This window comes from Cupressus sempervirens, chromosome 10, assembly GCF_028749045.1.
Source record: "Cupressus sempervirens isolate cs-2001-9-10 chromosome 10, ASM2874904v1, whole genome shotgun sequence".
NCBI lineage: Eukaryota > Viridiplantae > Streptophyta > Pinopsida > Cupressales > Cupressaceae > Cupressus > Cupressus sempervirens.
Window position 1 is genome coordinate 111,382,263 of NC_143127.1, and position 72,089 is coordinate 111,454,351.

The 72,089-nt window shown below is 33.9% G+C and overlaps 1 protein-coding gene across 1 annotated transcript; it reads left to right on the forward strand.

Moving 5' to 3' along the window:
- Window positions 1-14,187: 14,187 nt before the first annotated feature.
- Window positions 14,188-46,779, forward strand: LOC149532841 (uncharacterized). Its single transcript, XM_089805773.1, has 5 exons — window positions 14,188-14,308; window positions 14,432-14,510; window positions 14,802-15,091; window positions 46,424-46,540; window positions 46,730-46,779. The coding sequence occupies exons 1-5, from the start codon at window positions 14,188-14,190 to the stop codon at window positions 46,777-46,779; spliced, it is 657 nt and encodes a 218-aa protein (XP_089661899.1).
- Window positions 46,780-72,089: the final 25,310 nt, after the last annotated feature.

Below are 72,089 nucleotides of genomic sequence, written 5' to 3' on the forward strand. Positions count from 1 at the left end.
GGATGTAATTGGTACAACACATGGCTTTTGCCCCAAACACTTGATCTACAGACTTATGTTGAAGCATACAAGTGGTCATTTCCTTAAGGGTTCTATTCTTCCTTTTAGCAACATCATTCTGTTGTGGTGTGTATGCAACTGAATATTGAAGATTAATACCCTCATGCATGCAAAAGTCTGTAAGCCTAGAGTTGACATATTCCTAGCCATTATCTATTCATAGAATATGGCTTTCCTTAATTTTTTCTAAACACGAGTTTTGAAGGTGATGAAGTTATCAAATACTTCACTCTTATGAGCAAGAAAAAAGATCCAATTATATCATGAAAATTCATCAATAATGGTTAGAACATAGTGGGCCTTACGAAAAGATCGTACTAGAAATGGGCCAGCTACATCACTATGAACCAATTCAAGAATAGCAATTTCCTTCCAAGACTTTCCCTTGTCATATTTCTCTTCAAGATGCTTTCCTACTTCACAACCTGGACATACACCCTCTGAATACTAGACTTGAGGTAGATTGATGACCATATCCTTGTTGTCGAGTTGTTGAAGGTAGCAATAATTGAGATGTCTAGATCTCTCATGCCATAGTTTACTTTGTGTATCTGAATGAGTCAACAAGGCAAGGGAAGTGTACTTAGGCACAAAATGTGAGAAAGAATAAAGTCTTGCCTAATGATTAGCCTTTCCAACCACCACCATAGAATCATCTTGGAGATTTTTCACCATAACTGTATTAGGGAGGAGCTCTACTTTGTTTCCACATCCATAATGAGTTATTTGATAGATGGAGAGAAGGTTGATTCTAAGGTTAGGACCATGAAGAACATCGTTGAAGATTCCATTTTCCAACACAACGTTGCCTTTCCCTTCAACTTCCACTTGAGTATCATCACCCACATAGATCTAAGGTACAATTGATGGTTTCAAAGAGGAAAACTACTTCCTTGAAGCACACATATGATGTGCTGCTCCTAAATCAAGAACCCATTCCTCAACATTGTTTTTACTTGCTACCAAAGCTTGTCCCTTACCCTTTAAAGTGGTTGAAGATCCCTTATCCTTATATGCATTTGGTACATCAAGTTTTTGTTTCCTCATAATGTTGACCAATTCATCAATCTACTTATCCTTGCACTCATGTTCATCATGATCATTCCTCTTACAATAGGAACAAGTTTTCTTCTCCTTTTTGTTGGAATTGTTCCCCTTTTGGTTATTTTTGGAAGAATACTTTCCTTTTTGTGAAGAAGATTGTTGAGTGGAAGAAGATTGATGTGAAGAAGATTTTTGTTTTGAGGAGGATTGTTGTGTGTCATTTTGTGGCTTAGCCTTCCACTACTTCTTCTTCTTGTTGGAGTTTTTACCACTTGAATTACCTTCATTAGCTACCAAGGCTTTGATCTTGGAAGACTTGAGAATTCCCATACTCACTAGATTGTCATGTTCTAAGATCAACATTTTTAAAAATTTCTTCAATGAATGCTTAACGTAGGCACTACCCATTGTTAATTTGTGTGTATTATAACTAGAAACAAAAGGAGCATATTCAGGTGGAAGATGAGTCATGATGTGTTTGATCATCTTTCCATCCTTGATGGGTTCACCACAATCCTTAAGTTATTCCCTACACATGTCTACTTGGGTAAGATAGTCTTTGATGGTGTCAAAATTCCTAGGATCCAACTTGAGAAGTTTGTCCTCTATGGTGTAAGCCATGTCTTCATCTACTATCCCATATAATGCTTCAAGTTTATCCCATACCTCTATTGGATCAGTAAGCTTCCTAATGTGAAATTTGATGAGATCAGAGATATTTTTCAACAAGGTTCCTAGGGCCATCACTTGTTTGGATTTTTAGTCTTCTTTCCAAGTTTCATCAACATTAGTAGGAGGTTTCTTTGCTACACTAGTTACATAATGCAATAAACCTTTTTCTACCAATGGTTCCTTAATGTTTTCTTTCCAAGTAGCATAATTATGTGGAGTTAACTATGAAAAAGAACCCATAATGCAAGAGCACAAGATCAAAGAGACATGATACACAATACAACCCCCCCCTTTTCATTCAATGAAAAAATCCTTCCCCCAAATGAAAGATTTTGGCACTTTATATATAATGCATTTACAATAGGCCACTTGTCAAAATGGGCAAAGTGGGCTTCTAATTTTTCTAATTACAACCTTTGTATAGGGTACAAATCTGGACCTTTATAATGTAGTTAAAAAATACAACAATTATGAAGCAATACAATGCATAACATGACCTATTTATAAAAGTGGCCTTTTTGTCCACACAAGCCTATAATCTAATTGCAAATCTAAAAAGTAGACCAAAAAAATGCACTTTAAAAAAAAAACATAAAAAGGAGTCTAGATGAGACTGTACAAAGCATTTGAAGTTGCAGAATGCAGGATTTGATAGGTACAGTCACCAAAACTAGAAAAGAGCTACGCCACTAAAAACTTCAGGAAATTCTATTCAAAATTTAAAAAAATATACCTGATTTGGAGTTCGGATGACCGAGTTATGGCCCCTCAAAGTCAGACTACCAAATCAAAACTACTTCTAAAGAGAGGCCTATAGAGGAAAACATGATGTTAAATTTGATAGTTAAATGGCCATCACAACAATTCCAAATTACCTCTGGATGATGGTCAAATGATCATCAACTTTAATCTAGTGGATTGCTGACATTAGCTAAAATGCAGGCCCCTATTGATGTGGCAATGACATCACCTATATGACTGATGACATCAACATGTATGGTCATACAAAAATATATGATGTGGTAGGGTGCCATTTTTGTATGGCTTGGATGATTGTGCATTGAGTCAACACTTGCATGGCATTCTAAGATAGCACAAGGTGTCATGTGGGCGCTTATGTGGAGTTTCAACAACTGCCCACGTGACTGGATCATGGCCTACTATGTGTCTACACTAGGTTGTCGTTGATTGATGACAATGTTGGATGGAAATGTTTTATGATGTTAGGAATTTAAATAGCTGACAAGACCTTTGTCACAGTGGTGCTGAGGTTCATATTTTTGTGGTTAGAATTTTTGTGCCTTGTTGGGTTTCGTATGTTGAAAATAGTTAGAGCGACGCTAGAAAATTGTACGAGTGGGAGTGGAAGCCAATGGTATTTTTCAGTGCTAGAATTGTTTGTAGGGGGCTAGATTTAAAAGGTTCTCACCAAAAAATAATGGGATTAGTCCCACATTTGTTGTGGGACTGATCGCACAAGTATAGAAAAAACAATGTGTGTCTAAGCACAATGGAAAAGGAGGCCACCAGAGGAATTATTGGTGGCCAGTAGGTGAATGTCCGCTAGATTTGTTGACAATGCCACCACTTAAAAAGTATATTCTGGTAGAATATTCTACATAGGGTTGGGGTGTGATTTCCTAGTGCCTGTGTAAAAAAAATTCTTTGCATGCCCAATTGGGCTAAAAATTTCAAAAAAAATATTTTGAAAATGTAGAAATAATAATAGATGTAAAAATGAATTAAACAGATCGTATAGTGACCATACCAAATTTGCAAATTGGGCCTTTGAATTCTAGTTTGCAAAAAACATTTTCCTCACAATCAACTTTATCCTAGCATAGGTGAATTTATAGTCGATCTTCACCAAATCATCACTATCGATGCAATCACAAGGTTCGCTTTGGCTCTAGATGCTCCCAATTGCTGTAGATGCTTTGGATTTGAATCGGGACCCTTTGAGAGATGAAGCAACAAGGTCTCCAATGGCTTTGTGACAAGAATCTCCCTTAGCTCTGATACCATGTATGTATTTTCCTAAGGGAAAAATTCACCCAAGACTAAGGAACTCAAATACAAACACAAAATAGACCAAAGTATGTTTAGAATAATTTTATAGTATTCAATTCAATGTATAAGTACACAAGGAGTGCCTATATATAAAAGCCTCTAAGATGCATCTAAAATGCCTAGGAGTTAGAAACATGATAAGTCATACAACCAGGAACATGTCCACTAGGTGTGGGTTATCCTCCATTTAGCATAGAAGTAAATATGATGATGAGAGGATAAGCCTACAATGGTGTAGCATGAAAATTTATGTTGTAGACACCATGTGCTAAATTAGGAGTGTGAATGATTGTGTTATCTACATGACAACTCAACAAATGATGCAAACTCTAGTGTTGTAGACACCATGTGCTGAATTAGAGTTGCGTACTTTTGTGTTGTCAAAATGACAATTCATAAAGGTACACAAACTCCTAATTGTTAACCTAATAAATAATAAAATAATGCAATATAATAAAATAATTTATTAATCTAAGTAAACTTAAGTAAAGTGTAAATAATAAATATCTATTTACACCAACAGGTTTGCACTAAGAGACTTGATAAACACTATGAAACTCAGTTTACATTGATAATCACAAACTTGGTAGATTCTTCTTGGTGCAAACTGAATATTGTTCTTGGAATTTAGTAGAAATTTTAGAACTTGGTATAGCATGAATTACTTTGGTTAACTATGAGATAAACTCGATAGCTACTAACCATCTAAGTAAGTGTGTGTGTCACTAATAAAAATAACTTGACTGTAATGTCAATAATAGTATCTTCTGCCAACACTCCACTAAGACCCTCTAAGTTAGTCAGTAAAGGGATGCCTACTGCACTGTACAAGTCTTTTGAAGATGAAGCTCTAGAAAATAATTTGAAACATTGATGAGATATCAAATATTGGCCAACCTTGTCACTTGGAATAGACTTGATACCTGCAACAATCTCTCCAACTTAGTAAATCACCCCTCACAATTGTGTGCTACACATGGTCTCATTAGCTGATGGACCTAATATAGGGGAAATAGAAGGTACCATCTCTTTGACAATCAACCTATGTGTTAGTGGTGGATGACCCTACTACCTATCAACTAGTCTGCCATGCCCATGTCCTAAATGTGATGGTAAATTAGTGTAGTTCACCACCCTACCTAAGTGAACCTCAACATAAAGATGTCATATAGAATAGAGTGGAAGTTTGTTGTTATTTAGATAAAAAACCATGAGAAACAAGAAAGAATGGGTATATAAGTGCAGCCATATGTGGATCTATACACTTAAGGGGAGAATACTCCTTCACATACTTTAGTGGAAGATAATGAGGGAAACATTCCCTCTTTAATGTCTCTTTGGACATTAAGCCCTATACTTGCTATAGTGAAAGACCTAAAGAAACCTTTCATCTCTTACTATCAAGGATAATCTATATAATATGTGTAGAATATGGAGCAACACCATGAATCTCATCTCTAATATATGTGAGGCTCCGTAAGATGCTCTAACATGTACTACTATACACACTAGAGCATGTGTCACTAGCCAAGGATTCATGAAGTCTATGAATATCTTGGTTATTGCGATCATAAAGCATGTTGGGTGGGATAGGCTGACGATCTGTAGGAATAGCACGCTATTGAGGGGGGCAGACTACTACTCGGGGGGATAGGAGTCTATTTCTCAGGGGAATAGGAGGTTGTTGCTTGGGGGGTATAGGAGTAGGAGGTAGTTTCTCGAGGAAGATATGAGGCTACTGATCTACCATTTGAAGATTGATGCATGTAGTATGTGTGCATGTATATATTGTGTAAACCTAAAATTTAAATTTAAATATGACATTTTTAATAAACTTGAAAATTATCAAGTACAATGACATTTAAGAAACTAGAATTTTGTAAACATGAAACAAACATAACATATACAATACACTACATGTGTGTTTTGTACATCCTAAATTAAAATATGACATTTAATAAACTTGAAATTTATTGTACTTGGTGACATATAAGAAACTAGAATTTCATAAACACGTGAAATTAAATAATGCATGTTAAACATGAAATGAACATACGTTATGTACATGTACATAGAATTTTGTAAACATGGTGTACATTGCACACTATGTGACAAATTCATAAAATTGTTTCAATTAAGTCTAGATAGAGTCTAGATCACATGGGTGGACTACCTAACACATAACTAGGTTAAATATAGAACTAGATTTACTATATAATTTAATTAAGCTGAGAGGCTTTCTAGAGTGAGAGATTTCATCAATGGAAACATTCGACACTTTTTTTAAAAATTGACAGTTGTTTCAATGTTAGCTTATTGGCCCTTCTTTCCATATTGAATCAAAATCTGATCATTAAAAAAAATTAATGGGAACAATCCGATACTAACGTTTTTATTAAACTAAAATATTGGAGTAATAATATAGTATGAAATGGAACCAGAAAGCGTTACCTTTGCTAACCTTTGAAAATTATTAATAAAGCTATTAAAAACTACATCTTTGATCTATGAAGCTGTTAAAAAATCCAATTTTAGCTTCAAATTCTATTAAAGACTAGATTTTTGTTGAACCCTACTTTTAACAATGAAGCTAATTTAATTTGTAGAAATGAAGAAAAACTGCCACATTCAATATTAATGAAAAGACTGCATTTGCATTTCGACTGAAGGGACAAGGATGCATATGCCAAGCTGGGCCAGCTGTACTTGCAGACAAATGGATCCATGAAACAATGGAAGAGGGCACTAGACCATTTGTTATGCTTTACCAAGATTTAAATTTGCATGTTGCATTACAAAGCTAGTTGCCAATTCAACTAAGACAAATTACTACATCTTCTATATAAAAGATTTTGCTCATCAATTTCGAAACAAGGATATCTCTTCTTTGTATTAGAGTTTTTCACCTTTTTCTACAGGTATCCATTTTATCATTTGCTATTGCATTGTACTTTAGAACTTGCAGATTTCTCTTATCAATGACATTTTTATTTAAATATTTGTGCAAGTTTGGAGTCAATCAACTTGTTATCTACAAGAAAGTCACATATTTTGTTTCAGTATATTAAAAGCCATCAACTACATTTTGATCAGGTGCGCTGTTTGGTAGCTTTACAGAAGCTTCATTAAAGAAATAGAAATTTCCATGTTATGTTGTATGTGATAAGCTAAAACCCAAAAGCTTCCAATTAAAAAATAGTAATGATTTTTTTGGTTTTTTCTCTTTCAATAGGCATTTTTTACTTAATTATTAAAATGAAATTTTTCTCGAAAATTACAAGCCCTTAATTTTTCCAATCAACATAGATTTAGTATTCAAATCTTTGTCTATGTTCCCACACTTTGAAAGAAGAGATTTAGTGTATGGAGTGCTTGTGAATGAATTGAGTCTTGTCTTGTTGAGATAGCTAAGTCGAGCATTTCCGCAGGAAGTTAAAAGCATCTGCCAAAATGTGGTTGCCGGCTAATAGAGCAGCATATTAGAACAATAAAAAGGCATTTTATGAGGAAGTTAACGCGTCCACTAAATATCAAACGTTGCCAGCTAATAGATCGTTGAATGAATGAATAATAGTGGAGGAGAATGGATGTTGTAGATTAATTTATGTAGTAGAATGGAGCGTTCAATTTATTTTTCTGGTTCTTGGTTAAACAGAATGGGTATTTCTTGGTCAAACTTGATGGTGACCCTATTTTTTGGAAACAATCAAGTCTCCATTTATTAAATAAGGATGGAAAATTAATAGAAATGAGTCTCTTTCCTTCTTCAAATGAGGATTGTGCTGACAAGGAAGAGATTTGGGGTGAGAGATCAGTGGGAGTGAATTTTGTTAATAGTTTGTGTGAGAAGTATTTGATGCTTTAAGATCGATTATGTAAATGAAGAGTAAAAATGAGACTTGAATTCTTAATGTATTTTAGAAAAGATCAATCTTTTACATTCCTTTCTTTAGTTGATGTCATGCTATCATTACAAAATTATTGTTTCTAAATATAATATTAGATTTACAATTTTTTTAGAAATATTACAAATATTAGATTTAGTTATTGTTTAGAAACATTAGATTTAAAAATATTAGATTTTGTTATTTTTTTAGAAATATTAGATTTAGTTCACATTTTAATAGTTTGTGAATTGACATAAGGTGATAAAGTGTTGTTTATATATATATATTTAAATGTTATTCACATCTCCTCCAAATCTTACTTTTATTTTAGAAAAGATCAATCTTTTATATTCTTTTCTTTAGTTGATGTCATGCTATCATTTCAAAATCGTTGTTTCTAAATATAATATTACATTTACAATTTTTTTAGAAATATTACAAATATTAGATTTAGTTATTGTTTAGAAACATTAGATTTAAAAATATTAGATTTTGTTATTTTTTAGAAAAATTAGATTCGATTCACATTTTAATAGTTTGTCTTATAAGTTAGATTTAATTTATTACATTTTTAAAATTCTATTTATAATTGCCTAATTTACTATATTTTTCAATTACAAGACTCCAACTTCGCAAAAAAACTAATATAAACTTAATAATTTTTCTATTACTTTTTGTTACATTCTATGTTTTGAAAATATATTTTCATAATATGAATATTATAAACTCTCTTTACTATTAAAAATGATATTTATGTTATGATTTTAAAAAGTAAAGTTTTCTATTGTTTTAACTATTCAAAAAGGTATAAGACATGGATGTGCATATAGGGATGAAGGTTGAAGTGTCATCTAATGAGAATGGTTTTGAGGGTGCTTGGTTTGAAGCAATTGTCATAGGACGTGTTCGTAATACTACACAAACCAAGTATTATGTTAGATATAAAAATTTCATAACTAATGAAGTGGTTCCAGAGCCCCTTGTGGAAGAGGTCTTTCCTCAATATATGCATCCAATTCCACCTCAAGTACCATTGCCTTCAATTATAGAAGCTGACCTTCGTGTTGAAGTACTACAAAATGACTGTTGGCGAAGGGGAGTGATTATTGATAAATTTGAGTCACCTCTTAGCATGAAAGAGTTATATGAAGTATATTTCCTTGATACTCATACTCTACTTCCATTTGTATACTCCCAATTACAACTAGCACAAGAATGGGTTGGAGGACGATGGATTCCAACACAATAATATTGAACAACTCACAGTATTTTTTGTATTGAGATTAACTACTTGATAGATAATTTTGAGTTTTCTTTTGTCTTTGAACTAAAAACTACTATTTGAAGTATTCCTGAATCACTCACTATTTCCTTTTCTATTGAAATCAAGTACGTTTGAAATACATTCAACTACTTCTTAAATAATGTACTTAACTTCAACTTTGTTTTCTATATTTACTTAATAAATAATTTTTTTTTGTTCGATATTTAATTTGATTATTCTATTGTTTAGTAAAATTGCATTTGTATGTTATTTTATTTCTATTTATCTTCATTCCCATATGTATAAATTAAATAAATAAAAAGTAATTAAATTTCTATGTAAGTTGAATATTATTTTTTTAAGCTAAAATTTTTAATGTGTTTCATAATTTTATATAGATCAGAAATAATAAAATGGATGTTGACCAAAGTGAATCTGAAATAACTATTGGTAGCCCACTACTTCAAGATGCTTCTATTGAATCAGATGGAAATGATGAAACCTATTTGGATAGATTGGGAAGAGTCATTGCGGAGTGTTGCAAAATAATGGTCAATGAAATGCATGGCATAAGCCTAAATGTTTGAGATGTGCAAGATCTTCAAATCCTACAAATGGAAGACTATACAAAGCTGATTCTTGAGCCATGGAGGAAAGGAGTCCAATTTTGTGAATATATGAAAGACATGCGTTATGATGAGGACTATAAGGAGAAAATTCTAATTTCCTCACTGAAGAATACCAAGTGTCTCTACACCACTATAATGAAATCTTTCTCTGATGAAATAATAAACCACTATACTATTTTTGCATTAACAATTTTAAGGAATTTTTTTCTATACAATCCATGTTTAATGGGTATGGATTCTTACGAAAATTGAAGATATGTATCTAGATAAAAGGGTTTTTAGTATTTCATATATCTATGTATGTAGTTATTTTATGGAGAAAATTTTCATTTCATCATTTAAGAACTCCAAGTGTTTCTACACCACTGCAATAAATTCTTTCTCTTTGGAAATAGTAAACCAGTCTAATATTTTGGAGTTACAATGTTTAAGGAAATTTTGTTTCTATATACTTCGTCTTTAAAGGGTAACGATTCTTAGATAAATTAAATATATGTTTCTATATAAATGGGAGTTTAGTATTTTATATATTTATGTATGCATTTCTCCTATGGAGAAAATATCTTTCTTATATTACTTTTACAATTCTTTGATATTTGGTAATAAATTAAATATCACCATATTTCTTATCCGTGATGTTTTTTGTCAACATAAATTTCAAGATATTTCTCATTAATGAAGATTTTATTCACTTTATAGCTATGAGTCTATCAGCACCAAATTTTCAATCTGATGAGGAAAGGAGACAATATCAAATAGAGCCACAGAGGGCATATCAGAGAGAATATCAAAGGGAATATCGAAGACGTCAGAGAGAACAAATGATAGAAGATCAAAGATGAGATGAAAGAAGGAGTAATGAACTCTAAAGACAAAATTATGCTAGACAAAGGGTACAACTATCAGTACAAGAATTAGAATCTAAAAATAGAGATCAACAAAATAGTAACAAAAGTTGTCGTCAAAGAACATCTGATGGAGTATCACATTGTGAGATAGAAAGAAGACATTAAGTGGATTTACAGTTCAGTAAGAGGCATAATCAACCCTTGACTACAAATATGGACTTGGATCTTCAAAATGAATTTTCAAGGACTATTGAATGTGTTCCTGAAACATCCCATCATACAACTCAACATGGTATAAATTTAGCTAGACAACACAATGTACAAAATACACAAAACCCAAATGGAAATCTTCATGATAATTTCTATAGATTTCAAATGCAGTTTTGCCAAAAATTGGATATCTTAAGAATGCCAAACATGTGTTATATTTGTCAAGAATGTTATCTAGGAATGAAAGTGTCACACACCTCAAAAGGTCCAGTCTGTAATAGATGCCGATAAGAGAGAGGAAATAATAGATTCTCAGCTTCAAATAATATGGATCCAAGACCTCAACCAAAGGAGCTTGCAAACTTGACACAAGTTGAGGAAATGTTAATTGCACAAGTGAGTCCCATATTGCAAGTGACACATGCAACTAGTGGCCAATTTAAGTACAGAGGATACACAATAAGTTTCCCACAAAATATAGATCATGTTTCAAACATAGTGCCACATACAATAGATAAGTTGCCAATTATTATTGTTCGAAGGAGAGATCAATGTGGGACACAATATGACTTTACTGTGAATAGAGATCATGTATACAAAGCACTCAAATATAAAATAGAGCATGATAAATGTTACTCTGATGTTCAAATTAATGAAGATGATCTCAATGATTTGCCTAGAAATAGAGATGAAAATGTTTTTCAGAGATTGAAGATAGTAAATATGGAGTTTGATACATATGCAAATGATATTGTTTTCCTTGGTCCAATTATAGAGACAGATGAAGGGAATGTAATTAAACTCACAACATCAATGGCTTCAAGACCTCCTAATGCACAAAAGGAAATGGAACTTATCCGTGCATGAGTTAATAATCTTGATGCAAACCTAGCATCATTAATAAATTGGCCGAGTATTGGTGTGTCAACTATTAATGAGTATGTCACATCAGGATTATTGGATATGGCATTCCCAACACTATTTCCTAATGGTACCTATGATTGGTTAGAACCACGGTTGTGACATGTATATCTTCATGAATTTGTAAGGCATCTTATGCGATATAGGGATCATCATTTTCTCAAACATCCTAGATTTAGATATTTCACGAATAACATGATCATGAGACATTGTGCATAGAGTTCAACCTATGTGTTTGTAAAGAGAAACTTTAAAGACATGCCAATCACCATCAATGAGTTGTGACAACATATGGAAACTACACCTCACTCCAGATTGGTAGATAAATTCATGCAGTTTGGTACAACACTAAGGGGAACAAGGTCATATTGGGGAAAATCTCATGTAGAATTGACATATTTGCTTCATCAAATTGGTTGTCCTACAATATTTTTCACATTGAGTGTAGCAGATATGTATTGGCCTGATTTACATGCGCTAATGCTAGGAACAATGTCAACTAATCCACACGAAGCTCAAAATTGGCGTAGGCAAAATATAATTGATTATCCTCACATTGTGGCACACTATATGCACTTGAGACACTCTATGTTTAGAAAAGTAATTGTAGAAAATGGAATGAATGTCAAAGATTTTTGGTGTAGATATGAATGGAAACATAAGGGGTCCCCACATGTGAATGGATTCATATGGATCGAAGGGACACCTAATATGGATAACATTGATTGGTCAAGTGAGGATGAACGCAAAAGTGTTGAAAGATATTTTCATTCTATTGTTCATGCATGGAACCCTAGAGAAGATCCTCACCAGTGAAATATACAGGTATGTTTATAAATATGTATTCTATGGTATAACTTGATATGACCTAATTTACTCATTCAAGTTATTTTGCATTCTAGCCTTTCATGAATTTTCAACAACACCCATGTCTCAAAAACACGAGACAACTTGCAGAGATCAATCTAGACCATGACTATGAGAAGATCCTAAATTGTGTAGAAAGACACACAATTTGTAAAGAGGGTGCATGTTTGTGAAAAAAAAGGGGGCATATGGTTTGTAGGTAATCATTTCATTATAGTGTGATATTTAAACCAAAATTACAAATTGGTCACTACCTTCACATGACTAACTACATAACTCTCTTATATTTATTATAGGTATAATGCACCTTGGCCATTAAAACTAGAGGGATCAAAATTATATGAAGATAGAGAAACAAGTGAAAAAAATTTGAACCAGCCAGAAATGATGAATGAGTCAATTCACATAATCTCTACATACTAAAACTATGGAGAGAAAATATAGATTGGCAACATCTTCTTTTCAAACATGTTGTAGTGAAATACATTGCCAAATATGTAGCAAAAGCAGAGAAAAGCTTAGAAACATACAACCAAATGTTGATGCACCTCTCCAACATGGAAAACCTAGATGATTTAGCTGCACGTGCATATAGGAAACTTCTAATTGAGACAATTATAGAAAGAGACATTGGTGCTCAAGAAACATGTCATATGCTATTAGAGCTTCCATTGGTAGAGTGTAGTAGAAGATTTGTTAATCTAAATGTCTCCCGTGAGGTCTTCAAACCTATAATTGTAAATAATGAAAACAGAAATGATGAAGAGAATTATAAAGAACAAACAAAATCTTTCATTGATGGGTACAAAAAAAGGCCCCTATGTATGGAAGTTATCACATTAATTGATGCGGCAAGATCATGGATATATAATCCTAAAAGAAGATGAGAGAATAAATGGGAGCCAAGGGACAAAGCAGCAATAGTCAGAGTGTTTCCTATATTTGTATCTGTGCCTTCACAAAAATCATCTAAATGGGTTGACTTTTGTTTATCAGAATTATTGCTCTATAAGCCATTTCGTGATATAGAATGAGATATTGGTCATAATGATGACACCATCATACAAAACTAGGAGATATTTAATTATATTCCTTGGCATGTTCAACGTACTGTGGTGACAAACAGTGATGAAAATCGAAGTGATTCTAACACTAAAGACAATGACAATGTTCAAAGAAATACAACAAAACATGAATGGGAAATTATATCTAGGTTGCATCATGGTCAAAACATAGAGTGCTCAGAAATAGAGATGTTGGGGAGAAGAGACATTAGAAAACATACAAATTGGTCTATTAGTTATAAGGGAGAAGAGTACACTACTACAGAAATCAATTTTATAAGTAATATGAAGAATCATGGCTATCTCATATATGATGACATTCCCCAATGCATCAACTACATGACCCTTGGTGAAAAATAGAAAAAGGCAGTTGACATTATTATGACACACTATCACACAAATCAGAATGTGGAGCCATTGCTCATGATAATTCAAGGAACAAAAAGCACTTGAAAGTCCTATCTAATTGGTGCCATTAGTCAATCTCTTCAAAATGTAGCAATGCCCTCTATATCTCCACTTCTATTACTTTCACCAACAGGAGTTGCAGCATTCAACATAGGAGCTTCTATAGTTCATTCAACATTAAAAATACCAATACAAAATTTCTCTCAATTAGAAGGAACAAGACTCACTAGTTTTCAAGAAAAAATGGCACATATCAAGTATATTTTGATTGATGAAATGAGCTTCATTGGTCAGAACATGTTGGAGAACATAGACTCTCGACTTCGACAAGCATTCCCACAAAATGCAAATATAAGCTTTGGAGGTAAAAGGCTTCACTTTTCCTCATTAACAAGTGCACCATGTAAAAAATATAGACTAATACATTAGTAAAATATAATTTCAAATTATATTTTTTGACATAAATATTTTCATTCCTATATTTCAGGTGTATCTATTATTTTGGTAGGAGATTTGGGCCAACTTCCTTCGATTAGTGACAAACCAGCATATGACAGTAATAGAAGGTAAAAGTTGCTATGGCAGGAATTCAAGATTGTTGTCACTTTGGATAAGATATTCAGACAAGATGGGGAAAATAATGATCAACAAAGATTTCGACAAATTTTGATGAATATAAGAGATGCAAAACCACAAATTGATGATTGGAGGTTGCTAATGACAAGAACCCCTATCAACATAGATCTTCAAACAAATTTACAGTTTGAAAATTCTGTCCATCTATTCTCAACAAATGAAAATGTTCATAGTCATAATAGAAAAATGTTGCATTCATTGAAGTATCCTATTGCATGTAGTGTTGCAAAAAAAGCAGGAAATGGTAATGCATTGGAAGATTATTCAAATGACGAGCTTGATCTAGAATTGCTACTTTGTAATTATGCAAGGGTCATGCTAACATCAAATCTATGGGTACAAGCAGGTCTTGTAAATGGATCTTTGGGGTATGTTCGAAATATAGTCTACAAACAAGGTAGTGCTCCACTTGAACCTCCAACATATGTGATGGTTGAGTTTGATAACTATTTTGGACTACCATTTGAAGACAATCATCCAAAAACAATTCCAATTACACCAATACAGAAAGGTACAACACTTCAATTGCCTTTAAGATTGGCATGGGCATTGACTATACATAAATCTCAAGGTTTGACTCTTCCAAAAGCGACCATTGATATAGGACCAAGAGAAAGACTAGGATTGACATTTGTAGCCATTTCTCATGTTAAATCTTTACAATGTCTAAGAATAATGCCTCCATTCACATATGATCGCTATGAGAAAATGAAAAAGGGTAGACAAGTCACCAAGCACAAGGATGAAGAAAATAGACTTAAGTTGTTACAACAAACTTGATGTAATATTTTTTTTTTCAATACTTTGTCCCATGCAAGTACAATTTTGATTTGGCACTTTAATATTTTCTAATTTTTATTACACTTACTATACTATTGTACGATTATAGAATTTAAATAAAGTTTTCATTTACTTGTATACTACTATGAATCACATTTCAAATGTTTCAAATACATGTTTTCACATCCATAATATATAAATAAAATTCTAATATACCATTGTAATTTTTTTTTGTATTCTTACAATAAAGAAAATGATCATTTATTTTGTTATACCCTTCTAAGTTTGTATCACACTGTGTCAAATAATTTTTTTCAAGACAAAAAATACTAATGTTTCAAAAATGTGTCTCAAGATATCAATTTGATCAAATATATTTAATGTTTATTTCATGTAAAATAATTCAATTTAATTATTATGGTTACTATCCTTGATGCAACATTTCTTTCCTTTATGAAAAAGTCATATTCTTTATCATGTTTTAATGATATAATTTTATTTCATAATTCCCATGTAGCTTACGAAGATGTCAGATAAATTACGTTTGGAATGGGTTTACTGGTGGTTATGCGACTTTCATCGTAGACTTACACAAAATGTCATCCTTCATATAGAGGAGTTAAGTGTTCGATATTGGATAAGGGATAGAATGACAAGTCGAATTATAAACAATGGACCAAGGAACAGTCAATTAAATTTTATAACTATGCCCTGTACTTCAACTTCCATTATGCCACAAAAGTGAAGATGAACTTAGATGTCAAATTTCATCACCTTCAGATCAAGGTTGTAGAATTTTGCGAATGGCCAAATGCTTTGTACCGTGAGATTTGTGATCTTTATCTTGCATGATGCATTTATAAAATTATCATTGCCCCAACAGTAAATTTCAGGAAGCACACTCTCTCTGATGATCTCAGTATAAAGTTTATGAAATTTTTGAAAGGAGAATCTAAAATTAGCTATCACAAAGGTCCACTCAAAGAATGGTTGATAGCTACTCTTAATTTTGGTTACACAGTTACATTCACAATACACCAAGTCATTCCATCTTTCAGGTTGTTGCATGCAAATTATGGCATACCTAAATTATTTCACGTAAAGTCCACTCTGTCAATTAAAGTACGAAAAGTCCTTCATGGAAATGTAGAGTTATTACCAGTCCATCCATGGTTGAAAAAGTAAAAATATTTTACATATTATTTGTCAATCTATTGTCAACATTTTGAACAATACTATTTTTAATTAAACCCAATTTTGGAATAACTATTAAATATTATACTATTACATTTTGTGATGGACTATGTCATCATTTCTTTCAATGATAATTAAGTATTTCTTTATTAGACATGTTTGTATAAAATTTTCTATATTGCTTCAATGTGCTCAAATTGTTTAGCAATAGAATGTATAAAATTTCTTCAATTTTTATAACATTAAATAGTTATCTATATGATTTTAGAATATATTTTTAAAATTACTATTATTATTTTTCTCTATGAAAATTTTAAAAATTAATATATAAAACTTATACTAAATCATAATATTACTAAATATTTATTAATTAAAATTTTCATAATATATTAACTATAGCAAATTATAATTTAAAAAAATAATGTCTTTCATTTTGCACCGCGAGTGCTACTAGCTTATATATATATATATATATATATGTTGGAAATGAGAATGGAGTAACTGAGAGGGGAGGGGTGAATCAGTTACTACAAAATTTTTTCCCACAAGTCCCTTAAGATGTCAAAGGAAATACTCATTGCTGATACTCATATAATCAAACTGAAAACACAACAAACAAGAGACAAGAGACACCAGATTTAACGTGGAAACCCAATATGGGAAAAACCACCAATGTAACTAGTTACTGTTTTACACTCTTCTGAAGTGAGCCCTGTTAGGAGCCAACCTTGTTAAAGGTTACAAAACACACTGTTAGGTGCGACCTTGTTAGAGTATTTTACAAAAGGCTGTTAAACCCACTCTGTTAAGAGATTTGAAAACACTGTTACAATTGTTAGAAAGTAACAATGAGTGATCTGAAATAAATACAACTTATCTTTGCTGATACAGATCTCTGTTCTGTTCCTCTAGATCCTCTCTGATCAAATGCAACTCTGCATCTCTGATCCTTCAGAAATTTTCTCTGACCTTCCTTATAATTCGCATATTAGATATTCAATCATATCTGCTAGCTTTTTCACATTCATACTTCCATGCTTGAATTCGCAACTTGATCCTTCATATATACCTTTCAGATTATCAAGTCGGCTCAAATACAAGTTACAATTATAAATAATTGTGCTATAAGTCAGCTTCATACATTACATAAAGTAATTAAATTTAATTACTTAACCTTCGAGAAATCCTTCGCTGACCGACTTAACTCAGTAAATACTGCACAGAAAATAATTCCTGTGTTAACCGACTGAGCTCGGTTAATACAGAGAATTTCATGAAATCCTTCACTGACTGACTTAACTAGGTAAATACTGCACAGAAAATAATTCCTGTGTTAACCGACTGAGCTCGGTTAATACAGAGAATTTCGTGAAATCCTTCAGTCGCCGAGTGAACTCGGTAAACACCGATTTCTCTGACTTTCCTTTGATGACCGAGTGAGCTCGGTTAACACTGTCTGCTACTTTTCTTTGATGACCGAGTGAGCTCGGTTAACACTGTCTGCTACTTTTCTTCGATGACCGAGTGAGCTCGGTTAACACTGTCTGCTACTTTTCTTTGATGACCGAGTGAGCTCAGTTAACACTGTCTGCTACTTTTCTTTGATGATCGAGTGAGCTCGGTTAACACTGTCTGATGACTGATATGACATTTGTGTAACATCAAAGACAATCATTCAATTATCAATTGTATCCAACAATCTCCCTCTTTGGCATTGATGGCAACACAACATGTCATAGCAGAATGAAATTTGAAAACAAGTCCTTATCAGCACAATGTGTCATCAAAACAATTCTCCCTCTAAGATGATAGACTCTCCCTCTTTCAGTAACCTCCCTCTATGAAGGAATTACATAAGAACTTTCTTTTTCACACAAATTTCAGAAAGATATGACAGTAAAGTAAATCTCTCCCTCTTTGACAAAAAATGCCAAAGACAATAGAACTTAAATGAATTGTAATGTACCTTTAGTACTGATTCATATGCAAAGCTTCCAGATTTGACTGCATCAATAGATAGATTTGCATTTTGGTATGCGTTGATGCATCACTAAAACTTGTTTTTAGTGAATTTCGGATAGGGGTGTAACCCCTAACTTACCTCTGAGATACAAGAATGCATCCTTAGGTAGTGGCTTTGTGAATATGTCAGCAATTTGTTCCTTTGAATTGACATATTCTAATCTGATCTCCTTGTCTTGTACCAATTCTCTGACAAAATGATATTTGATTGCAATATGCTTGGTCTTAGAATGCATCACTGGATTCTTTGATATATTTATTGCACTAGTATTGTCACAGAACATAACAACTGGTTCTTTGATTTCCATCCTCATTCCTTGCAATAACTGCTTAAGCCAAACAATATTTGAACAATTTACTACTGCAGCAACATACTCTGCCTCTATTGTAGATTGGGATGTACAATTCTGCTTTTTGCTTGTCCAAGAAACCAATCTCTTTCCAAGAAAGAATGCTCCTCCACTTGTGCTTTTCCTATCATCAAGGTTTCCTGCCTAATCAACATCAGTAAATACTTTCAAATCCAAATTACCTCCAAATTTATACCATAGCCCATAATCTTCAGTTCCTTTCAAATATCTCATTATTCTTTTGATTGCCATTATATGAGTTTCTCTTGGTTTTGCTGAAAATCTTGCTACAATACCGACTGTAAGGGCAATATCTGGCCTAGTATGTACTACATACTGCAACTTTCCAATCATAGATCTATACAGTGTTTGATCCACTTCTTTGGATTCATCTTCCTTGGTAAGTTTCAATCCAGTACACATAGGGGTTCCAACTGGTTTACAATCCTCCATACCAAATTTTTTTAATATCTCCTTGATGTATTTTGACTGTGTGATGAAGATGTCATTCTTACTTTGTTGGATTTGAAGACCTACAAAGAATTTAATCTCACCAAACATAGACATCTCAAACTCCTTGTTCATTTGTTCTAAAAATTCTTTGCATAGATCATCATTGCCTGTGAAAACAGTGTCATCTACAAATATTTCTGCCAAAACAATCTTATTATCTGGACCTTCTTTTATATACAAGCTACTGTTATCATTAGTCCTTTGAAAACCAATCTGAATAAGATAGTTATGCAATCTTTCATACCATGCTCTAGGAGCTTGTTTTAGACCATACAGCGCCTTGTGTAATTTGCAGACCATGTTCTTCTTATCTGGATCAACAAAACCTTCAGGTTGTTCAATGTAAACTTCTTCATCTAGTATTCCATTGAGAAATGCTGACTTGACATCCATCTGATAAACTTTGAATCCTTTGTGAGAAGCATATGCAAGTAAGGTTCTTATACCTTCCAATCTTGCAACAGGAGCAAAGGTTTCTCCATAGTCTATACCTTCTTCTTGAGCATATCCTTTGCATACTAGTCTAGCTTTGTTTCTTGATACCTTGCCATCTTCATTTAGTTTATTTTTGAATACCCATTTTGTTCCAATCACATTCTTATCTTTGGGTCTAGATACAAGAGTCCATGTTTTGTTTTTCTCTATCTGTTCTATTTCTTCATTCATAGCCTCAATCCAACTATCATTTGCCAATGCATCTTTGATATTTTTGGGTTCAAAATCAGCAAGCAAACAAGTGCCTTTTAACTTACTTCTTGTCAGAGTTCCTTCAGATTTGTCTCCAATGATCTGATCTGGAGTATGATGCCTTCTAACATATTTAGCTAACACAGGTTCTTTACTTCTTGAATGAGTTTCATTGTTGTCCCTTTGTACTTCAGATTCTTGCTATTCTGGCTCGGTAGATTCAGACTCGGTAGATACTTGCTTGGTAGAGTCTGAAAGTGACTCGGATTCTTTTAGCTCGGTAAAAACTTCCTGTGTCTCGGTTTGAACTTCCTGCAACTCGGTCATTGATGACTCGGGAGTTGAGGATTCCTGATTAACTGGAGTACTTGGTATAGTATCAGGTTCAATGTAAATAAATCTTCTGTAGTCTTCAGGAACCTTCCTGCTTTCTTCTTCTGATTTCTCTGCAAACTCATCAACTTTCACATGTGCACTTTCTATGACCTTGTGAGTAGATAGATTTAAACATCTATATGCTCTGCTTTTACAAGAGTAACCTAGAAATATTCCTTCATCTCCTTTTACATCAAATTTACCTTTTCTAGATTCTTTCAGAATATAACATTTGCTTCCAAATACTTTCAGATAACTTACATTGGGTTTGTAGCCATACCATAATTCATAGGAAGTTTTGAATGAGTCCTTTTTCAGTTGTACTCGGTTCAAGGTATGAACTGCAGTGCTGATAGCTTCCTTCCAGTATTTGATAGCAATGTTCTTTTCAATCATTAGGGTCCTTGCACAATCTATAATGGATCTATTTCTTCTTTCAGCTATCCCATTTTGTTCTGGAATTCCTGGTGCTGAAACTTGTCTTTTAATTCCTCTTTCAATGCAGAAGTTATTGAACTCATGTGAAATGAATTCACCACCTCTGTCTGACCTTAAGCATTTCAATCATTTCCCTGTTTCTTTTTCTACTCTTTCCAAGTACCATTTGAATTTCTCAAAAGCTTCTAATTTATTCCTTAGGTACATAACAGTCATCATTCTTGAGTAATCATCAACAAAAAGAATGAAGAACTTTTCTCCAGTATAACTTTCAATTCCAATGGGTCCACATAAATCAGTATGCACAATTTCTAATATATCTTCAGACTGATAGCTTTTACTTTTAAAACTAGTCTTTCCCATTTTTCCAATTTGACAATTCTTGCATAAACCGACCTCAGGTTTCTTTATATTAGGAATGCCTCTTACCTTTTTGAATTTGCTTATCTTCACCAGATTATCAAAATTGACATGACACAACCTCTTATGCCATAACCAACTTTCTTCAATTTGAGCAATAAAACATGAGCATTCACCAAGTTCTAGGTAGAACAAGTTACCTTTAGTTTGTGTGCCAGATCCTATCAGCTTTCCTTGCTCATTCAACAGTCTTGCCTTTCCATGCATGAATTCCACCTTAAATTCGGTATTGAGTAACTGTGCCACACTTAGCAAGTTATGTTTAAGACCTTCAACCCAATAGGCATTGTTGCATATAAGTTCTTTGGTTAGAGAGATTCTTCCTCTTCCTTTTATGAAACGAGGTTCATTATTACCAAACCTTACACTGCCACCATCATAATCTTCAAACTGATCAAATTTAGTTTTATCACCAGTCATATGATGAGAGCAACCACTGTCTATAATCCATGTATCATTCATACTTATATGAGAGATAAGAGCCATTTTATCTTCCTCATCACTATCAGAATCATCTTTCACAGCAATATAAACAATTTCATCTTCACTATTATCAGAATCCTTAGAATTTTCAGCCATGAAACATGATTTCTTACCTTTGTTCTTGAATGATTTGTAATCTTTCTTTCTATTCCATTTATGACCCTTCTTTTCATCATTGTTCTTCTTGTTTGGGCACCTAGCTGCAATATGACCAATTTCTTCACATGAAAAACAGATTAGAGGAACTTTACCTTTATATTTTCCTCTGCCTCTGGAGTATTTCTTTGCCAGTAGAGCTTCAATTACTTCAAGATCACTGTCTGAACTTTGGTCTGATTCATCATCACTTTCTGACTCTGATTTCTTTTTGCCTCTATCTTTGAGTGAAAGTTTGGCCTCAAATGCTGATTCAGTGTTTTTGGAAGCTAGAACATAGTTGTCAAAATTGTCTAGTTCAAATGCGGTTAGTCTTCCAACTATAGCCTCCAAATTGATATTATGATTTGCTTCACACCTTCTTTCTTGAATTGCAGAAACTCTGATTGCATAGATGGGAAGCAAGGTTCTGAGAACTTTGCTTATAACTGTCTCTTCTTTGATATCACCTCCAGATGCCCTGATTGCACTGACACATGCTTTGATTCTATCAACATATTTTGCAATGTTTTCATCCTCTCTCATTCTCATTTGGTCAAATTGTCCTCTTAGACTTTCTGCTTTTGCTCTTTTCACATTGTCATCTCCTCCATAGATTTCTTTCAGCTTGTTCCACATGTCAAAATCAGTTTGGCAATCCTTGATATCATCAAATTCTTCATAGCTTAGTGCAGATGCAATGTCTATCATCATATTGTTATGAGTCTTCTTTTCAGCAATATCATTGACAAATAATGTGCCGGAAGGTTCTTTGTATTTTTCATCAAGATATTTCAGTCCTGTATCACCAATAGTAGCCAAATGAAGTTTCATCAATCCTTGCCATGCAGAGAAGTTATTTTTGTTGAGTCTTGGAATTTCTCTCTTGTAAGACATCTTGATCTTTGGCTTAGATCCTTGAAATCTTTTCTTGCAAGCACCAATAAGCTCTGATACCAATTGTTGGAAATGAGAATGGAGTAACTGAGAGGGGAGGGGTGAATCAGTTACTACAAAAACTTTTCCCACAAGTCCCTTAAGATGTCAAAGGAAATACTCATTGCTGATACTCATATAATCAAACTGAAAACACAACAAACAAGAGACAAGAGACACCAGATTTAACGTGGAAACCCAATATGGGAAAAACCACCAATGTAACTAGTTACTGTTTTTCACTCTTCTGAAGTGAGCCCTGTTAGGAGCCAACCTTGTTAAAGGTTACAAAACACACTGTTAGGTGTGACCTTGTTAGAGGATTTAATCACCCTGCTAGGAGTGGCCTTGCTAGAGGTCTTTAGATCAATTCAACTGAATTGCCACCTTGTTAGAGGATTTTACAAAAGGCTGTTAAACCCACTCTGTTAAGAGATTTGAAAACACTGTTACAATTGTTAGAAAGTAACAATGAGTGATCTGAAATAAATACAACTTATCTTTGCTGATACAGATCTCTGTTCTATTCCTCTAGATCCTCTCTGATCCTTCAGAAATTTGCTCTGACCTTCCTTATAATTCGCATATTAGATATTCAATCATATCTGCTAACTTTTTCACATTCATACTTCCATGCTTGAATTCGCAACTTGATCCTTCATATATACCTTTCAGATTATCAAGTCGGCTCAAATACAAGTTATAATTATAAATAATTGTGCTATAAGTTGGCTTCATACATTACATAAAGTAATTAACTTTAATTACTTAACCTTCGAGAAATCCTTCGCTGACCGACTTAACTCGATAAATACTGCACAGAAAATAATTCCTGTGTTAACCGACTGAGCTCGGTTAATACAGAGAATTTCGTGAAATCCTTCACTGACCGACTTAACTTGGTAAATACTGCATAGAAAATAATTCCTGTGTTAACCAACTGAGCTCGGTTAATACAGAGAATTTCGTGAAATCTTTCAGTCGCCGAGTGAACTCGGTAAACACCGATTTCTCCGACTTTCCTTTGATGACTGAGTGAGCTCGGTTAACACTGTCTGCTACTTTTCTTCGATGACCGAGTGAGCTCGGTTAACACTGTCTGCTACTTTTCTTTGATGACCGAGTGAGCTCGGTTAACACTGTCTGCTACTTTTCTTTGATGACCGAGTGAGCTCGGTTAACACTGTCTGCTACTTTTCTTTGATGACCGAGTGAGCTCGGTTAACACTGTCTGATGACTGATATGACATTTGTGTAACATCAAAGACAATCATGCAATTATCAATTGTATCCAACAATATATACATATACATATATACATACATATATACATACATACATATATACATACATATATATATATACATATATATACATATATACATATATACATATATATATACATATATATATACACATATATATATACATATATATATACGTATATACATACATATATACATATATGTATATATATGTATATGTATATATATATGTATATATATATATATAAGCTAGTAGGTATATTATCATGATCATGACTAAGGTTACTAGGGAAATAAGTAGAGCTATGGTAAAGAGTTAGAGTTAGTGTTAGGTTTAGAGTTAATTTTAGGGTTCTAAGCTTAAAGTTAAAACATTAAAGGGTTAGGTTAAGACTTATTATTAGTATTATAGTTAGGTCTAGAGTTATAAAATTAATTTTACATATTGTTCTTGTTGCACGTGCCTCATATTGCATAAATTAATTTGATTAAGGTTGTCATTCAAGGTTAATGTTTGATGCAGGAGCATCCAGATGTATAAGGGCAATCCTCTGTCACCCAAAAAAAAATGTACTTAGACTTAGTTTCTGTTTCATGTCTTTTCATTTTTGGATACCCATTTGGGTCAAATAAAGGTTCCAACTCTCACAGTTCAGCTATCAGTGTGCTAGAAAATCTTGAAAAAATAAGAGCATGTAATTTGGCCATCATTTTGGTGACCTAGAAGGTGTAAATTGGACAAATGAATGTAATTTTGACTTAGAGCATTCCAGAAAAAGAATCAGGTCAAAAGGCCCCACGGTTTGAAAGTTATTGCAATTTTTCGGGTTTTGGAGACCTCCTAAGAATGCTTCAAAGTTAGGTTAGGGGCATTAAATGACCTCAAAAAGGGATTAAAAATGGGGGATGAGTGAAACTGGTGCATAGGACTATAGAGTGTTTCAAGAGCTTTCTGAAAATGTAAACGGTTCGTCAATCGAAGCTACGGTTCAAAAGTTATGCCTCCTGAAAGTTCGGTTACATTTCTGGATTCTTCTAGATTTGCACCGACTTCTAACACAGCTTCTGGAACCTTCTATTTGGTCGGTGGATGCCTACTAGCACTTTCTAGAATGTACTCCTAGTCCTTAACTCTCCGAGGTCTATTTAATGAGATTTTTGGCATTGTAAAAGGCAGTTCGGAGTGGAGTTTGAGAGGAGGTACTGAAAGGAGAAATTATCTCCAGATTTATGCTATTGTAAGCCCTTAGGGCATGTCTTGAAGTTTATTTTCTCTGTACTATTTTTACTAGCTTATTTTCTCAGTTAATACAATTTCCCTTTTCTGTTGTGTCTATTCTGTTGTTGGGTTGTGTCCCCATCAATATTATATAATGATTATGGTTTATATTATGATTCTGAGGTTAATTTTAGGGTTACATGGTTGAGTATTAAGATTGAGTTTAGGATCATTATTAGGGTTTAATTATGGTAAATTCTCATTAAGTCAAGGTTAGGAAAATATTTAGGGATAGGGTTAAAGGAGTGTGTGTTCAAAATAGTGTTCTATGTTGAGTAAGCAATTATGGTTAGAGTTAGGGTTAGTGTTATAATTGTGTTTATATCTAGTCAAATCATTAGTGTGTAATATTAGTGTAAGACTTATGTTAGAGTTACGAACATAGAATTATGATTAGATTTAGGATGTAGTGTTAAATGTTCAGTAAGTTAATATAATTAGCCCATTAGGGTTTAGTATTGCCTAGGATTAAGGTTTATGTTATGGTTATAGTTACATGATTAGGCATAGAGTTAGGACCGTGGTTAGGATTTAGAGCTATATCATTAGAATCATGATCAATACATTAATATAATGTTTAGGGATCTTTAGGATTAAATTTTTAGGCTTAGTGTAAATCTAGATTAAAGTTTTTAGTTAGGATTCATATTAGGGTTTTTTAGCATTAAGATGTGAGGAATGTGCTGTAAAAATTTATATCTAGTCTTCACATCATGGTTAGGTTTAGGGATAATTTTTGGGTTAAAATTCAATATAACTTCAGGTTTAAAGGTTTATGTTTAGGGTTTAGATTTTATGGTTATGGTTAGAATCAAGGTCATTTCTAGGGTAAATATAAAATATTTAGAGTTAAGATTAGGATTAAATTTACATGAGGGTTAGCATTGTGTTACATAACATTTAGAGTTAGGATTGCACAATTATATTTATTTTTTAGATTAGGTTTTAGTCAGGGTTTAATTAGACTTAAGATTAGGGTGAGGAGGTCAAGGTGAAGTTTATATTAGGGTTCATATCATGACCTAACCTGTTGGAACTAATGTTAGGGTTAAAGTTCATTAAAATTAAATTATTAGGGATAAGGTGAAGATTTAAACACACACACACATGTACATATGAACTTAAATTTTAATATATTACAAGTTCACGTGTGTACAATAAAAATTTAAATGTATGTGTACATATCCAAAATATGTATGTATACATACAAATACACATACACATACACACACACACACACACACACACACACACACACACACACATATATATATGTGTATGTATGTAACATATACATTTACATATATATATATATATATATATATATATATGCATATGTATATGTTACATACATACATATGTGTGTATGTGTGTGTGTGTGTGTGTGTGAATGTGTATGTATACATACATATTGTGGATATGTACACATACATTTAAATTTTTATTGTACACACGTGAAGTTGTAATATATTAAAATTTAAGTTCATATGTACATGTGTGTGTGTGTGTGCATGCATGTATATACATACATACATATGTATATATGTACATGTGCATATACATATATATGTATATATACATATGCATATATACATGTACATGATATGAATATTATATATATATATATATATTTGTATATATACATGTATACACACATTGTATATATATGATATATACATATATAAGATATATATGTATACATACATGATATATATACATATATACAAGATATATATGTATACATATATATATACATATATATATATATATATATATAAATGATATATAAATGTATACATATATATGATATATACATACATAAAAAATATATATATAAAATGAAACTAAAAACATATAAAATAAAACTAAAATTGCATAGAATAGGTTAAAGAGGGAAAATCGTACCTTTTTTGAAGGCTGCTAAATTCAGATGCCTCTATATTCTGTGCACTTCTAATTGAAAACTCTCAGCCCACTATCTAAAATGACATGTGGGGTCAGGTAATGATTATTTGCACATTTCCTTTGTTTTGTTAGTTTTGATCAAAACTATTATAACTAGTTTTGATAGTTTCGATTGAAACTATGAAGCCCGACAATGGGGTTACCAAACCTTGATCGGGTTTCATAGTTCCAATCAAAACTACATAGATAGTTTCGATCAAAACTACATAGATAGTTTCGATCAAAACTATCTATGTAGTTTTGATCAGAACTACATGGCATGAAAAGTTTCAATAGAAACTAATTTATTTCTATCGAAACTAAGAAATTTAAAATTCATAGTTGCACGATTTTGGAGGAATTTCTTTCTCCAAAAAAGTGTAACCCACTACTGTGGGTTCACCTGTGCATGTAGTGATAATACAAGTGTCAAAAATGGGAATAACCCTAATGCTACATGTAATGATGATGGAGGTATCACAAATGATGACCCATCCTCTTGTTTAGCTAAATGTGTGTCATGTTGAATAATGACATCATTCAATGATGTAGCTACATGAAGAGTCTTTAAATCCATAGGCTCCTTTATGACTATTGAGACCATGTAATATGACCCATGTTTTTCTTCTTTTATGTCTCTTATGTTGTGATTCCACCCTATGGTCCCCATGTCTATCATGTGTAGAGCCTCTCCCTTAGCAAGGATAAGCTTATTGTATAACATTCTTAAAACATATAAAGGAACCTTATAATTATTAAATGGTGGTAGGTTGAATACCATATACAAGCTATCCCAAAAATATGATTTCATCCTATTGTGAATACAGTAATGTATATAAAAGATTTTCATAGTTTCTTTTAGGGAGTTTCTAGTCAAAGGATCATTGAAAAGAGCACATATATCACTTTTAAGTGTAGCCTTAGCTTTCACTTGATCATATGACAACCCATACATATAAAATTCATGACACTTATCCCTCTATGAACCCCATTTTGTTACCTCCATTAACAACTCATTTGTACTCTTGGTCATGTGATCTAGTGTATTGGTGAGGGTTGAGTAGTGATTAAGACTAGAGGACATCAACCTATTGACCATTTATGAAATTTGTAAACTATTTTGTGTAAGGTGGTTGATGAGGTCTCTTGTGCAATGTTATCATGATCTAATGGAATATGCATTGGGTTTATTAGTGGTGGTGGTTGTTGAGGAGCAATATTTTAGGGATTTTTTTGTTGTGCACTACTAGCTTGAGGGTTTTGTGGTTTTCCTATAGTGACTTGAGTGTTTGTGCTTATTCATGCAAAATATTTTCATGGTATGGTTAAGTTTTTTGTGGAGAAAGTGGTATTTCATCTTTGTTTTATTTTTTGGGATTGTTTGAAGCATTTGATATATAAATTTAAAAAAATAATAAATCAATTTAAAACCCTACATTAATAAAAAAAAGGAAAACAAAAATGATAAAAATGGAATCTTACCTTTTTTACTGGGTGTTATTGTTGCAAAAGGATGAAAATGATGGAATAGCATGCTTATTTATTGGAAACACAATCAAATTTTGATTGTTTTCCACTTCCTTTCTTTGTTGGTCCATAGTTTTAGGCTTTGAAAATAGCCAAAACTATGACCATTCAAAAAATAAATAAGCTCTTCAAAACCTAGTCAAGTTTTAAAGAACCTTTGGTCCTTTGGAAGCCAATCGATTTCTAAACATTTTTTTTTTTTTTTTTTTTTGGCTAGGAATTTTTACTAAGCCTGGCCCTATTTTGAGGTCATTCATAACCTCATCAAGTTATTGCAAATTTTAAGTTTTTCAATTATGTGTGCACCATCTTGGTGCAATTACCCAACGGTTGAGGTAATTGAAGAGACTATATGTGATAAAGTCCAAAAGAGGATTAAAGTCATTAAATTTTTGGTTGGCAATGACCCCTCTACCATGTTTCTAGTTTACATAGGATAGTCAAAATCATAAGAACATTTATGTGGTATCTCTGTCACTCCTTCATTGAGTTCTTCATGTAGATCTATCAAATACATTTTAGTTTGATCTATTATTTTCCTTACGTGCAACTCAACCCTAAGTGAGTGTTTGAAACTTCATGACATAACTGGAGTTATACCTCAACTATGCATAGAAAATCTTGTATATATATATTTAAGCATTCTCTCTCTCTCTCTCTCTCTCTCTCTCTCTCTCTCTCTCTCTCTCTCTCCCTCTCTCTCTATTTATTTTTTAGAGTTCTCCTTTATAATTATACTTAGCCTTGTCTTTTTTTAAATATATTGATATTGTTTATCTTTTCCAAATTCAAATATCTTGTGTAATATTTTCCTTCTTATTTGGATAAATTTTCTCATCTTCTCTATTATATGATTGTGTTAATTTTGTTTATTGATTAAGGTTATGAATCTTTAGGTTCATTGCAAAGTAATTTTGATTCCTAACTTTCAGATTTTTCTACAAGTTGATCAAATTTAAGTAGATTTTTTCTAGTAGTTTCATGATAGTTTAAGGGAAAATATAGGAAAAAGGAGATCAAATAATTAGTATGGTTTATCACCAATTTTTCCTTTATGCATAAACTTCTCCCTTTTTCCTCAAAAGCTAGTAGTTAAGTACACCTTGATTCTAAAGGAAGTCATCCTTCTCTAGAGACTCAACCTCACATTTCAATTCCCACACTTGGGATGTTGATTCGATATTTCACAAGGTTTTTTAAGTCATTAAGCATCACCTAAACAAGGGTACAAACTTTTTTGACTATGGTTACCTTCCCCAGTGGAAATATAATTCATATGTATAATTTCACATCAAGATCACTTACTATTGTACCTCTAGTACTTAATTCCACTTCCCTGGGTTCTTCATATTTAGATGTCTTCAACTATGCATATTTAGTTGTAGGGTCATTTGGATGAATCCATATTGAAGGATAACAATCTAGGTACAAGGTTTATTTGAATCATGGTATATAACTTTTTTACTTATACTAAATGATTATATGATGTGGACATCGTTACAAACCTTGTCTTTATGCTTTTTAAACATGTGTCTATGAGTGGCTTAGCATCATAAACTAATAATCATATCTATGTAAACTTAAGGTTTAGTCTTTTATCCCTACATCTAGGAGGTACATCTAGTTGTTTAAATTGATATTGACATAGAGAGAGGTACAACTTAGTACAGTGGTAAGGTAGATAGACTAGAGTGTTGGTGAGCTTTGTATCATGCTCATTAAGAGTACATGATGATAGGAGCATTTTTTGAGTATACATGAGATATTCTTTAGATATAGGTCTATGACCCTAAGAGACATGTCAAGTGATGTAGTGCAAATCTGGATGTACCCCAAAATGAGTTGATCCAAAATCTATCAAACCAACAGATAGCGAAAACACAACAAAAAATAAACAACAATGCAAGATCTGATACCAAGCACAAATCTTTATTTATATAATAATTTACTACATGAAATATGCCCCATTGTAAGTCCTTTCAAGTTAGGGCCAAATACAAACAACAATTATAGTACTAGTTCTGCAAGATCCCGCAAGATCTATCTACCACATGCCAATTCTAGCTAGGCCAGATCCACAACTAGATAAGAACACCAAGAAGAATTCACACTTGTACCCTTAAGTCCAGCAAGAAATTATTTGATTCCTAAGCCACAACTCTATCTCTTCAAAATCCATAACTACTCCTCATCCCCTTCTCCAAGCTGGAATGAAACATTGTCCCCCCTTTTAAAAAGATCCTTTAGTTATACCCAACTAAGCCACTAGTAGGCCCAACATCTTACAAACTAAATTAAATCATTCTCATTTAATATATGTCAAGCCACAAGTCAACTACAACACTAAATCAAATACCCATACAAAAATTAAATACCAAAATTTGACTCCCAGAAAACCTGGCACCAATAGAACCAAGATCAAACTGAGTGTCAACAGAACCAAGCTGAGTACCAATAAATCCCCAAGCATTATCGAGTTTTAGAGACCATGCTGAGTTCCCAGACCATGTCGAGTTCCACAGACCATGTCAAGTTTCTAGACATACTAAGTAACGAAAGACCATGCTGAGTTCCTAGATCATGCGGAGCACTAGTATCTGTCGAACTCCATAACTTTATGCAAAAATCCCTCCAAACATGTAGGATTGCAAGCAAGCCTAGGATGCTCCTACATTAGACACCCTAGGTTCGAAAAGATGTTCTTAGTAGCTAGAAGAACATAATTTGGGATTCAACACATAAATCCCAAATTAGTTCTTCACATACATATCCTCCAAGTCCTCAACTTGTACACTCTTTCATTTTTTCTTCTTCTGCTTCTTCACATCCATCTTAGGTGTGCTATAGGTCTTCTTTCCTCACCAATCTCCAAACTTCTCAAAAGTTTCCAACTCAACTTGGCTATCGATACTAGCAAGTTCCTCCTACCAAGTTCTTCATTCCCTAAAGGAATCAGGGAAAACTTTCAGCCACCTTTCTCAACAATAAACACATTCCTAACACAATCATGCACAACCCTACAATCATATTTCCAAGGTCTACCAAGCAACACATGACAATTGTTCATGTAGTGCTTGCCCCTAGGTCATATTTTTGTTATCATTATCAAACTCTTTTAGGGCTAGTTTTATGTTGATGGTTAGTAACATTATTTTGAGATTATCAAATATTGTTTTAGATGTAGTTTATTATATGATGAGATCATTTGGTATTCTATATTTCATGTATGCATGATGATTATTACATTATTTTCAATTATTGATTAGTTAGATGGTTTATTATCACATGTGTTTTTCTTATGGATACTTACCCCATACTTGCATGTGTATGGTGTGTGTTTTTGTTCTCTTATTGGATGGTGTTTCTGATGTGGTTAAGGAAGGGAGTTGTAGTCACCTACTAGTCAGGATCTACACGATGCACCACTTCCTGCCATTTCCTGTTTAGCTTAGCATATATATATATATATATATATATATATATATATATATATGTACATGCATGGTTTTTATGCAGGTTGCAAGTACCACATATTGACTTCCTTGAATTGCCAGGATGAGTGTACCCTATCACATTATCTCAATGGTAAGAGAGGGGAGATAAATTCTCAAGTCCAAATCCCAACCCTTTAAGCCATTTGTCCTAATTGAAAATTAGAACAAGTATCTGAGTCGAGTACCCTCTGAATGTGTTGGATGATGTAGTTCGTGATATTAACCATTGGTTTGATTTTGTATGTGTTTTGCTATGATGGGTTTTCAAATTTTATTTTATGAGTCTTTGATGTATTTTCTATTAATTAAGCCTAATTAAAAGACTTAATTAATGGTTTAATTTAATGGAAAATTATTATGATATTTTAATTTTTTTTATTTAATTAATTGGAAAATTAATTAAATAATATAATTGATTTTGAAGATAAAAGTTATAATTTTAAAGTTGGAATGTGATAATATTTATTTAATGCTGAATTAATTAAATTTAGTCATTGATTATTACATCTTGATAAATCAGTGAGTAGTATAATTTAAATATTGAGAGATGCTTTTGGGGAAATAATTGATTTCATTGATTTTGAGGAAGAATGCAAATGATATAGATAAGTAATTATCTTCGAATTATTCTAGAAAATTGTTTTACAATAATGGAGGGATAATTCTATATTTTAATAAAAGGGTTGATTTCCAAGATAACATGGTGTTAAACCTTAATCAATTCAGCTGTATATACGAAGTAATTATAGGATAGAAGAGAGTCTTTCATTAGATAATAAACCCTAAAAATGAGAGCTTTAGTGAATCTAATAATCATTGAGTTATGTAGCCTAATTAATTGTAAAATTAATTAAATATAATTGATAATCGAGTTACGCCAAGGAGTATAACTGATATGATCATTGATAATACCAATGATTAATGAAATTGTAAATTATTATTTTGAGATTTGATAAGTTTTGTTTGTATAGAAAAAAGGGTTGACTTGGAGATTAAACAAAAAATTTTATACACTTGAAGTATACTTGCAAACAGAAACTGAAACCTCCACACTTAGTTCAATTATGTAAATTTAGCAAACCAAAACATGTGCTTGCATTCTGTTTTCTCTATGCTTCTTGTTTTGGGTTTTTGGGTTGATTAGTGTTGACCAGTTATAGGACATCTACTAGAGGCTTGAGGGTTATGATTGTGATGTCATGATGATGTCTTTTGATCTCAATCTTTCTAAACCCAACCATGGTAATGTGATGGTATGCTCTATGAGATGTTTGTATTTATTGATTGTTATTGCTCATCAGTCTTCTAGAGTGAAGCTGAGTTATATGTGTATGAGACACTTAACCATTTTTGAGTCATCGATCAGTTATCCTTGGACTACTTTCGAGTCGCCACGACGGGATTGAAATTTTGATTTATTTCTTGATGATGTCATGTTGTGACATGTTTTGACTCAACCATTTCGGATTCTTCAATCAATATGATTTTGAGATATATTTTGGTTATTGAGAACCAATGGATACTTTTGATTATTAGTGATACCCTTAGTTGCCAATAGAGAATTGTTGTGGTCATGATTATCTATGGATGCTTTTCTTTTGCTCATGGAGATTTGATGATTATATTGCGGATTATCTTTTGGTATTTTTTGATTTATGATTCCATGAGCCTAGGGTTGGTTATCTACTTGTAGTGTCGGGAAGTGGCTTGCAATGGGGGCCAGGGCCCTAAGTGACTACCAAGGTAACTCATTGTAAGTTGTTTTAATAAGTGAAAACATTTACACTAAATGGAGATTAAATGAACCTAATAAGATAATTGTATGTTCTTGCCCATGCCTCGAGTGCTAGTATAGACTAGGATGGGAGTAGAGAGAACACTTGGTTGCGACATTGCCATTTGTAGTATTCCTCGTTAGTATGAGAGGATACTAGTGGCCGCACAGGGATCACTAGGGGGCTAGGGTCTATTGAGAGATTACCAGGGTAACTCTAGCATGATCTCTTTGATGACACTTTCTCGCTTGCATAGTAGGTTTCCTACATGTCTTTGTTGTGCCTCTGGGATTAGATGTCATTTTGTGATTGGAACCCTTGAGTTAGTATACTTTTAGGATTCCTAGACTTAGAGAGTATTTGTGCTATGTGATTTTAATAACCTGTTTGGGACTTGAGACTATCTCCTCAGCGCGGTGGGAGCGGACCATCTAGGTACCACACGGTCGGGTGGTAGTGCTTTTCCACTCTTATCATTTGAGATCCATTTGAGACACTGTGGTTGATATATTCCTTGTTGGCATCTATCTTCATTCTATTCATGGATTATGATGGTGGACATGTATCCTTACATTGATGATTTGCATATATTAGATGATGTTATCTTATGCTTTATTTTGTGTGTTAGATATCTTTTTGCATATGGTGTTGTATGATTTAGGAGTGACATTCCTACTGTGTTAATACTGATGATCTCTTCAATGATTTGGAATGTTACGCACGGAGGGATGGCTAGGATCCACGATGGTCTAATGATGCTATTTACGGTTGAGAGGAACCGTGCACTTAGTTAATTATGTTTGATGATTTATGGTTATGATGATGTATCATGTGTGGTTTGTGGTTTAATTTATGTTATTGCATCATGGATTAGAGTTAGTATGATGATGTAGTTTATTTACATGAATGTATATTCTTTTAAGCCTTTATACCCTATGGCATGTAGAGTGAATGATTGAACAATTAGGAATGTAATTTAAGAACGCCAGACTTTTCATTATTATTTCATGTGGATGCAGTATTAGATGGAAACATAATTAGTTACATTAGATGTGATTCAGCGTTAAGGGATCTTTGAAGAATGTAACATGTTATGTATGTTTATGATTACTTTCAGTTGAATAATGTTATTGCTTTCACTACTATGTTATGAATGGTGTTACTTTCATGTTTTAAAAAAAAAATGCTACCAAACTTAGTGAAACTTTAGGTTAATTCTTTGGATCCTTTGGTAGGGCATTACAGTTCATGTCCATAATATCACACAACACTTGATCCTTATACTGCCCAATCTAAAAATCAACAAGGCATTGCTCCCTTACTTCCAAAGTATGATCACCTTGCAACCAACCAATCCTATAAGGATAAGGATGTCTCACTCTCTTCAAACCAAGTTTCTAAACCATCTCCTTAGCAACAAGGTTATTAATACTACCAGCATCCATAGTCACCTTGCAGAATTTACCACCAGACTTACAACAAGTCCTAAATAAACTAGTCCTCTGACAAGAATCCAATGTCCTCTCACCAACTAGTACTTTTCAAGCTAGGAAAATTTCTCCTTGCTCAGGCTAATTATCTTGAACTAAAAATCATTCACAATAGCATTTGTCTTGCTAAGTGGACATTCAAAAGGTTTATGCCCTTCTTTACCACATCTGAAACAATTACCTTGAAGCCACCTCCATTTCTTCTCCTTTTTTGATCAACGGGTTTTGGTTCACCTTTAGCACTCAGTTTAGCTTGTGCCAAGCTATCTTGCTTCTCCTTCCCTCTAGAATTACCTTGACCTTTCCTCTTTAACTTATCTTCTACCTTTAGATCATACTGATAAGCATCCTCAACTAAAGAAATATTCAACATACCAACCTCATCCTGAATATTGAATCTTAAACCATTAATGTACTGAGCTGCCTTCTTCTTTGACAATTCCTTATGACCAAACTAAATAGTCAACTTGTAGAACTCCTCGGTATAATCTTTCAGAGACATATCTTTCTATTTCAGATTCTACAATCTCTTAAACAACTCAAGTTCATAATCAATATGAATGTACTTAGCCTTCAACTTAGTCAACATCAATCTCCATCTAGAGATCTTCATTCTACCTTCCTCTTCTCTGTCTCTTTCCAATTCCTTCCACCAAAGAGTATCATGTCCCTTTAACTTAGTTTTTGCCAACCTCACTCTAAGTGGATCCTTAATATCCTTAAGCTCAAAGTAGTCTTCCAATTCACTAATCCAATTAATCAGGTCTATAGGAGTCAAAGTACCTGAGAAATTAAAAACCTCCATCTTATGCTTTAGCTTCAACTAAGATCCAGGTCTAGAAAATTGACCAACCCTAGTTCTAATAGGTCACTCCACATGATCAATTCAGTTGTCACCACTAGATCTAGCAACTTCAAAGTCTTCAAAAAATTCCTCATAACTACCTTCAGTACCCACTCACCTAGGTACACTACCTAAAGAACTCACAATTTCAGCAATCATGTCAATCTTCATCAATGCAATCTCAGATTTGAACTTTGCTCTAATCTTCTCTAAGATCCTTTCTTCCACAACATCACTAAGATCATCAATTTCCCTAGGATCAAATCTTTTTGGAGGCATCTTCCAAAATTTTGCAAACCCTCAGCAATAGATCCACTAATCTAGAATATTAATCATCTCCACAAGATTAACCTTCTCTGCAAATCCTATTGCAAACTGCCTTAGCTTCAGCGATCTATCCACAAACTCAAGAAAACCTTTTCCCTGATACCACTTGATGTAGTGTGAAACCAAATGTACCTCAACATGAGGTGATCTAGAATCCTGAAAACCAATACACAACAGAAACACAACAATAAAGCAACAACAATGCAAGATCTGATACCAATCACAACTCTTTATTCATATAATAACTAATTACATGAAATATGCCTGACTGTAATGCCTTCTAGGTTAGGGCCAAATACAAACAACAATTACAATACTAGTTCTGCAAGATCCCACAAGATTTAGTTACCGCACGCCAATCCTAGCTAGCTCACATCCGTAACTAGATAAGAACACTAAGAAGAATTCACACTTGTACCCTTAGGTCCACCAAGCAATTCTCTAGTTCGTAAGCCACAACCCTATCTCTTCAAAATTTGCAACTACTCGTCATACCCTTCTCCAAGTTGGAATGAATCATTGTCCCCCCTTTTAAAAAGACTCTAAAAGACCCTTTACTTATACCCAACTAAGCCACTACTCAGCCCAACTTCTTACAAACTAAATTAAATCATTATCATTAAATATAGGTTGAGCCACAAGTCGACTACAACACTAAATTCAATACCCATATAGAAATTAAATGCCAAAAGTTGGCTCATAGACAACTCGACACCAATAGAACCAAGACCAAACTGAGTGTCAGCAAAACCAAGCCGAGTACTAGTAAATTTCCAAGCATTGTCAAGCTCTGGAGACCATGTTGAGTTCCTAGACCATATTGAGTTCCACAGACCATGTCGAGTTCCTAGAGCGTGCTGAGCACTAGCATCTGCTGAACTCCACAACTTTAAGCCAAAATCCCTCCAAACATGTAGGATTACAAGCAAGCGTAGGATGCTCCTACACCATCAAGGTTGTGCATAATGGAACTATTAGTGATCTTGATCATTTGTGGTGCACTAGTTGATGGATAACTTGGCAACATGATGTAGTAAAAGTGCACTCTAAAATATGAGATGGCTATTTGGACAAACCATTGAGTTACACAAAGTGAAACTATAATAGAGATGAAAGGGGAGTTGCATGAACTCCATACATTGAGTGCATCAATTGCATGATCTCATTCTAGCATCCACCTTTCTTTGATCTTGATCCTCCAACACCAGTAGGCTCAAGCACTCACAACGCTTAAATAATTTGATATATTATATACATATTGATATAGAGGATTTATGGGAGAGGCTTTATGTTTTAAGAATATACATTATAATTATAAGATATTTATATTTCTTTACAATTGAATAATACATGGAGTACAAGTACTTTTAGAGGCTACTTTTTTCCCTCACTAGGGTCTTCCTAGGCTATATCGTGTGTTATATTGTGGTTTATTTATTTAATATAATACATAATGATCACTTTGTAAATTTGTATGCTTGCTTATATCTCATAGGTTTTGTATGAAATAGATTAAATAATTAGGTTTGAAGCTTTATTTCCTAACATCAATCAATATGATGATAGATATTAAGATACCCACAAGTATTAGGAATATGATTAAGATCAACATCCTTCGCTCTATAGTAATCAATCCCTTTTAACATCTATTCAATGCTTAAGGATCTTTATTTCACTAAATTTGGTTGGGTCATGGCTTTACACTCATCATTTATTGTTTTGGGTCGTATAGGTATTAAGTGGAAAAAGTATTTGGCTTTTGAATTATCAAACTTGTCAAGATATGAAGAAAAATATAATAGGTGTCCATTTTGATCAAATTTCTTTGAGAATGAATACTTGCTCTTCTTGGCTCTTAAATAAATAGTCCTATTCGGTTAAGTCCCAAAGCCAAAGAGTGTGGAGAAGATCAGTAGTAGTTGTTATAGCTAGCTTCATATACATAAAGGTGTTAAATGATGCATCACTTTTTGATAATTTTTATTTGTTACCTATGTATACAACTTAACTCCGTATAGCTGTAGTTCTAGCTTCTAGTTGCAAAAAAAGTTGAATAAGAACTGGGTGAAATTTTCTGCAAAAGTGTAACCAGATAATAAAGAGTCAGTAAAGCTTCATTTTACAAATAGGAAAGAAACAAAAGACAAGCCACCACTAAAATGAATCCAAAGTCCAAAATAGTCTGTGAAATTCTTGAATGGGTCATTTTTGTACAATCGCAGGGGGAAAAAAAAAAATTGTTTTGAGAAGCAAAGAATCTTGTCTGAAGAAGAATTGAGAATCTATTAAAAGGTTTGATAATTTCCTTGCCTAAATGCATAATTGGAAAACACTTCCCATGGACATGCCAAATATGCAAATTTTCTCTTTAAAACTTATGCAAACTGAACAAGGAAGATACTATTTTGTAAATAGCTTGCAAGGGTTAGTACTTGAGGCTAATAGCAACAAATATCCATTGTGTACCCAAGAATTTTGCAATTGTCAAACTTTTGTTTCTAATATGTCTAATCAATCATAAATATTTGGAGCAGTGATTCGACAAATTATCGGAAGGCTCAACCAAATCTATACAACCACTGTGCCATTTTTGCAGGCACACTGAACCTGACTGAAACTTGACCAAAGCCTATCACTATATTTTCTATTGCTTATAAGAAAAAAGGCAAGCCATAACACTCTTCCTTTACAATTTAATTTTCCTTGATCTTTTGTCTTTTAACCTTACAAAGTGTACTCACAATGTATTGTATTACAATACATTGCCTTTGGCCTATTTAATACTCTAAAATAAACTAATTGCTTGCTTGCAAAAACATTTTCATCTGAACTGATTTCATCAATTGTCAAAATGCTCAAGCAGACTTATATAACCACCCTGCCATTTTTGCACGCACAGTCAACTATGATTAGGTTTGACCAAAGCCTATAACTATATTTGTTATTGCTAGGCATGCCATAGCACTCTAACACATATAATGGATGCAGATCTAGTAGAACACATGCAAGTGGAAAATATTCTCTTTTTCTATTCACTTATGTACTTTTTTGCAAACAATGTTTTTATATGCTATTGACAAAGCTAGCAACAAAATTCATTATTAATTTTGCTATTTGATTGAGCATCCAATTCAGCCAAAGTCTACTTGACCTGCCATTTGCTAACAGTTGACCTTGATATCTTGCTTATTTGATTTGGTAACTAACTTAAATACACTAACTAAAAACTTCTAGTATAATTATTAACAGCAGGAACTAGACAATCATTGTTCTTGGTTTATGGAAACTCTGTAGATTTAGTTTAACATAGTCACTACTTGTTCTAGTCACTTATTCTTATAGATAGTTTTTATTTCTTGGTTGAAGAAGCATTGGTAGATATAGACTCTGTTACCAATGCTTTTTTTCTTGATTAAACTTCACCCCAGATTCTTTGTTCCTTTTTCTTTTAACCTCACCGTGTCCCATTAATAACTCTTAATTTTTAAGCTTCAGACTCATGAATTTTATGGGAATATTTTTCATGAAGTGGATTAAGTTTCTTTTAGGCTAGAAAATTTTTCCTTATTTTTCAATGTAATAAATATTCAATGTAGAAATTAGCTAACTCTATTTTTTGTGAGCTATTCATATGATGTACACAAGCATGAACCTTAAAAGAAAAACAACATGGTTATTTTACCCAAACTACTCATCATTTCTGGTCGTTATTTAATTTCATGTTTTTTTTAAATTTTTACCTAGTAATTCTTTTATTAAAAATTATTTTGGTAATTCTTAAAATAGGGTCAAAACATACCAGATAGTTGGTTTGGGTTTAAATTGTATTTAGAATTTGTAGTTGTTGAAATAGGCTTTGTGAACATGTCAAATATGATATAAAGAAACAAATCAATGAACCAAATATCTTTGATTAGGTGAACAATATGTACAAATTACTAGATGCAATTGGCATAGCAAAATTGAAAAGAAAAATGATAGAAGTAAAAACTTTTTCACAATTGCAATTGCATCTTCATATAATAGAGACAAGTAATCAAAACTTTGTCACTATGTAGGGATCAGTAGAGAACATGCAATTAAAAATATATGAGATCATGTAAAAAAATAATAATAATAATATATCACATGATATAATCAAATATTTCAATATGCTAAAATACCAATATTGTGTACTATTAGGTGTACAATACATTTTGTATATACAATGATGACGACATAGTATTTAAAGTTCATGAATATTAGTAAAATGACCAGTTCATGAATATACATATATGCACTTTACGCTCATGCATGAAAGACAATTTTGAGAAATCTTCTGTAGCTTAAAGTAGCTCCCTACTAGAGGGCATAATCATGGAGCAACTAGTATTTGTGTGAGGAAACACTGGAAGAGGAGACATATGAATTTGTAGGAATATCATTGCATCACAAACATCTGAAATTCTTGATACATTTTGTTCAGAGAGCTGGAAATAGTGAACGTGCAATGCATGGTCTACAACAGATTTGTACTTAGTACTAATGGCAATTTTGATAGAATAATATAGACATTGAGTAATGTTGCATGAACTTAAAGATTCAAGGGAGAACAAGCCACTTATGAGGGCACTACTCATCTCTATGACATATGCACTGATGTATGGATCATAGTCTTCAAGAGGCTTGAACTGATGGTTCACATATGCATTTTCCATTTGCTTCACAATTTCTACATTCTCAAAAAGGTCCATGCAATTGGTGAGGAATTTAGAAGCAATGTCCTTGTACCGTATGGAACCAGATCTATTCTGTAGAAATTCTTCACCCAGAACAATGTGCAATGACTTCTCCACACTTGGACATTTTATCACAAACACATTTTCCAAAGTTTGTGTTTCGATGATGCTAGTGATTGGGCAATCCGAGTTAGCATTTGGGCTCGGAATATAAACTCGGTCACACATTTTTAGAAGACAAAATCTGCAACAATACATTACAATATTACATACGAATAATGTGATACAAATCATTTGGTATAAGAAATGGAGCTTACTCACTATATTTGTGACTTGAAATATGATAGTATTAAATATACCTAAACAAAAAATTAGCAAGTTATTTTGTGTTGAAGATTTAAATATTTGTATTTATATATTTTGATTAACGTTTTTTTTTCATTAGAAATACGTGTTACAGATAATAAACTATTTTCATTACTAAAAAATTCATTTACATTAATATAGACATTAATACTATTTATAAATATAATTGCAATTAATAATCATAAATTAATGATAAAAAATAATAGATGATATATTTTTAATAATTATATTAATCATAATATAATTAATAATTTCACATTAATTTAAAATTGAGATTACAAATAGTAATTTAGTGCATTAGTAATATTTATATAAGTAAAAACTTCTTAAATTTATCTAAGAATCGAATAAGCGATTTATATGTATTAATTGATATATAGATCTTTTGTATTTAAATTTTCATAATCATTGAATCATTATGAAGCTGTATAATAAACATTTTTGTAGGGGAATCTAGCAATTTTGTAATATTTTTATTTAGTTTTATTTAAGGATTAACTCCAAGATTTAGATCTTTAAATGAATTAGCAAAGTGTGTTTATTTATTTTATCATTTATTTCAATTTAAAACACCGAATACATGTCACCAGACAACATTGATTGTCTCATTTTTGCAACCATCGACTATGGTGATAGATACAATATTATCGTGCTCACTCCTTTCTCTTTTCATATTGTGAATCTTAAATCTTCCCCAAATACTTTTTCTATACATTTATAATAATATAAAAATGTCCATTCAAAATGGCTCATTGCTTAAAATTTAATTTTTTTTAGTTTAAATTTATTATTTAAATTTTACTTTTACCATATATCTATATTCCCAAAAAAAAAATTTTAAAAAAATTTATGAGAAATATTAAAATAGTACAGTTTAAAGATTTACATATTTAAAATATAAACATTATGATATGATGTTTTTGTTTCCTACTCACATCATTACAATAATTATTTTCATTATAATTATAAGCCTTAAAAATTCAATTACCCTTTTAGCATTTTTTTACTTATCATAGATGCTCTCCCTTCACTTTGTACCTCAAAAAAAAGGCATCATTTATCTTTTACTGAGAATAAAAAGGGCAACACAACCAAAAACATTATCAACTATAGGACGCAAGTTTGCTTGGCTTGCAATACCATCTAATATTCAAGGAAGCTAGATCCTTGTATCAGATTCGATGCCTGCCTATAGGCGTAGAGACATTTATATGTATCTACAGGTTTAGAGGAATTATGGATTAAACCCAAAAGTCCAAATTGAAACTGAAAGTGAAATCATGTATAAGCCCAAAAATACAAGTTGTGAATAAAACTAAAATTACAAGTACTGCCAAAATTGCAAAATTGTGCCCAAATTTTGAAAATTATAATTATAAGAAATCCAAAATCAACTTGTAAAAGATCTAAGACACCAAAATCCAATTATTAAAAATCAAGATATAGTTAAGTTAGGTTCCAAGAAGTTAAGTTAGGCTCCAAGATCACTAAATTTTAACAATTTTAGGAAAGCACTCATCTCATACGATCTAGGGATTACTGGATAGACTTTCATCAAGAAAATGATTTAGTTACAATTTAATCATAGAAAAAAAAAATTGATTTTGGCAAGCAAAGACAATTGTGAACCATGTTATTTCCCCTTCTAATAATTTGCAACACATGACGATGTTTTAACTCAGTTGTTACCGTAATTGTATGAATTGTGACTTAGAAATAAATCTGAATAGAAGATAAAAAGAATTATTTAAAAAAATAACAATTAATGGAATTAAACATATTTTATTAGAATGATTATTTGCATTTAAAAAATAAAGAAAAGTAAAATCTGTAGATAAAAGAGATTAAAAAAGAGGGTGGGGGTGGCAATAATCTACAAAAATATTTATTATCAATGAGAAGCATTAGATCCCCAAAATCTATAATGATTAGTATATATTTTTGCTTCTAAATTCAATTCTGTAGAAATTATTTTGTAATGACCGTTTCCAATTAAATTTCATGATCTATCATTAGAAGAGGAAAATTCAAGATCTACAATCTTATTTCATTCTATACATTTCTCATTCTAATAATATATCATAAAATAAAATAAAAAATATTGATACCAAAAACTTCTACACATTTAAATAAAATAAAATAATTCTAATTAATTCAGTATTAAAATAACTTACTAAAAATAGACAATACAAAAACTAAAACAACTACATCAACTTAACAGAGGAAACCAAAAATTATGGTCAACAACATTCATTTATATTCTATCATATCATAAACTCGCATGCATTGGAAATAGATTTCCATCCGCCTATACTAAGAAAGAAGAGACCCCTTTCTCACTATGCATTTGTGCTTTTCCTCATTTCCAAATCCTTAGAAACTAGATGTCCAATAAGAAATTCGTTATCAGTGACATGGACAATTGTCTTGTTGTCCAAGGGATGGAGAATGTTTATAACGATCTTCCCACATAATGATATGCATTGCTCCCCTAAAAGCACATATTGTCCTCTCCCAATGGGTCCATCTATAGAATCGAACCATTCCAAGAATAACCCACCTCTAATCTTCTCATTTACTCAACCAATTTCCCTTTACTCTCACCAAGTCTACTTTCCCTAGAACTCACTACCTCCATAAAAAATGTAGCTTTTTATTACAAAATAGGTCACAAGAAAGAGAAAGGAGAGATGATGCATCAGCTCTCTATATTGAACAAACATTTATCCACCATAAATCATGTGTGGATGTAATTTTATTCCTTTTGAAATGAGTCAAACTCTTTTTCTTTTGGGCAACACCAAGAACATTGTTGAGGAATTTCAAGATAGCAAGTCATTTTTAATGATTTTTTCCATATTTATTAGGAGAAATAATAGCTTAGTAAGTTTGAAACTCTATTTATGAATGGAAAACTAAAATACAATTTCACTGTAATCATGAAATCGAAAAAGCTTCTATCAAAAGTCACAAAAATAGGTGTTTGTTTGCATGTTGCATTATGTGTTCAACATAGCTGTCCAAAGCAACCAGCTTGAAACTTGACATTTGTGTACATAGTATCTGTCAGACTTTATGTCACACTTTCATTTAATAAAACAAGCTATATTCATTGGAATTTGTAACGAGATATGAATAATTTTAATTCATTGATGCATCCTGCTGCTTCAAGGTAAACAACATCTTGATGAAATGACTACTAAGGACATAGTAATGGGTTTCCTACTCTAATTCAACGAGGGCCTGGTAGATTGTAGTTTCGTGTGCTTTGATTTGGCATTTAGGTTTCATGTTTGGTCATTAAATTCAGTTCATTGATCTTTCCAGAGGTAATTCTACAAAATTTATGCTGATGAGTATTTTCAAACAAGATGGAAGACAAGGATTTTACAATTTTGAAGTTGCTACCATTTCAGGTAGTATGACTACGAGCTATTTTGAATATCTTCTTTAATGATCAGAAGTTTTGGCTATCTCAGTTTACATTATTGAATTAGTCTATCTATAAATGGCACAATTATGTTCTGAAAATATAAGGAACATTTTGAAATATATTTCTAATTGTTGAAGTTAATGGACAACTTTGACTTGATGTCTGTGCGTCAGCAAGGCTTGTTTTTAATTCTTCATTCAAGGCTATACGAGAGGACTAAAAGGATATGATGAAATTCATTCTCCAAATGGAATCAGTCTTCCTATACTCTGATCTAGTGCTCCAAGGGATTTCAAGCACCGTTCAACATCCACTAAGGCTATCTTAGCAGGCAAGGTAGGGAAAGGGGAGTTGGCAACCTGAAAAACAACTGCTAAGTAAGTTTGTAAGATCTACCTAAGCAAACACTATAGCTATACAATGCCTGATATTTTGATTATAGAAGGCTGAAATAAAAAATCTAAATATCTATGAATTATTGCCCCAAAAAAATTAAACAAAAAACTAAAAGTTATCTTGATCCTTTTATTGATACCCATTTGCAAAAAAAGTACAATGCCCTCAATAGGAGCCTTTCTTATTTTAGGTACCCATTGTCCCAATGTTTACACTCCTAAATGTAAATGGATGATAAAATATAATCTTTTTTTGTATGTAGGTATAACATCATCATATTTTCCAAGACCAGTATATGTTGCACCCTTAATTTCAACAGTTCTTATTTTGCATAGAGCCTCTATCATACACCTAAAATCTGAATTTTGGTATTGGAAATTGACATTGACAAGTGAGAAAAGTTAAAAGAATCCATCAAATGAGTAAAGAAAGTTGTTTGCCACAGTCCTAGATGCAAAATTATAAATACCCAATTGAAATTAGAACCCCTGTAGAGATGTGAAGGAAGCATAACTTCATATGCATCTTTAAGCAAGCTGCTGCAATGATGGAGTGATAATTACATTACCCTTTATCATTTTTTTCTCCCAGTATTGGTAGGAACTTGATGCTTTGCATCCTGATATCTCTTGGACTGAGAATCTGTTGACAGCTATAGCAAAAATAGAGGTAATTGCCGAGGAGGCAAAGGAGAGGTTGTATCATGCTGCAGATAAGCTTGGAGCCAATTTTTTGGTTTTGGGTAGTCATGGTCATGGCTTTTCAAGAGGTAAAATATTTGTCTGCAAGCTGAAATGTTTGTAGTATACAAAGTGCATTCTAAGCATGATTTGTTTCTTTTATTTTCCTTCTACTTAATTGAGCAAGACAAATGAAGAAAGTTTGTGATTGATTGAAACATAAGTGAAGTGTAGGGTGATTCTGGGAAGTGTGACTGACTAATGTACTCGAAATACAGACTACCCTGTTATTGTGGTGAATAGCAAGGTCTGCAATGACATTTTGTGAAACAAAAACTGAGGAATCTGTATTTAGGGAAGAGAGTGATTACTTGCTGTTGTTTTTCATGAAATCAATATTTATATTTCTGAGGATCTTCCAAAATTTTTGAAAAATATTTCAAAGTTTCTAACGTATTATGCATTTCTCTTTTCTCTCTAGCCCAAAAATTGAGAATATCATAAAAAAGAATGATGCTGCCATAATAATTGGGAGTAGAGTAAAGGTCTTTTGGCCCCTGGATGATGATTGCTATGTTGGAATAGTCGACTCTTTTGACAAAAACCAAAAATGACACCACATAGTTTATCATGACCTTGGACGAGAAAATTTTAAGATCCAACTTTTCCCAGATGATAGCTTTAGGAAAGCCAATTCTTTAGTTTGGTCAGATAAACTAGGAGAGCGACATGCTCATAGAGTTAGTAATTTCAGAAGAAAGGTTAAGAATGCACAAAAACTAGATCTAAAAAAGTGCATGGAAGACCCAGTTAAAATTTGCCACTACAACTACTTTATAATCCTCTCCAACATTCAGTAGAAACAAGAGAGATTTCCATAAAAATATCAAATATCAGATATCTAGAATTACAGAGAAAATCCGTCAATACAAACAAACATTGTCAGATCTACAATTCACAAAACCATACCTTTAACAAACACACTTAAGTTGCAATCGCCTCACTACAAATATGCACAAGACAAAAAAGACATAGAATGAGTAAGGATGTGGTTATATTACACAGCAGTTGCAAACCTAAAAAAACTGCGATGCTTCACTGCAAAAGCTTACCACTTGTTTTACGCACAGCACGAACAAGATCATGTGAACTAAGAAAACTAGCTTTCCTTTCTATAAATGCCACCGAGACACATTCTCTCATGTATTAATTTCCTTATGACCAAATCGAGACAAGTGTATCCAATAATTACTACCATGAACAACAAAATGAATTTTTAGTCCACAAAAAAAAGATTTGATCAAATTTTGCTTCATTTATGTCAGAAGAAAAAGGATGACAAGAAATGTCGAAGTAAAAAAACAACAACTCGATCACCTAATCCGTGCAGTCTCAAATTAAATGAGTACATTTCGTGCAATCTAGAATTAAATGAGTTGTAGTGGAAAGATTTGATTAGATTTTGTCTAAAATTAAATGAGCTGTACTGGAAAGATTTGATTTGATTTTGTTTCCATTTGTCGGCCAAAGACATATTATAGTGCACACAACAAAAATGAAACCCCTACTATTTAGGTAATTGGCCAATAGCCAATTGACACATAATCATTCCAATAAAGATGCAGCTCAACCCAAACCAAAAATATTATCCAAAAGGTTTGTAGATTTTAAATAAACTATTAGTATTGGCCAGAACAAAATTGAAAATAGCACCCAGTCGGATGTTATAGTATCCTGCTACACAGGAACTAATAAATTCTCACGTCAGTACAATTACTTCACATAAAACCTAGGGATAAAATTGGACAATTCCAATTGCACGCTCAATTGTTTCTATTTTCCTTCCTATAAACTTGAGCTTTTAAATTACGGTTGTATTTGTGCGTCTTTGCTCCTTTTATCAGCAACTTCTGTAAATTGCCCATTGATTTCACTGAGCTTAATCTTTGAATCCTTTCTATTCTGTTCTAAGAGAGACTCGAATTCTGCAGAGCTAGGAATCCAACAATTTCACTTTACTTTTCTGCACGAATCGATTCGTATAAGATGATTTCTTCTGAGAGCAGGGGCGTCGTGAGTGGCGGCATCAACAATGGGTATTCCTCATTCCCAAATTTCATTAGATTTTAACTCAGAAAAACAAGGAAAGATTTTAACGGCAGCGAAGGAGATGAATTTATTATTGGCAATGGAACCCCAACTGGAAATAAAAAGATCAAGCTGATCAAGGTATTGAAGTCCAATTCCTCTTTAACTTTGCCAGACTATTTTGATTTTACCCTCTAAATTTTCATTTTTTTGTTCTTTTTCTTTCTCAATCCCAATATCAATTTCTATGATTTGGGTAGACGAGCCCTGCGTTTCTGCAACCGAACACAGGTGTTCAATCGTATAATGCAAATACTTGCATTTCTGAGATCGATGGGGTGAGTAGATGGCTCAGGGGGAGCCCAACTGTTAGTAGCATTATCTTCATCTTTCTCTTCCTCAGACTTGGGAGGAGAAATGGCTATGTCCAACCAGGGAAACACCCACTTGGGGTCTGAGTGAGCAGAGGACCAACCGATAGCAGGAGCAGAAGGAGAAGCCATTGGGGACCACCCTGAACTAGACCTCCGAGGAGGCAAGGCCAAGCATTGTCGACCACTAGAACCTCCAAAAGCACGGTGCCAACCAAAAGCACCACCGTTGGGAGAGCAGTGTTACTGAGAGCAAGGTGTGTGCGAGCGGCGAGAGGAATTGTTGCATCCTTGATGGAAACTACAAGGAGGGGTACGGTCACCGAAGGTCAAATCCAATAGAACACGAGCAACCATACAAGGGGCTTTCCCCAATGAGCCAAAAGCTCCTATAAGTGAGCCACCTCCAAAGCCACTTTATCCGTTTGTACTTGAATCTACAACATGACATTGTTATAAATACATGCTTTAGCATACATAGCCACATTAATGTCAAGTGCATTGTGAGCATAAATGACTGCCTTATGAGCATAAATGCCAGAAACACTGAGATTGTCTACAAAACCAAAAAATGTGGAAAAGGACTCTAGTTGACCACAAAAAGGGTGACGAGAGTTAGGAACTCTTAGAGGCTGCAACTGAGAGCCCAAATGCAAGTCCTGGAAAAGAATACACCAAGTGAAATGTGTAGTTTTGGGTTCAGTAATGGCATGCCACACAGTGGAGAACCTATGACTCCAAGTGTGATGCGAGGATTGCAAATGCCAATGTTGGTTGAGCACATCAACCGTGGATAGGTGAGGAACTGGTCAACAGTAACCCAACTTAGGTTTATAGTTGGTTACCAGAGTATATAGATACCAATTCCAATCTTTCCACCAAGGGCGAGAAGACTGATTTCCCACCTTGTGTAACAAATATGAAGGCACCACAAAAATTAGAAGATCAAAAGTCTACCGATCTGGATGAGTGAGCCAGAATTGCACTCTTGTGTCTTCCCATGACCGCAAGCTCATAGTAGCTCTAGAGAAAATATCTTTAAGGGTTCTTATGCCATGTTTAAAAAAGCACAGAGCACTAGCCTTGTGCACCTTAGCCAGGGGAACACCTTGAATAGAAAATAAAGGTGACCACCAGAGATTATGCTGATTCAAGGAGAGCCCATCTCTGAATCCATTGCCAACCCAATGAAGCTAGGGCTTAATTGCTTCCTAGGCTTTCCAAATACTCTTGGCAACAAAAGTACTCTGAATTTGAATAGGTTCAAGGGTAACTAGAAGGGCTTCAAACCCAATCCCCTTCAAGGTTGGTTGATGAACCGAAAAGCCTGAAGAAATGCAATGTCTTAACAAAATCTTCCAGGCTTCATTGCCGGAAAGAGCTCAAATTACCCATTTGGCACATAAAGCAGTACTTTGCTTTTGGGTGGATAGTAAGCCTAGGCAGCTAGACTACTTGGGAAGACAACAAAATCATAGGAAACTCTATGAAAGCCCTGGTGAGAAGTGTCTAATGCCCAGAGGAAGTCATGTAAAAGGCAGTCAAGTTTGAGGTACGAAGCCTTTGAAGGAGCCCAATAGGAAGAATAATAAACATGGGTGGCGGCTAGCACTTTGGACCAAATCTGGAATTTTCTTGCTAGGGAAAGAGGTTTGGTGATCTAATACTCCAGCTTCTTCTCTATTCTAGCAATAACTGCATTCTAGAGCTCAACAACTGAGGCTTGGAAGGATAAGGAGATACCCAAAAAATGAAAAACTTCTCCATGTTGAACCCATTTCCATTGATATTGCTCAAGCCAAGAAAGACAAGGAAGGTAAGACTGCCTATAACAAAGGGTTTTGTGCCACTGAATGGCAGACATTGAAGCAAGATAGAATGTGTCAAGACATTGCAAAGCAGAAGCAATATTCTCTTCATCCTCAATGAGAATGAGGAAAGAGTCATCTACAAAATAACCATTCACAAGTTGGTTAGGGGAATCTAGGAGGGAAATACCTTAGACCCTACTATGGGAGATGGCATTTGCGAGCAAATACCCAAAACTTTCTGCTGCCAATACATATAAAGAGGGCACCAGCAGGTAGCCTTGGCAAATTGAATGATAAAGCCCAAACGCTTGAGACTGATAGCCATTAATGGAGATGTAAGCAGAGGCATCTTCGAAGAGCATTTGAACTAATTGCAAAAAGGTAGGGCCAAACCCAAGAGCTTGAACCATGGCCAGAATGAAAGGCCACTCAATCTTGTCATAAGCTTTGGCAAAATCAATTTTGAGAAAGATGGCTTGTTCCTTAAAATGACAAGTCCATTCTATCTCTTCCCACACAACAATTATATTATCCAAGATATAATGGGACTTGATAAAACTTGTTTGTTTAGGGTGACTGATCTGAGGACGAAGATGATGAATTTTTAGTGAGAGAGCGTTGGCAATGATCTTATAGGAGAAGTTCAAAAAAGTGATAGGCCTCCAATTGTAGATGTCTTCGGGGTTTCCCACCTTAGGTATGAACTTAATATTTCCTTTGTTAATAAGATTATCCAAAGAACGGGAATTGTATGCCTCAATATAAGCCTTATGCAGGTCTGGACCAATCTCATCCCAAAATGCTTTGTAAAATTCACAAGGGAATCTGTCACAACTAGAGGCCTTATCATCTGCCATGGAGAAGACAACTCCCTTGAGGTCCTCTAGAGTGAGCTTCTACTCAAAGGACACATATTGTTCTGGAGCAAGTCTTTTAGGCATAGCAGCTAAACAAGCCTGCAAGGCTTGGTCCCTAGCCACCAAGGGACCCTGCACTGTGAAAACTTTTTCATAGTGGCGAACAAAGGCTTGAAGAATATCAGGAAGCTCATAGAGGGTATGCTAACCCTCCCAAATGCGTTTGATCTCAACCACAAAGTGGCATGCTCTTAATGCATTAAATAATTCCTTGGAAGCTTGATCGCCAACTTCCAGCCAATGAAAGTGGGCTTTGAGTTGAGCTCCCCGGGCAGTATAATTGTCTACAACTTGTTTCTGGTGGCAAAGGTTGGCAAGCCCCCCTTCAATAATGAACCTAGAGATCCATATCAAATGGATTCATGGAAAGAGCTTTAGTGGTTGTACGAAGATCTTTGATAGTGGCCTCATAGGATCTCTTGCAATATGTGGTCAATTGCCTCCCATAAATGCGAAGAAACCTCACAGTATGGGTGATGGCATTATTCCACCATTGAATCCACCTAGAGATGAGTGGGGCCTAGGTTCAAGGTTCCAAGTTTGTAAAATATGAGCGGTGGTAGGCGGATGGGACAAAACAAAAATATTAAGGTAAACCTGAGTTTTACAATTACGAGGAGGGGTAGAATGCAATTTAATAGAGAAGTGGATGGGAAAATGATCCGAAAGAGTCACATTAGGGAGCAGGGTGATAGGTAGCAAACTCATGTGAGAAAAAGAAAAAAGGACTTAGCAAAAATCATAGCACGGTACAACCTTTTAAGGACCCCGTCATCTCCCTCTCGAAAGTTGGACCATGTGTACTAGATGCCATCAGTCTGGTGGCGATGAACATTGGGATCAAAAAGACCCAACTTGTTCTGCATGTAGAACCAAGCTTCTCACTCCCCAGCTAACCATTGGAAAGGTAGAAGGCCCACTTTATCAATAGCTAGCTCAACCTTATTAAAATCCCCATAGAATAACTAGGTGACAGGTGGCAACGAATCAACTAGCCACCTCCACAAGTGTGAGTGCTCAATTGCATCATTAGGGGCATAGATATTGACAATGCCAAAAGAATGATTATGAAAAGACAACAAAATCCAAACTACTCTCTACATAGGGTCAGAACCATGGGAAATAACAAAAGGGAAAAGCCAAGGGGAGACGAGAGTGACTACACCACCTCGACTAGCTTCATGCTGAGAAGCAAAACTAACACCATCCGGCCATATCACATAGCAAGTTGAGTTGAGAAGAAACCCAAAGACTTTGACTTCTTGCAAACACAAAACATCAATATTGCCAAGCCTACGCTTGGTATCATGAATAAAATACTTTCTAGGGAGGTCTGTTAGCCCTTGCGCATTCCATGAGAGAAAATTCATCATAAACCAGATTGCATATTCTCCTCATCCTCAAGTGGGGAAAAATTGTTATGCAAGAAAGCAGAGGATTCAAATGAATAGTCACACAAAGTGATGGCTCTTTTCTTATTTCCTTTAGGGCTGCAAGAGTGATGGGGAGATGGAGAAGAAATCACAGAAGCTACTTGAGGCGCTCGAACCCAAGCAACTCATACCTCTTGCTTACTTGTCCCTTGTGATGCAGGGTTTGAAATAGGTGGAGACACAACCATAGGAGCCTTTGGTGCCAGGGGCAGAAGAGGAGCTGCATTGGAGCTAGGGAGGCTTGGAAGCACCCTTGCCTTTCTTGACAACCATTTTCCATCATCCTTTTTAATAGCTAGAGCTGGCTTGGGTTCCTACACCAAAGAGCAATTGTGCTCAAGAAGAGGACAATCCTTGATCTTAGGACTAGCAAATTGGTAGCAGAAACAAGTATTTGAGAGATTCAAGTAAAACACCTTTTGAGAAAAGGTGGTAGCACCAATCTAGATTTCCGCAGTGTCTTTAAGGTCCCTAGAAAGGTCAACCTCAACACATACCCTCTGCTGAGACAGAAATTAAAAAATTTGTCTAGTTCCATGCAAATGACTTTGCCCATAGTTTTGAAAATTTCAATAAGAAAAGACCAGTAGGGGATGGGAAACCCAGGGAACTCTACCCAAACTAGAACCCTATGTTTGTAGTCATCCAAGGCACAAAATTCTAGAGACCATCTTTGGAAAACAAGCAGAGACAAGCGAACTATCCATGACCCATGGCTGAAAATATTCTCAACCCGAGAGGGGTTACGAAAATGAGACAAAAAAAAAAACCCTTGGTGAGGTTTTGAATCCCTTCAAGGAAAATCCTTTGGGGGGACTAGGCATTGGATACCCATTCATGCAACGTGCTTTCAAATGGAGTGTGACCCACAAAATGCCCAATAACGATTTGGGTTTCTAGCCATTGGCAAGAAAATTCAAAAGAAAAAATATGCAGAACCAAGTCGAGAGAGGAATTATGTTGTGAAATACCTTGGGCACAAATTTACATGAGCGTTTGCTTGGCGAGGCCATTTTTGCATGTAGCAGCAACTCCAGCACCAACAATAACTACTGGTCCGAAGAGGACCAAGGGCATTATATGCTAAAATGAAATCCTACACTAAATGTGGAATGATAGATAGTAATGCAGAAAGGGCTCTGACGCAAACCGTACAAACCCTAATAGAACTCATTTTAAAATATTTTGGCAATTCAAAGTTAACAAATTCTATTCAACGAACAACATTGTGTCCAAATTTTTGATTAAAAACAACATAGCCACAAGATAAAGTTATCAAGGGCTCCAGAGAGCTTGAGTCCTCCTTGCCCTATGTAGGGAGATAGAGTAAGTAGCATTGAAAAAAGGTATTAAAATTTGTTTTATTTTTGGAGAGTGGGGTTAGTAACTTCAAATTATAAATGGAAGATTGTTCCAAGAAAATATCATACAATGTTACTTATAGATGCATTGAAAATCAAGTAATCCATTAATTAGTAAACATTCAGTCTAATAATTTTCAATTATTAAAGGTCAATTTAGAAAAATGTTCTATAGTTGTTTCTAATACATCAATCAATCTATTTGCACGATGCTCGATTCTATCTATGCAATAATCTAGTTATAGACCAACAAGTGAAAAGTTTTAAATTCTATTCTAGCCATACAATAGGCCAATTTTCTAGACACAATTTTAAAGTGTTGGCACTGAATTAGTAATGAAACTTTATAATTCATAAAATAATGGTCTGGATGGCATCCCCATTAGGAACACTACAAACTACATAGATAAGACCATTGAATAGAGGAAGAAACTACTTTTGTAGTATTGAAAAGAAATATATCTAATGTTAATTGAAATCAATACAAGAAGAGATGAAGTTATGGAGAGGATGAATATTTTTAAGTCCTTTTATAGATCATGATCTTACACATGACAAACTTGATATCATCGTACACATTCAATTTCACACGTCAAATGTATTAAAAAATTATATTCACTATGTTTATTAACATGGAGAAGCCAATGCTTCAATATAGTTATGAAATTAAAAAGATACATCAAATAAATGGGGCTAAATTAGAGAGCAACGAGGTTGGTTTAATTCCTACATATAGTATCCTTAGACTCACACCTACTAGAATCAATCTTACTAGTTTTCATCTGCTTTTTCTACATTGTAAAAATTATCGATCAAGGTGGTATATGTGATATGATTAGGAGAGAAGTAACTATGTTTCATTCCATTTACTAACTTAAAATTTCTATCATGTCCTTCTCCCTTACAGATCATTAATTATGGGACTAGACAAAATAATAGTAGGAGAAATGTGGGTTTTATCATCTCAACAAATTAAAGAAATGCTTGATGTGGTTTACCCCATTTGCACATTCCATGAGTATGGGTAATGTCTATAATAATACCATGAGAATAATGTGAACCTCATTTTTTTCAAAATCTAGAGTGCATTCTCAATTTGATAAACTTTACTCAAAGTTTTTGTGATGATGTTTAAATTGATTACAATTGGATGTAATTTCCTCTTTTTCCCATTTCAATGAGGAGTTATTCCTATAGAGCTCACTAGAGTCTATTGAAACATGGATTCTAAAATGGACACCATATAGATATATTAGGAAAAGACAAATGGAATTATACTATGATCTACAATATCGAGAACCTTAAATTAGAAGAGTATTATAGAGTGGCAATGATTAGAATAACATGACAAAAAATGCATTTGTAGATTTCTCAAAGGAGAAGTATATATATAGACATGTTAGTTGCACTTTATCTTTGAGAATATCTAACAAATCTTTTCTGTAATACAAAACTATACAAATTGTTTTAGGAATGGAGTGAGATAGCCACAATCTTGTAATCCAGTGTCTCGTTCAACCCCACAAACATTTGATATACAAATTTAGAATTACAAGACAAGAAGGAACATTGTGGTGGCACATCCATGTCTCATGGTTTTATATAACTACTCATGGAGGACTTGTTATATATCCCAAAATGGGAACTCCTTATTACTTTCCACAACCCTATGCAAATATTTTTCTTGTACTTGGTAAATATTATTGTGGATATCTTTACTTAATTTTGGACAACAATATTTTGATGTAGATCCAAGATTAGAAATGGATTTAGTACAAAGAGAAATTATGGGCATGGTAAATCATTGAAGGGTTTGAAAAAGAGTTGGATTAAATGGGGTGTGATTAAATATTTAGGTTGGAAAATACAAAGAAAAACAATATGTGTGAGAAGTTTTATTTTATAATATATTGATATAATATTAATAAGTGTCAATATTTTTGGGTTTCAACCCCTACTTATCTAGAGACAACTCAAGGTAGCAGGCCTAACCAATCCAATTAATGTTTATTATGTCACCTTTTGTTTCATTCCTTCCATATGTTCTAGCCATAGAATTATAGGGCCATCAACCATCTGACTATAACAACAAGAGACATAGCAAGGGTGGGAGTCATTTAGTTAAGGGATCATGATCCATGCATTCTCCCTCCCTCATTCAAATAGGGTTTTGGATTGGATAAAACAAACTCCCTACTATCCCCAATGGAAAGGAATGTTCTTTCATCTTCTTGGTACCCACCACTTCTCATAGATGAGACTTCACAACTAGATAAGTTGACATGGCTACCGACCATGTTGCATGAAGAGTTAATGCCTTCAATGATGCCTAAATCACAAGGGATGAATTTCACTAGAGTCATAAAATGGAGGACCTTTTCTAGATCATTTAAAGTTTGATTTCCATCACAACTGAAGCAGGCTATATGTGTCCTTGAGAATAGTAGCACCTCGAAAAAACTAGAGACCAACACAAAATCTAGCTAAATACTTGTATTTGAACCAAATCAAACTATGACTCAAGCTTGAGGATAATGAACCTACAATAAAGCAATTTTGGGGAGAAAGTGACAAAAATTCAAACCTCAAAGAAATAAGTTTGGGATGGATATAGATTAGTATTTCTAGGACTCTAGGAGGTACAACCATATCAAATAGAGTAACCAAAACAGCACATGCTAGAGCTCCAACCTGCAAATAGACCACAAAGAATCATAAAAGTTCCCACATTTAATATGTTCAGTTGACCTACAAAATTGTGATATCCCCTAGCCAAATAGAATGGAGTAATAAACCACAATAAGAATAAATAGATAAATAATAATTACAATGAAATCTATTGTTAATAATTTTCTGTTCTGTTTGGATTGCTAGCTACTGGACATAATTTGCATCGGTGTTTTTGGAAATCTTCTGTAGTCAATTTTGGATTGGGGTTTTATTGTTTGCATGGCAGGGCCTGGGATTTCTTCTCCATTGATGAGAATAGATGGTTCTTCTCCAACTATGCATGCAATGCGATCTAAATCATTTTATTCAGGGGAGAGCTCCAAGCTGAAAAAAGTTAATGGTTATTTTCTGCATAGCCATGATAGCCTTGTTCTGGTTATTCCTCCAACAACTGTAATGGAGGACATTGATTATTGGACCAAGCATGCTTTGATATGAAAATTTCTTGGAATCTAGATTTCCCTATCCACTCTTGAGGCATGGATCCACCGCTCTTGGCAGGTGGAAGGCAATATGGAGATTATGTTGGCAGGGAATAGTTATTTTTTTGTTGTATTTTCTTGCATGTCTAATCGTGATCATGTTTTTGAAGGAGGCCCTTATTTCTACAACCATGTGGGGTTATTTGTCAAACCTTGGCATTCAGGTTTTAATTCTGCTGAGGATCTCCTTTGAATAGTGCCAGTTTGGGTTCGCTTGCCTCGTCTTCCCTCAAAATTTTGGTGTGAAGACATCCTTCGACAAATTACTGCTTTGTTGGGGAAGCCAGCTGTGATCGCACATCAATCCCTCGATAAAAAGGTTATTTCTTATGCTAGAATTTGTGTTGAAATTAATTTGAATAACCCATTACCAGATTCTTTGGAAATTTGTCCTGGGGCTTCTTCTTGGGTGCAACAATTAGATTATGAATCCCTCCCTTTTCGTTGCTAGATTTTACATGAGTATGGTCATTTACAGCGTCAGTGCCCCGTAACTCAAGTTTCAAAGGAGCGGATGGTTCTATAGCTGGCAATGCTGGTGGTTTGGCAGATACTACAGGGAAAGGACAATCTCAAATGGTTAATACTACCAAGGGGATGAATCCACAAGATGCTACAGGTAAGGGTAAGGCTCAAATGCAGGATAAGGATGGATTTACCCTTGTTCGCCCTCGAGCTAAGGGACGTGGTCAAAAAAGGCCTTTGAAAGAAAGATTATCTGATTCAGGTATTAACCGCTTTGAGGTGCTGGATAGTATGGTTCTAGAGGAGGGTATTCCTCCTCCTATCTCTTCTGATCCAATTTTCCCAGATGAGAGATCTATTCCTAATGATGCTTGTGGGGCATCTCAAGTTGTAGTATATCAGAACTATGAGGTTCCTATAGCTCCTGTGACAGAGCCTCTGGTGACTCCTGTAGTGTTTGAAGATAATGATATTGTTTTGGCTGACTTGGTTAAGGGTGTGCTACCATCAAGTAAGGGCAAGAGATCTCCTCTCCCCTTGGGGTTGCTGCCTTGACCCTTTAAGTGGGCTTCTTCTACTCCCCCTCTAAGGAGTGGGTGCAAAATAGACCAAGAGAAGATTAAACTCACAGGAGATATATTGATTGAGTCTGGTTTAGTGAAACCTTTGGATTCTCATTTTCCCAATTCTACCGAATGATGATTATTCTCTCATGGAATGTAAGGGGGTTGAATAGCATCCCTAGACAAAAGGCTATTCATAACTTGGTGGTTGATCATAGTCTTGATGTTTTTTGTATCCAAGAGACTAAGCTCTCTGTGGAGTCTATGGTCCAACATGCCTCTAGTATTTGGTCTCGTGGCCCATGCTAGTGTGTTGGGGCAATAGGTAGTGCTAGTGGTTTAGCTATATTTTGGGATCCTCAAAAATTTTCTCCTCTTGGCTGGATGTCTTCTCACTCAGCACTCTCTATGGTAGCTTTCGCTCTAGACTCAGGAGAGGTAATCATGGTTACTAATGTGTATGCACCTATTGATCTTGTGGGAAAGGAGGAACTTTGGGAACATATTCAATATGTTAGAAATTGTCATCCTTATCATCCTTGGGTGTTAGCAGGGGACTTCAATTCAGTTTTAAGTCTGGAAGAGAAGCATGGTGGTTGGTCTAGATTGGGGCCTTCTTCTGCTCTTCTTTGGCAACACATATCTCTTTTGCATCTCTCTGATGTTAAGCCTTCTAATGGTCTCTATACCAGGAATAATCGCAGGACTGGTGTTGTTGCTATCTCAAAACATTTGGATAAATTTCTTGTTTCTTGCTTCTGGGTTAGTGGCACCCTTACTATCTCTTTAGAAATCCTTGATTGGAGGGGTTTAGATCAGTGGCCAATCAAATTTTTTGCTATAGGGGCTTATGTTCTGAAGCATCCTCCTTTTAAGTTCCAGTTGATGTGGCTTCATGACTCCTCTCTTCATGATTTTGTTTTTTGTTGGTGGAAAGATGGTGCTCCTACATATGGTACTGCAATGTTCTCATTTTCTAAAAGGCTTCAATATGTTAAAAGGCAGCTCAAGATATGGAATAGGGAATGCTTTGGGAACCTTCACTTTATGAAGAGGCTTTCCCATGAAGATCTTGATGTCATCACAAGGGAGATTAGAGATCGAGGTTTCTTAAAGGATCTTGGCCAGGATGAATCCCTTGCTTCTAGAGCTCTAGAAGAATGGGAACTTCGATAGGAAATTTTTTGGAAGCAAAAGGCTCGAGTTGATTGGCTCCAGGAAGGTGATCGAAACACTGCCTTTTTCCATAAAATAGTGCAATCTTGCCGGAATCAGAGCACTATCTCTTCTTTGGTTAATTCTCATGGTATCCAATTGAATTCCTTGCTAGCTTTGTTCCAGGAGGCTATTTCATACTTCTCTACCCTCTTCTTTGAGGACTCTTCTCCTGCTAATAATGAACAAAATATTATTTTGTCCCTTATTCCTTCCCTTATCACTCAGGAAATGAATGATTATCTCATGCGTCCTATTATCTCTTTGGAAGAGCTGGAGGAGGTGGTCTTTGGCATGCCTAAGGGGAAGGCTCCTGGTCCTGATGGCTTTCTAGTTAAATTCTTTCAGGAATTTTGGGACATCATTAATCATGATTTGTTGGAGGTGGTTAAAGAATCCTATGCTAGCAAGCAGATGCTTCGAGCTTTGAACTCTACATTCTTGAATCTTATTCCTAAGAGAGAGGGTGCTAATCAATTGGAGTTTTTTAGACCAATTGCCTTATGTAATGTGGTTTACAAAGTTATTACTAAGCTGATTACTGAGAGACTGAAAAGGTGGCTTCCCATTATTATCTCAGAAGAACAAGGTGGTTTTGTTGCTGGCAGACAAATTTTGGATGGGGTGGTTATTGCTACTGAGGCTATTCACTCTATGGCTACTTCAAGGGAGAGAGCCATGTTTTTTAAGCTGGATATGGCTAAGGCCTATGATAGAGTTAAATGGAGCTTCCTACAGAGTATTCTTCATTCTTTTGGATTTAGCTCTGACTGGGTGAGTTGGATTATGAGTTGTGTTACTTCTGCCTCTTTTTCTGTTCTTATTAATGGTCAACCTTCTCAACTATTTGGTTCTTCTAGAGGCCTCCGCCAGGGTGACCCTCTCTCTCCATATCTATTCATCATCATGGCTGAAGGCTTGGGCAGATTCATTAAGCATCAGGTGTCCTAGAATTCTATTCAAGGATGGCGATGGGGTAATGGCTTACCTTCTCTTTCCCATCTTCAATTTGTTGATGATTCTGCTCTTGCTGATCTTGCTAGGATCAAGGAAGCTGAAGCCTTTCGACATGCTTTGGACGTTTATTTGGCAACTTCAGGCTAGAAAGTTAATGAGCACAAATATTTCATTTACTTTTTTAACACTCCTAATTCTATTCAGCATAGGATTGTTGGTATCCTATGGTTTCAGATAGGTTCACTTCCTTTGACTTATCTTGGCATTCCTATTACTGTCTCTAGGAAGCCACATCTCTTCTGGCAAAATTTGATTACCAAGCTTCAGGATAAGGTAAATCATTGGACTCATAGATGGCTTTCTACTGCTGCCCGAGTTACTCTTCTTCAAGCTGTTATCCAAGCTCTTCCTACTTATAGAAGCATGGTTCATGCTAGACCTATTTACTTTCTTAAGGAGTTTGATGCTCTTTCTCGACAATTCCTTTGGAGTGGTAATTTGCGTAGTACTAAACAAAGCTTGGTTAATTGGGCAACTGTTTGTAGGCCTAAAAAGGAGGGTGGTCTTGGTCTTTGATCTGCTCTATTGAGTAGTCAAGCTTTGGCTGCTAAACTTTATTGGTGATGGTGCTCTGGAAAAAATCAACTTTGGGCTCGTATTATCGCTCATAAATATTTTCATGGTGCTAATCCTTGCTCTGTTTTTGCACTTCCTCTTGAAGGTCATGGCTCAATGGTTTGGCATACTTTGAAGACAAGTGCGATGTTGGTGAAGAGGGGTCTGTTCTGGATATGTAAAGGAGGTTCTCAGGCTTTGTTTTGGTCTGATTCTTGGGATGGATTCCCTTCCATTTTATCAATATACCCTCATCTTCAGCCTCTTTGTGACTCTTTTCTTGCCGCTGGATGGGATAAAGTGGCTCATTAAAAGACTCCTTATCAATTGGGACATGTTGTTGGTTACAGATGGAAGCATTCCTCTGATTGGCCTCCTCGAGGTACAGACATGGATCGTCAGGAGCTTTCTCAAATTTTGGCCTCTAGAGAGTGTTCTTCTTTGCTTGGTCCAGATGTTTTGGCTTGGAGCGGTACCTTGTCTGGTAAATATCATGTCTCTGCTGGGTATCAGGAGATAACTAGACAATTATTTGGGGATGCTGAGGTCCCTTGGTGGAAGCAAGTTTGGAATAAAGTTACTTGGTCCAAGTGCAATTTTTTCATGTGGCTAGTGGCTCACAACCATTTTCTTACCTGGGATAATCTTTGTAAACATGGATTTCAGGGCCCCTCTTATTGTGTTTTGTGTGGTAATGGAAAGGAGTATGTCTCCCATCTATTCTTCCATTGCTCCTATTCTACTTAGATATAGCACCTTTGGTGGAGCACTCGTGGTTGCTCTTGTCAGGATATTTCCTCTTTGCCTGAGTTCTAGGCCCACTTGGGTAGTGCTCCCTCCAAGTCTTCTTCTCTCCATGCTGCTTGGATTGCTAGCCCATCTTTCATGCTTTGGCATATATGGTTGGAGAGGAATCGTCACATATTCCAAGATTTTTGGCTTGGTGTTTTGCATATTTGGTAGAAAATATCACATTCTCTTCAAGAAACTATTCTTGTGAAGTGTGAGCTTGATGGGGGTATGGATCCTATTGATCTTGCTATCTATAATCGCCTTAATTTTCATCTACAGGATGGGGTTGTAGCTCATAGGTTTGCTTCTATGTCCAGGCAGCTTCACCATCAGAGGAAGGGTAAGGTTAATCGGGATGGGCACTGGACTCATCCTCCCTGTGGAGTTCTGAAAATTAACACTGATGGTTCTTCCCGTGGGAATCCTAGTCCAGCTGGTATTGGCGATGTGGCTCGTTGTAGTTCTGGGGATGTTAAATTTTTCTTCTCAATTCATAAGGGCGATTATACTAACAATCTCATGGAAGCTCAGGCTATTTTATATGTTGTGGAACACTGTTGCTTGCGGGGATGGAGTAAGATTATGTGTGAGTCTGATTCCCAGGTGGTGGTGAACATGCTTTCTTCGCAAGATCTTGAGAATGTTAGTTGGCAGCTGGCCACTATTGTTAAGAAAATTCTTTTCTTCTCTTCCTCTTTTCAGTTCATTAGGTTCATGTATATTCCTCGAGAATGGAATAGAACTGCTGATTGTTTAGACAAATGGGCTTCTAGTCATGATCCGAGTTGGAATATTAGGGATAGGGGGCAATTTTCCTTTGAGATGGTGCAAGAATTTGATGATCTTGTTTCTCAGGATCGAGCTCCTTGTTGAGCTCTCCTTGTTGTATTCCTTTCTGTCTTAATAAATTTTTACCCCTCTTTTTGCGAAATTTATTGTTAATATTTAACCATATAAATATAATAATCAAATATTACAAGAATAAAATTAAATAAAATTATTACATTTAGTACAAGGAATTCTATTAACATACGAGTATATTATCAATATAACATTATGCTATTAATATGATAATAATAATAAAATATAATGCACTAAAATCCATTATTGAAATATAGTATATACATGACACTATAAATTTAATATGAAATTTAATAACTAATCAATGATTAAAAATAAATAAATTATTTTTAAAATAAAATAAGATTTTGAATAAAATTAAGAAACTATAATATTAAATCTTATAAATATCATTTACATTTAATAATACATTAAATTTTTTATTGATTAGATGTCAAAATAGTAAATACATTATAATATAAACTAGGAAATGGTAAAATACCACAAACCATTTTCTTGAGGAACATCAACATTTGATAGTACATTAGCTCAAACAATTGGGACATGAGGCTTGAGGTCATGGATCACCCCAATGGTATCAAGTTTAAATCTCTAGTTGGGCTTTTCTGATGGGATCAAAGTTTGAGCCATTCATCTTACCTTTAGTGGATTAGCTTAAAAGCATTTGAGAGTACATCCAACAACTACATCTGAGAGGAGGTTTCATTTGTAGTAAAAAATTCTATTTTCTTCATCTAAAGCTCAACTATCATCAACAATATACATAGTTGAAGATCCTCAAGTGGCAAGGCATCACATCATAATGAAAATATTGACTTAAAAGTGGGGATTCTACATTTGTGAGGTCACATTGGCCAACAACTCCATACAATGGAAAATACCACCAAAGATTTTGAGATGATTAAATGGGTTGGACATCAAACTTGATACAATTGGAGATTATGAAAGTAATAACTGTATAACTACAAAAAAAAAAATTCATATCTCAAACAGAAAAGTTATTAAGATATCCTATAAATTTTTGTATCAAGGATTCCATGATCAATTTATACATGCAATGCACATGTATGAATTGCTTGACAAATAGAAAAAGGTAAAAATTTGGATAAATGTCTATTGGGGACATTACAAAAATAAAAACCTCATATTTTGCAACTTCCTCATGCACCTCTTCCAAATATTCTTTTGTGACAATTAGCCCAACATTTTCCTATCAAAACTTTAAAATTAGCCTTTCATGCATTTATATTTCTTTTCAAGCTTAATCAATTCATCTAAGAGAAATTATCTACGTGTACAAATACTTGGTTGCTATGAATAGTAAAGATATAAAATGTAAAAAGAAACTCATCCATATTAGTTTTACTAGGATTTACTATGAGAATGACAATCATGATGAATCAAACCAATGCTAACGAGAGGATACCCATCCGTAGATATTCATACTTGCGTCAATATGTTCCCCTCTATAAAATAGAAAAAGGAATTGTGAACAAAATAAAATAGTAGGATGTCAATTTTTTTCTATCTTACATTGTATATCTAACTTAAGATTATCAAAATATTCTAAAAGGTGCAAACCCATGGGAGCAAATAATGTACAAATGAGAAGCATGACTAGTGAAAATGCCTAAATCCAAGCAAAGAGAAAAGTCAAGGAAATAATTGTTAACATTTCCTTGTGGTTTTAAATGATTTTTGTGTGTGCCTAATAAATGATTAAACATTAAAAACCCCCAATAGATAATTAATCAGAGGTAGGTTTCTTGCCACGATCTAAAATTGAATCAAAAATACCCAAAACTCATATTAAAATATGGTATGCAAATTTAATCCAAGTAATGTTAAAGGAGAAAACTTACAAGAGTCTAAAATGCTTAGAAAGAGCACACCAAGACCTTTAATAGTTATGGAGCAGTTTGCTAGGAACAATTTAAAATGTCTTCATCTGAAACCACCACTATCACACGAATTTATGTAGTAAACTTTTCAATTTACTTCCATTTCATTGCATGAAAACAAAATATTGTTCAACAAGTAATTGTTTCTATAATAGATGCAACCATAAATGGATAGGTGGAAACTTGTCTGGTAAAATGAAAAATGAAAATCCTCATACCATGTAAAAAAGGGAAAAATTTCAAACCATGCAACCCTTTTGAAAAAATGTCTTTTGCAATACTTCAACATTCTTCTTAATATTTCAAGTAAAAAAGGAAAAGACTACGAAAAAAATAAGAAACAACCAATTGAAAAAAAACTAAAATTAAAATTTATGATGTCAAATTAATTAAAAACTTCCTCCAACGCTATAAAGTTTTAACCAAAAATTTTCCAAACTACACATTATTTTAAGAACCAAATCAATGCTAGAAAGACAACTGAAAACTATAGTCTCTTGCATTAACAACAAGGACTAACAAATTCTAATCAACAAGAAACATTGCACTAAATTTTTTTATTAAAAGCAACATGGCTTAAACTAGTATGAATATTGGTATAGACTTAGTATGCATCATCTATATATTCTATGCTAGAAGTTTGGCTTTAAAGTTTCAAACAGAGTGAAATGTAATGAATCACATAAAGTGAAAGGATGAGAACTTTGCTAAATGAAAAGTCTTGGTAGAGAAATTCTATATATTAGATGTTTGGAAATTATAAAATATATTTAAAAAGGTCAATGTATACTAAATTTGTGAATTGTTCAATTTCTAAAATCGCCCATTAAGGATAATGATAATATTTTGAGCAATTTGGCATTAATATGTTTCACAACTTACATCTTTTAGAATCTCTCTACATTTTCATGAAATATTTTGTAGGAGGTATTTTATAATATACCTTTACTATTATTTTATGTTATTTTTTAAATTAAGTGGTTTACTAAATCAAATTATTTTAGAGTTTTTAACTGAGGATATTTTAATGTCAACATTTTACCACAGGCTATGAATCAATTTGAACCTAGATCTTAGAATCATATTTACTATAAATAATTTATGAACAAATGTGAACTTCCTAAATATTAGCCTACTTTATGCTATTTTTATATAGAAAAATATGTCCTACTTATTAATCTACTTATGTAAATGTGACATTATGCTCTATCAGAACTTGTATTTTTGTCATCGAAAATTGATCAAGTGCAATATTGTTCTCCCATAAAATATAAGATTAGACAAGTTATGATAATTCTATTTAAATAAAATGGGGCACTTAAGAAGAGCAAGTTTGAATACTAATAAATTACAGCTACAAATACAAATTCACAATCACAATTTAGCAAATAATTTGATATTTTAGGATGATTTAGAGTATTTGAGTTTAAAAATAATTAATGTAGCAAATATTTTAGTATTTTCAAGTTATACAAGAAAAATAGATGAATTAAAACATATGTTTATGCTTACAAAAAAATAATATTGGCCAGGTTGTATATGAAGCCACACATCCTTTCTTTGTTATTCCATCATTCTTCTATATACATAAGATATAAAAATTTTCCTCTATTATTTCATAATGAATTCCAAGTTTCAACCCATATCTTGCAAACTCATCCAATGTAATGTCATTTTCAAGAATCCTTTTTGTCATTTCATTCATAACTCTTAAAATTATTAATTATTAAACAATGTAGTCTATTTCAAGCATTATGTAAAGATACCAAAACTAGGGAGCTGACCCATCATTACAGAATAAGGGAATACCCATTACTAGCAGACAAACAATAGATAAACCATCAGAAAATTCACAAACCCTAAAGATAATATAAAAGATTCATCCCCATAGAATCTACATAACTGAATAAAGTGCTTATCTAACAATAAAGTAATATTAACTATAATAATATTTAATGCCTTTCTAAAATACACATGGATGCTACCATAGTCCCACCTCAAATTGTGTTTACTCATGATGATTTACCTCCTAGAGAGATTTGACATTCCTATGATGCTCTTATAGTAGTTATCCTTATCAATAGTAATCTAATTTGTAGTACCGTAATTGATAATGGTTTGGGCTTAATGTTTGTAGTATGGACATGTTCAAAGGATTTAAAGTTGATCTTTCAACTACTCAAATTGATAATATCCATATACATAGCTTTGATAATTTTTTATAATAAAGCCTTGAGGGCTTGACCCTTTGGTGAAATGGTGGGGATTCTTTCCTGTAGTGTCTACAATCAAAGTTCAAGTCCCCATGGGGTCATTCTCTATTATGGTTCTAAATTAAGAATTGTTACCCTTGAACCTTTGTGAAATAGTGGGGCTTATTGCTTGTACTAATTACAACTAAATTTCATTTTTTTATGCCTATACTATAGCCTCAGGATAAGTGGCAAGGTGGAATAAGTCATTTTTTTTAATGAACACAGAGGTTGGCTTCCAATGGGTTATTGTAGATGTTTTTGGAGTACACATTGGTAAATTCCCTAGAAAATTCTTTGGACCTCCTATTTTCTCTGGTGCTACAAAGAAATAATAATGGAAGGAGATAATAGATAGATGATGTGGATGTATGGAAGGTTGGAAGAGTTAGTGGTTGACTCTAGTTGCGTGCATACTCATGCTCAAATATGTTATTTCTACTTTACCCATATACTCCATATCATGCTTCAAGATTCCAACTAAGGTTGATTCTATATTCAAGTTTCATCAAAGAATGCACAAATTCCTTTGGAATCGAAGTAGAGACCATGAAAAGTTCTAGTTGGTGGCTTGGGAAAAGGTTTTCCAACCAAAAGCAGGGGGTGGTGTAGGATTGGGGGAATTGAAGTTGTTGAAGATGGATTTTTGAGAAAAATAGGTTTGGAAAATATATTCTCATCCTACTCAGAAATGGGTTAGAATCTTGTAGGCTAAATACTTAGATGACATGACAAATGAAATAATACTCACTATTGTATATCCTAGCCATGGCTCTGCTATTTGGAATTTCTTTTCTGAGTCTAGGTGCTTGACTACAAACCATCTCACATGGACAATTGGTAATGGGAAAGCATATAACTTTTGGTTTGATTCTTGGGATGGAGAGAGGGCAATGATTGCACTAGATGTTTTTGAAGAGTTTATTGCTACAACATATAGGAAATAGGGAGATAAAGTGGTTGACTTTGTTGATCAGAATACAATTCAGCATGGTTACCCCATCATTTCAAAAATTACCACCACGTTCAACTTATCAGAGGATGGGAAAGATCTTCTTAGATCAATCTATTAGGAATAGGTAGATTATCATATCAAATCAACAAGATTCTCTCTAGTGGTGCAATGAAAAGAGTGGACAATATTTGGTTAAGGTGGGCTACACTCTATTAGATAAACATCATGATTCATATGAATGGGAGAGTAAACTATGTTGGCACAACTCTTTCTTGCCAAAGGTTGGGGCATTCATATGGTTTTCTCTAGGAATTCTCATATCTGAACTAGGGATAGGCTAAAATATCAGGGTTTTGTGGGTCCTTCAAGTGCATACTCTACAACAAGGCTTCAAAGAAACTCTAGATCATTTATTCTTGGATTTTAATTTCTCTAGAGAGGTATGGAATTTCATCTTCAAGTGATTGGAGTGACAAGGGCCAATGCCTAGCTATTTTTATTCTTGGTTGGAAGCATTGCCCTATTTCCCTTAATCCTCATGTTTTTCCTTAGTTTGGACTATTGTTCCCTCTATCTCATTATGGGAGATATGGACGGAGTGCAATAAAGGAATTTTTTAGGATAGGGTGGATAATTTGCCTAGATTTCTGATTAGGTATGAGAAATCTATTTTGAGGTTGTTTAAAATACTGATGCTTGTGCCAAATGTACTTTTAATTAGAAAGATGCACTTACTCAAAGGAGATGACCTCTAGTCAAATTTTTGGCATGTTCAAGGGTCATTGAGAGTTGATTCTCTTAGTGTAAAGAAATGTGTTGAATGGTCTCCATTAGATAATGGATGGATGAAAATCAACTTTGATGGCACCTCTAAAGGAAATCTGAGACCCTCAAGTATTGGAGTGATGATAAGTTCTGAAGATGGTAGTATTATAGCCCTATGTGTAAAAAGGATTACAGATGGTACTAATAAACAAGTGGAGTGTCAAGAAATGGTTGAAGCAGTGTTGGTTGGAATTAAACTTGGGGTTCTTATAATCCACATTGAAGGGGACTCCCAAATCATGGTGAATGGAATCATGAAAAGGAACACGGATTCTTAGTATCTCAAAAAATATGTCAAGAAAATAAGGATTCTACTTAGGAGGTTGAAAAATTCAAAATATCCCTTGTGCTAAGAGAAGCCAACTCTTTGGCTTACAAGCTCTTTAACATTAGAGTGGTGGAATCTCTTGATGAGAAATTTTGATTATGGGAGGACTTTTGAAACATATCAATGCAATGTTTTGTTTCTTGCTTTGATGGGAAAAAAAGACTGATGGGTGTTGCTAATGTGGCTCAATCCATGTACATTTCACACACTTGATAGATTTGATCTCACATCCTATATTGGGGAGGGACCACAAAAAATAGTCATGGAAATTGATTTGAATATGAGAATTTATTGAAATCATGAAATGTGATGTTATTTATCCTCCTACCATGATGTGACTAATGTGAGATCCCTATTTAGGGAAATGGAGGTAGACTTATGACCGGTCTATCATTTTTGGAAAGCAAGTGGTGCAGGTTCAATTGGAGTGGATTGTCTACCGAGAAATTGTTTGACTTGTCTAGGGTAGATATTATGCTCTTAGAGGAGTGGGAGGAAGAGCTTGCTGGTCCAAAGGGGATGGAAAAGAAGCCAAAAGTCTCATAGAAGGATGTGTTTCCAAAATTCTCCCATGAAGATACATCTCATTGGTTCTAATGTTGTTGTTGCTAACTTTAGTGTCAAATTTAAGGTCTATGGTCTAGGGGTGTTGTGTTCTCTCACATTTTGGCTATTATGGAAAGTGAGGATTTTTATTATTATGGTATTTTATTTAGTGTCTTAGCTATCATCTTTAGTAAGGAAGGATATTAATCAGTTAGATGATTTTTGGTGGTTTAGATCTAGAGTGCCCATTGGAAAAACTAAGATGCAATCGTTACTTTTGAAGATTAATATAAGTACTTAATTAATGATAAAAAAAAATTATAACAAAGCCTTACAAATCATTACTTCACCTATTAAAGTAGACCAAGTTATTTTCGATACTCATATTCATATCATGCATGGGCATCTTAATTAAAAACTTCTTTTAGTTAGATGTTGGTTACATAACATACATGTTATTCCTTCAAATCTTCATCAAAATGTCAAGTTTATCTATAATAATAAGTTGTACACTCTTTACATAGATGAGAGAACAAATAATTGTCTAAATATTGAAGGGAAACAAGATCAATAATTTGAATATGATCATCTTTCTATAAATGGCCTTTTAGAAGATGATTGGGGATCCTTAGATTTCACACCAGCTTTTATTGGAGAGTATAAAGTTTTTGACCTTTCATTTATGAATTCTAAAGTAGCTCTTATTTCTAAACAAATTGGTAACAAATTTTTCACTTCTTCCACTCCTAATGATTTTTTCAAACCTAGTTGTGATCACATGTGACTCAGGAAGCTCCACTATTTGGTTCAGATATGGATTTTTTTAAAAAAAATTTTGAACAACAGTGACAAAGCCACTTAATATATTTATATAAAAAATTTATATTTTTTACATTTCAAACTAATTCTAAGATATGGAGCTCTCGGAGAAAAGAATCAAGAGGAAAAACTCCGTTCATTACCCCATCAAGAAGAAGAAGAAGAAGAAGAAAGGAAGAAAGAAGATGGAAGTTACACAAACCTAGTTATAATGTTCCAAGAGTGAGACTTCCAAATTACAATATATATAAGAAGAATATGAGAAGAAGAAGCATTTAGCTAGAATGTACAATGTGGCTAGAATGTACAAGTAATTACAAATATAATTTGTACAAAATGCAACCAAATATCAACAAAAGATTGCTACAAAGCCAGGCCAGTCAACCAAACCAACTACTATCCAGAGTGCTGAAAAAACTCGATGTAGAGACCTGCTCACAAAAAGAGTGCAAAACACAAAGTCAAAAAACCACAAAACCAAGTAAAATTATTCCTCCATATCCCCTACCACAAGACTAAAATTACCGATCTTGAGAGTAAGATTGGGAGGGGCAGAGGAAGGGTTAACCACAATTGGAGTAGGGGCCTAAGAAGGTTCACGCGCTTAAAGATCTAATTATACAAAGAAAATTTGATGCATATTATTGACACAATTTTTGGGTAGGCAGCCACCATGTTGCTGCAATGCAGCCTTAATAGGACAAAAAGACTACCTCTCTAGGGCTTTTTTGATACTCTCATAAACCACATAAACACTTTGATTACTTAGGAGTGCATGATGATTAAACAAATTGCCAATGAGGGCAGTACCACTCCGAAGATCATATTTTTGATAGACTTGGCTAGCTTTCACCCTTGCAAATAAGTAGGTCTAATAAACCTAGTAACTATTAGCTCCAAGTATAATGGGGACTATAATAAATCCATAGCATTAGACAAACAAACTGATAAAATGTGAGATGGCTATATTAGTCCTTTTCCAAAAGGAAATAGAATCTCATACCTAATAATCCTCTTGATTCCTCTATGAATATGAGGACGATCACAAAAGAAAATGGTAGCTAGCATGCAATCCTTGATACAGCCAAGAAAAGGCTTCTCCCAATCTTCTGGCTCTAGAAACACCCTAAAATTCCTTGGATAATATTCCATATGAAGAGAGGAGCAAGTTGAACACATATCAACTGGATAGCTTACTTTAACTAGTGACCTGTGGCAACTCAACATGATGATGCTACTAACACCTATGAATAATGACTCAAAGAAAAAGAAGAGGCCAAAAGTGACTACCCAAAAGCCTAGAAAACTAAGAAGAATTGAAAACAAAATACTATAAATACATCCATAGTGG

What these genes read in the sequence shown, in the direction of transcription:
- LOC149532841 (XM_089805773.1), top strand. Translation starts at nt 14,188, where the DNA reads ATGGCACATATCAAGTATATTTTGATTGATGAAATGAGCTTCATTGGT. An exon ending in GCATATGACAGTAATAGAAG is followed by an intron (nt 14,511 to 14,801) that starts GTAAAAGTTGCT and finishes TATTGCATGTAG; the next exon opens with TGTTGCAAAAAAAGCAGGAA. An exon ending in TGGTCATGGCTTTTCAAGAG is followed by an intron (nt 46,541 to 46,729) that starts GTAAAATATTTG and finishes CTCGAAATACAG; the next exon opens with ACTACCCTGTTATTGTGGTG.